We start from the raw sequence: 71,724 nt of genomic DNA on the forward strand, positions 1-71,724 counted from the left end.
GATATCGCACCACTGTACTTCAGCCTGGGCAATGGAGTGAGACTCCGTCTTAAAAACAAACAAACCCCACTCCTACTCTCATTCCTGCTGTCTTACAATCTAGTCTTTAGAAGATATATATAGGACAAAAACTGCCACTAGGAAAATAACGAAAACATAGTTACATTTGAAAACAAATCGTGTAACTTTAAATCATGGTTTCATAAGCTTTTGGCCTTTTATGACTCAAAGTACAGCCATTCCACCAGTCCATGTCACTTCATGGACCCAAATCTTTAGGAATAGGTTTTCATCAGACAATACCACCACTGTAAGGATATGGTGGTACTTTATCAGGTAGATACTACACTTGTCCAGAACAGGAAAATCATCTTTCAGTGTGATGTTGCAAAAACACCAACAAGTTGGAGTCACAATGCTTAAATCCTGTCTACTTTGAGTGGAGTAACAGAGATGATGTTTTGCATTGTATGACAGCATTTTATAAAATCCATTTGAATTACAATTTTGATGCAGCTTCTTTCTTCAAAAAGCAAATGCTTGGTGACTGCTTTACCAAAGAAAATTGAATAGAGGTTACCTTTTGAAATTAGTGTTTTCACAAATATACCAGAAAGAAATATTTGAAGTCATGTTAAAGAAAATTTGATTAATTACTTTTATTTCCAAGGTTAGGCTTGCAACTTTAAATTTGGTTCTGTGATGTGACCGCTATCTGAGCCAGTTACTGGTTATGTGAGAAAGTTACTCTTAATTTCTTTAGTTGTGCATCTTCTTCCAACCCAGCCTGGCCACTCACCTCTATTCAGAAGGTTTGGATAAAAAACCATTTTACTGACTATTGCAAGACACTGAAAGAAAAGTATCTCCCACCACTGAGGCTATTCAAAAGAACATTTATTATAAGCTCTAAAGGCAGTTCCAGACACATTTGGAGCAACAATAGCCTTATTAAAGATGATGTTCATTTATATAGAAATATTATATATTTACTAAAGTATTTATGTTATAGGCACATCTCATGCATTAATTCCCTGCCTCAGTTTGCCGTTTTAATATTCTGTACATTGTGTATTTGAATACTTTAACAAAGGTGACTTTCACTTCTTGGTGTCTTTCTCTAAAATCTGAGCACCATGTTTGTTCTAATTAACCTGAACTACAATCTGGATCTAGAATCTCACTGCAAGTCAGCTTGTAACCTTAAATTCTCATGGTTTGGTCTTGGACTCTTGTTTTTCAAAAAAACCTCCACACCGAAAATCAAAAGGGAACATAATGGGATTCAAATGGTGGCTTTAAGAAACTAAAGAAACCTGAATTTTCAAAAATCGTTGAATGAAATTATGGAAAGACAAAAACTGCTCTTGATGGTCTGAAGAAAATGCACTTTCCAATTCAAAATTATACTTCATGGAAGCACATTCTTGCCATTTTCTACAGCAGAAATGACGCTACACTGATTTAAAAGATATTTGATAAGTCTACATCAAAATGCCTATAGTTAAAATCCTACTGATGTATTAACAAAACAAAACAAAACAAAACACTAACAGTGGATTGGAGCCAGTTAGTATGTGTAGGTAGGATTAACCACAAGCTTTACCTCATGTAAAAAGGAGGCTCTGATGAGATCTTAGCTAATTCTGATTAAAAAGTCACCAAATTTGAATTCTTCTTATCCTCACCTGTCATCTTATGCATGCTTTTCTACATAATGAAGCAACAAAGCCTATCTCAAGTCTTAGTATATAAAATATATGTAGGTCAAATGTAACAAAGTTTTTTATATTAAAATAACTGCAAGCATCTAACACTATAAAGAGGGTGACATGGTTTGGCTGTGCCCCACCCAAATCTCATCTTGAATTCCCACGTGTTGCGGGAGGGACCCAGTGGGAGGCAATTGAATAATGGGGGGCAGGTCTTTCCCATGTTGTTCTCATACAGTGAATAAGTCTCATGAGAGCTGATTATCTTAGAAAAGGGGAGTTTCTCTGCACAAGATCTCTTCTCTGGTATGCTGGCGTGTGAGATGTGCCTTTCACCTTCCACCATGATTATGAGGCCTCCACAGCCACATGGAACGTTGATTAAACCTTTTTTTTTTTTTGGTAAATTGCACAGTGTCGGGTAGGTCTTTATCAGCAGCATGAAAATGGACTAATACAGTAAATTGGTACCAGGAGGGTGGGGCGCTGCTGAAAAGGTACCCGAAAATGTGGAAGTGACTTTGAAATGGGGTAACAGGCAGAGGTTGGAACAGTTTGGAGGGCTCAGAAGACAGAAAAATGTGGTAAAGTTTGGAACTTCCTAGAGACTTGTTGAATGGCTTTGCCCAAAATGCTGATAGCAATATGGACAATAAAATCCAGGCTGAGGTGGTCTCAGATGGAGAGGGGGAACTTGTTGGGGACTAGAGTAAAGGAGACTCTTGACATGTTTTAGCAAAGAGACTGGTGGCATTTTGCCCCTGCACTAGAGATTTTTGGAACTTTAAACCTGAGAGAGATGATTTAGGGTATTTAGTGGAAAAAATTTCTAAGCAGCAAAGCATTCAAGAGGTGACTTGGGTGCTGTTAAAGGCATTCAGTTTTTTGTTTTTTGTTTTTGTTTTTAGGCATTCAGTTTGATAAGGGAAGCAGAGCATAAAAGTTCAGAAAATTTGCAGCCTGAAAATGCAATAGAAAAGAAAATTCCATTTTCTGAGGAGAAATCTAAGCCTGTGGCAGAAATTTGCATAAGTAACAAGGAGCGGATGTTGATCCCCAAGACAATGGGAAAAATGTCTTCAGGGCATGTCAGAGGTCTTTGTGGCGGCCCCTCTCATCACACGCCTGGAGACCTAGGAGGAAAAAGTGGTTTCAGGGTGGGCACAGGGGCTCATGCCCGTAATCTCAGCACTTTGAGAGGCTGAGGTGGGCGGATCACTTGAGGTCAGGAGTTTGAAACCAGCCTGGCCAAAATAGCAAAACCCTGTCTCTACTAAAAATACAAAAATTAGCCAGGCGTGTCAGCACGGCATGTGGCCATCATCCCAGCTACTCAGGAGGCTGAGGCAGGAGAAGCACTTGAACCTGCAAGGCAGAGGTTGCAGTGAGCTGAGATTGTGCCACTGCACTCTAGCCTGGGCAAGAGTGACTCTGAAAAAACAGCGGTTTCTGGGACTGGGCTCAGGGTCCCCGTGCTGTGTGAAGCCTGGGCACTTAGTGCCATGCGTCCTAGTCACTCCAGCCATAGCTGAAAGGGGCCAACATAGAGTTTGGGCCGTGGCTTCAGAGAGTGCAAGCCTCAAACCTTGGCAGCTTTCACATGGTGTTGAGCCTCCAAGTGCACAGATGTCAAGAATTGAGGTCTGGGAACCTCTGTCTAGATTTTAGAAGATACATGGAAATGCATGGAAGTCCAGGCAGAAGTTTGCTGCAGGGGCAGGGGTCTCATGGGGAACCTCTGATAGGACAATGTGGAAGAAAAATGTGAAATCAGAGTTGGGTGTGGTGGCTCACTCCTGTAATCCCAGCACTTTGGGAGGCCGAGAAGGGTGGATCACCTGAGGTTAGGAGTTCGAGACCGGCCTGGCCAACGTGGTGAAACCCCATCTCTACTAAAAATACAAAAACATTAGCCGGGCATGGTGGCAACATGCCTGTAATCCCAGCTACTTAGGAGGCTGAGGCAGGAAAACTGCTTGAACCCGGGAGATGGAGGTTGCAGTGAGCTGAGATTGCACCACTGCACTCCAGACTGGAGAGTGAAACTCTGTCTCAAAAAAAAAAAAAAAAAAAAAAGAATAAAGAATGTGGAGTCAGAGGCCCCCACACAGAGTCCCTACTGGGGCACTCCTAGAGTAGCTGTGAGAAGGCCATCCTCCAGACCCCAGAATGGTGGATCCACTGACAGCTTGCCCTGTGTGCCTGGAAAAGCTGGAGACACTCAATACCAGCCCATGAAAGCAGTCAGAAGGGAGGCTGTACCCTGCAAAGCCACAGGGGTGGAGCTACCCACGTGAACTCACCTCTTGCATCAACATGATGTGGATGTGAGACATGGAGTCAAAGGAGATAATTTTGGAGCTTTGACTACCCCACTGGATTTCGGACTTGCATAGGGCCTGTAGCCCCTTTGTTTTGGTCAATTTCTCCCATTTGGAATGGCTGTATTTACCCAATGCCTATTCCCCCATTGTATCTAGAAAGTAACTAACTTGCTCTTGATTTTACAGGCTCATAGGTGGAAGAGACTTGCCTTGTCTCAGATGAGACTTTGGACTGTGGACTTCTGAATGAATGCTGAAATGAGTTATAGTGGGACTGTTGCGAAGGCATGATTCTTTTTTTTTTTTTGAGACAGCATTTTGCTCTGTCGTCCAGGCTGGAGTGCAGTGGTACAATCTCAGTTCACTGCAACCTCTGCCTCCTGGGTTCAAGCAATTCTCCTGTCTTAGTTTCCCTACTGGCTGGGATCACAGGCGTCTGCCACTATGTCTGGTTAATTTTGGTATTTTTAGTAAAAACGGGGTTTTGCCATGTTGGTCAGGGTGGTCTCAAACCCCTGACCTCAAGTGATCCTCCTGCCTTGGCCTCCCAAAGCGCTGGGATTACAGGTGTGAGCCACCACGTCTGGCCCATGATTGGTTTTGAAATGTGAGGACATGAGATTTGGGAGGGGCCAGGAGTGGAATGATATATATGGTTTGGCTGTTTCCCCACCCAAATCTCATCTTGAACTCTCACATGTTGTGGGAGGGACCCAGTAGGAGGTAACTGAATCATGGGGGCTGGTCTTTCCTATACTGTCCTTGTGATAATGAGTAAGTCTCAGATCTGATGGCTTTAAAAATCTAATTCTGATGTACCTGTGTCTGTCCTATATGAGAATACAAAATTTATAGAATAATTTGATGATTAAGAACATGAGATCTCAAAGCAACTTTAAAATTTCCCCAGCTGGGTGCAGTGGTGTGTGCCTTTAGTCCCAGCTATGGGAGGCTGAGGCAGGGTGATCGCTTGAGGCCATTAGTGGAAGGCTGCAGTGTGCTATGATTGTGCGCCTATGAATAGCCACTGCACTTCAGCCTGGGCAACACAGTGGAGACCATGTCTGTTAAAAAAAAAAAAACAAAAAAAAAACCAATTAAAAAAACTTGAGGGTGAAGGAATCAAACTACAGAATGAGGATGTAAACTGAATACTCCACAGGGCATTAAAAGTTCATCTTCTGTTTTCAGCTAGAGATCCACAAAGGAGATAAATCATGTATGTGCCTAATTCAGGATAACTTACCACATTAGTACATGAATGCAAAGTAAGTTGGAGGTTCACCTGGCATTAAATATATTGGCATGAAATCATAGCACATAAATTTTCCTTTATATCAGCAGTGACTGACAACCAGAGCTAAAACAGGATTTTCTCTATATAGCGGGCAATAAAAACAACTACAAGAATTCTAAATTCATCTAGCTGATATATTTAGTAATGACTGTAATACTTCATGCTTAATCCCGAGGCAGCAAAAAGTTCCATTTTCTCTCTAGTTCATAATTCTAATCTGACCATCTGTAATGTTACACAATCTTAGGCTTAAGCAACATCCACAAACACAATCTTGTTCATTAATTTTTTAAAAGTTGGTAAACATTACCTTATAGATGGATGTGTAACCTCCTAATTCTATAGATGTAAAATGGAGGCCCAGGGCCTTGTTCAAGGTTGCATGGCTAATCAACACAAGATCCCAGACTTTCTCACTCTCAGGTTGGTATGCTAATATACCACAATATTTCTAAGCTAATAAATATTTGTTTAAATACACCATGGCTGGGCGTGGTGGCTCATGCCTGTAATCTCAGCACTTTGGGAGGCCAAGGCAGGCGGATCACAAGGTCAGGAGATCGAGACCATTCTGGCCAACATGGTGAAACTCTGTCCTGTTAAAAATACAAAAATATTAGCTGGGTGTGGTGGTATGCACCTGTAGTCCCAGATATTCGGGAGGCTGAGGCAGGAGAATCACTTGAACCCGGGAGGTGGAGGTTGCAGCGAGCCGAGACTGCGCCACTACACTCTAGCCTGGTGACAGAGCGAGACTCCATCTCAAAAATAAACATACAAACAAATAAATACACCATTAGGTTTAATACTTAAAAGAGTTAAGCCTAATAGCAATATAAAACCTTATGACAAATATAACTGGCCTGGAAATAAACCAGATTTATATACTGCAAAAAAAAAAACAATACACAAAAGATTAATGGCATCTCTGACTACCGGACATTAAGTGTTCTATCAATATAATCTATGTACACACTCTTTACTTTTAAACAGCAATTTAAAAAAGCATTTTTTGTTTTTGAGATGAGTCTCGCTTTGTCTCCCAGGCTGGAGTGCAATGGCGTGATCTTGGCTCGCTGCAACCTCCACCTCCCAGGTTTAAGTGATTCTCCTGCCTCAGCTTCCCGAGTAGCGGGGATTACAGGCATGTGCCACCATGCCTGGCTAATTTTTTATATTTTTAGAAACAGGATTTCACTATGTTGGCCAGGCTGAACTCCTGGCCGCAAGTGATCTGCTCACCTCAGCCTCTCAAAGAGCTGGATTACAGGTGTGAGCCACTGTGCCCAGCCAAGAATTTCTTTTTTTCAGAGACAGGATCTTGCTGTGTCACCCAGCTGGAGTGCTGCAGTGTGATCTCAGGTCACTGCGACCTCCACCTCTGTGGTTCAAGTGATCCTCCTGCCTCAGCCTCCTAACTGGCACTACAGGCACATGCCACTGCACCCAGTTAATTTTTGTATTTTTAGTAGAGATGGGGTTTCACTATGTTCCCCAAGCTGGTCTTGAACTCCTGGCCTTAAGTGATCCTCCAACCTCAGCTTCCCAAAGTGCTGGGAAAACAGGCATGAGCCACTGTGCCTGGCCATTAAACAATAATTTCATATTATTTCTCAGAATATGTGCACTATTTTCAAATAGCATTGATAAGCTTAGCAAAATTACACTAAGATGACAGCTCCATGCATAGTAAGATGTCTCTAAATGTATTTCTTTGTTAGCATGAGCTGAATTTGCCACCTAAGATAAATCCTTTTTCACAGTATCAACAAATATCTCCCTACTTTTAAGCAGAGATTGGCTGGGTATGGTGGCTCACACCTGTAACACCACCACTTCGGGAGGCTGAGACGGGAGGACTGCTTGAACCCAGGAGTTTGAGATGAAGCTGGGCAACAAAGTGAGACTCTGTATCTACAAAAGATTAAAAAGAAAAAAAAAATCAGCCAGGCGTGGTAGTGCATGCCTGTAGTTCTAGCTACTAGGTAGCCCAGGAGGCCAAGGTTGCAGTGAGTGGTGATCACACCACTGCACTCCAGTGTGGGCAACAGAGCAAGACTCTCTAAAAAACAAAACGAAAAAATAAAATAAAATAGGAAGACTATCTTGATAATAACTGCATGAAAGATAAGCAATTTAAAAAGTATAACCTAGTGTAAAAATGAAATAACTGAATAATAGAAAGAATTTTGTGGTAATTTTTATGCAGAAAAAAAAATACAGAATCTGCACATAATTTGAAAAGTAAACTAATCACCAAGTGTCAGAGAACTGTTAAGATTTCAGTGTTATATCTTAAATTTAACCAAGTAAAAATTTCCCATATTCAATCATATGGCAGAAATGTCCTGAGGCAGTTTAACAAATCCTCAGAAAATTAAGGCTAAAAGAAAAATAAATAAGGCTAAAATAAATAAAAATAGAAAAAACAGAAAATTAAGGCTAAAAAAAAAAAATCAAACACCAAGTGTTCATCATACCTTTCAGTCAACTCAGCCTTTATTAACGTGCAAGCACCATGTGCTTCAAGATATACAGGCTTACCTAGTCTTTGATTCAGTTTTAATGTCTTAAGGTTATTCTGATTCCAACACATAAAATAACCTATAAAAACTGGTCAAAGTTAAACTTTATTTCTAGCTATGACCTAGAAATAGCTAGTGAGTTAATAGTGAATTAATAAATAGTGAGTTAATAAAGTAATAAAGTTAATAGTGACCTAGAAATAGGTCATAGCTATTTTTTCTTTTTTGAGACGGAGTTTTGTTCTCATCGCCCAGGCTGGAGTGCAATGGCACCATCTTGGCTCACTGCAACCTCTGCCTCCCAGGTTCAAGCAATTCTCCTGCATCAGCCTCCCAAGTAGCTGGGATCACAGGTGAGTGCCACCACATCCAGCTAATTTTTCTATTTTTAGTACAGATGGAGTTTCACCATGTTGGCCAGGCTGCTCTTGAACTCCTAACCTCAAGTGATCCACCCGCCTCAGCCTCCCCAAGTGCTGGGATTACAGGCATGAGCCACTGCGCCTGGCCTGACCTTGACTTTTGAAATCATCATTCAGGTTTATACTTGGCATTATTTGTCACCAAGTGGCAGAATATAATTCTTGTACTTGATAAATAATCTTCTATACTAATATATGTAACAGTATAGCTTAAGAAGTTGCTAAGGCGGCTCTGGGCGCACTGCCTAGAAGTTAGCCCTGCTCTGCAAGGAGTAGCTTAAAAAAAAGTTACTAAAAATATGTAATTTATATTTAACTCCTTTCAATAAGCTGGAATGTATAATGTTTAAGTACAAGAGGAAAAATTTCTTTTGTGTATGGTTTTTGCAGTTTCCAGAAAAGCTGGTCCATATCAGGCCAGTCTTTTCTTTTTTTCTTTTGAGACAGTCTTGCTCTCTCACCCAGGTTGGAGTGCAGTGGTGCGATCTCGGCTCAGTGTCACCTCCACCTCCCAGGTTCAAGCGACTCCCATGTCTCAGCCTCACAAATAGCTGGGATTACAGGCGTGTGCCACCATGGCCTGGCTAATTTTTGCATTTTTAGTAGACGGCGTTTTGCCATGTTGGCCAGGCTGGCCTCAAGTGATCTACCCGCCTCGTCCTCCGAAAGTGCTGGGATTACAGGTATAAGCCACCGAGCTCAGCCATATTAAGTCAGTCTCAAATAAGCTGAAGACTTAAGTTTACAGACCCTATAATGACAACTTTGTTCCACCTCTGAGATAAAGACAATACTAAACCCATCAGGAGTGCTTCTTTTCCCATGCATAAGGAATGATGCTGTCATATTTTTTCAAAAAAGTTTTTGGCTGCTTAATAGAAAAGCTGAATGAGCTTGATTTCAGTAGAAGACCCACTGATTATGGGTATATTTATTGGGACATATTTTAATAGAAGATAATTCATGTAGGATATCTTCAATGCATTATAAGATTTTCACTGTATCTCTTCACATGTTATTCTATAACATTCTAACTGGATGGAGAAAGACTGGAATAGTTCAGAAACGTGTAGCTTTTAAGATCTGAATAAAGTTAATAGTGAGTCTTTTAAAACACATTTAAACAACTGGAAGTGTAATCACAACAAGGGACTATGAAGGAAGAATAAAAATTGCAAAAGACACTTTATAGTCAATGCAAATACAGTACTTTGAATTATCCGAAATGTATAATGCACAAGAACTCTAAGTCATGTAGTTTACTTGTTGACCATCTGGCTACAGTTCAGTTACTTCTGCAAAAGCTATACCTAGTAACCTTCCAAAATTGTTTTTAAATAAAGTTCTTAAATTATAGCAATAAACAAAAGGACAAAACACACTTAAAGAATACTGCAGTTTATCAAAAGACATAAGAAATTTCAACTCATACTTGGAGAGTTATAAAAATGTTTTGGCTAAGTTATAAACATGTTTATAATGCAATTATTCGCATAACTCTAGTAATGCTAACGGCAGCTATAAGATCAGAATAGGTTTCTAAAAAACCACTAAAAACATAAAAATACTTAGCCCCATTATTTCCCTGTAGAACGTGTTCATTTATGCCTAAATTTCAGTATTTACTATATCATCATTGCTGATTTTAAGTCACATTCAAAGGATAAGGCAAAACCACCTACGAATTGGCATATTTGTTTATTTCTCAGTTTGTGAAAATGTCCTTAATTTGTTGATGTAGCAAACAAATTTCAACTTTGATTGCTATGCAAAAAAACAGAAGATAATCTGCTTTGCAATGAACTTTATATAGTTCAACTGCATACAGGCAACATGCTATATATGAAAAAGTTACTAACTGAACTACAGGTATTAAATACTGAAAAGAGTTAACAGTTTATTATAATTTATTTTATTTAACAATCTAGGAAGTTCGCAGCCATCAGCAGTTCTAGTGCAATTTCAGGTGCAATTGGGAATTCGGGAATCTCGGTGGAGCTGTTAGTGTAGCGAACCTTGTACGTAAAATACATGCATACTTTTGATAGCACATGTGAAGGTATCTCTCTAAAATTGACCTCATTGGTTTCGTTCTCAGCAAACTGACCTGTAAAACAAAAGAATTATGTATGTTATTGGCTGAATTGTGTCCTCCAAATTTGTATGTTGAAGTCTTAACCCCTAGTACCACAGAATGTGACTGTATTTAGAGATAAGTTCTTTAAAGAGGTAATTAAAAGAGGTCATTGGGGTGGCAATCTAATATGATTGGTGGTTTGTTTTTTTTTTTTCCCCCCCCGAGACGGAGTCATGCTCTTGTCACCCAGGCTGAAGTGCAATGGCGTGATCTCGGCTCAGTGCAACCTCCACCTCACAGGTTCAAGTGATTCTCCTGCCTCAGTCTCCTGAGCAGCTGGGATTACAGGTGCATGCCATCATGCCCGGCTAATTTTTGTATTTTTAGTAGAGACAGGGTTTCACCATGTTGGTCAGGCTGGTCTCAAACTCCTGACCTCGTGATCCGCCCACCTCTGCCTCCCAAAGTGCTGGGATTACAGGAATGTGCCACTGCACCCAGCCATGATTGGTGTTCTCATAAGAAGAGATCCGGACAGAGATGGGCACAGAGGGAAAACTGTGTGAAGACACGGAGAAGATGGCCACGTACAAGACAAGAAGAGAGCCTCAGAAGAGACCAACTCTACCAATACCTTAATTTTTAACCTCTATACTCCAGAATTGTTAGAAAATAAAGTTCTGTTGTTCAAGCCATCCAGTTGTGGTACTTTGTTATGGCAGCCCTAGCAAACTAATCATCATTAAAACAACCTCAATTAGCACCAAATAAATTACGGAATTCTGATTTTTTTAGTATTAATGACATAATAATTTTTTTTTTTTTTTGACACAGGGTCTTGATCTGTTGCCCAGGCTGGAGTGCAATGGCATGGTTATGGCTCACTACAACCCCTGCCTTCCGGGCTCAAGTGATCCTCCCACCTCAGCCTCCTCGAGTAGCTGGGACCACAGGTGAGTGCCACCATGCCTGGCTAATTTTTGTATTTTCTGTAGAGACAGGGTTTTGCCATGTTGCCCAGGCTGGTCTTGAACTACTGGACTCAAGTGATTCCCCTGCCTCAGAATCCCAAAGTGCTAAGATTACAGGCTTGGCCACTTGCACCCGGCCAACAACATTAAAAAACCTTCACTAAAATAGTACTTGGGGGCCGGGCGGGGTGGCTCACACCTGTAATCCCAGCACTTTGGGAGGCCGAGGTCGGTGATCACTTGAGGTCAGGAGTTCGAGACCAGCCTGGCCAACATGGTGAAACCCCATGTCTACTAAAAATACAAAATTAGCTGGGCGTGGTGGCGAGTGCCAGTAATCCCAGGTACTCGGGAGGCTGAGGCAGGAGAATTTCTGGAACCCAGGAGGCAGAGGTTGCAGTGAGCCATGATTGCGCCATTGCACTCCAGCCTGGGCAACAAGAACGAAACTCCATCTCAAAAAAAGATAGTACTTGAGATTCATCAAAACTGAATTTTAAAATTCTCTCCCTGTGGGTTGGAAACTTAAGTAGCTTTTCCTAAGAATCTTGGTGATATGATTACTGAAGGGTGAGCAGGATGAAAAAGTAAATCGTTTTTAAAAAAGATCAATCCAGGCAATCAAGTCTTTATGGATCATCAGGATCCCTGTGTTGTACTGAATTGCCATTTAAAAATAAAGCCAGGGCACATAACGGGTTTTTTGATTTGGATTTTCTGAGAATTAGTGAATATATAAAATCACTTGAATCCAGGAGGCGGAAGTTGCAGTGAGCTGAGATCATACCATTGCACTCTAGCCTGGGTGACAGAGCAAGACTCCGTCTTAAAAGATAAAACAAACAAACAAAAAAACTATTTAAACTATTTAACTATTTACCTAAAATAAGAAAAATTCTACTTAAAAGAAATGGGCTGAGCATGGTGGCTCACGCCTGTAATCACAGCACTTTGGGAGACCCACTTGTAGTCTCAGCTACTAAGGAGGCTCAGGTAGGAGGACCGCTAGAGCCTGGGAGTTCGAGGCTGCAGAGTGCCATGATGGCGCCACTGTACTCCAGCGTGGGCAACAGACAGAGACCCTGCCACAAACAAACAAGCAAGCAAGCAAGCAAGCAAGCAAAAGAAACATTTCAGGAAAGGAATTCCATTGTTTCCTCCTTCAGTTTTTTAAAAATATGATCATGTTAATGAGATCTCTTCACAAGACATTTTCCTTTAACAACATATCATAAACAGTTTTTCAGTCATTCCTCAAAATTTCTGTAGCTACACAAAGGTTGTATCATTTAGCCTTTACATATAGGGATAAAATATTTTCTTAGCAGTCTAGTACTAGCACTGTGTACTGAATATAAAAGGCATTTCACATCTACAAATATACTTTGAGAATACAGTATTTGAGAATATAATATTTTAAAATACTAAAATATATATAAAATGCCTTTTATATATCTGTTGGTTGGGAGTATACTGTAGTAGGAAGAAAGCAGTACAGCAGGACTCAGCAAATAATTCACAACAATAAGGTAAATTTTGGTTTGCCAATAACTAGAACTTCCTTTCTTGAATACATATCTGAAATATTACCAATAGGCACTTATTAAGCTGTTGATACTAAACAAACATTAGTGATTTTTCTAAAAGATGAGATTTATATAACATAAAATTAACCATTTTAAAGTGTACAATTCAGTGGTATTTAGTATATTTACAACGTTGTACAACTATCCCTTCTATTTAGTTCCAAAACATTTTCATCACCCCAAATTAAAACCCAGTAATCCATTAAGCAGTTATTCCTCATCTTCCTCACTCCACCCCCCGCCTCTGGCAAACACCAATCTGCTTTCTGTCTCTATGGATTTACCTATTCTGGATATTTCATATAAACGGAATCATACAAATGTGTGACGTTTTGTGTCTGAGTTCTTTTACTTAGCATGCTGTGGAGGTGCATACGTACTGTAGCATGTTATCAGTACTTCGTTCCTTTTCATGCAAACAGTAATTTGAGGCTGAATGTTTTCCTGATCTTTCCAAGATAAAAATCTCCTGTTTAAATTAAAGATCAAATTTATAAAAAGCAAAAGTTCTTTGCTTCTAGCCTGCTGTTATAAAATTAATTTTTAATTAAAATTCTGTTGGCATTTGTGATTTTTTTTTCCCCCTAAAGTACCTCCTTGCATTGTCCTGTGGAAAAGCCCAAAATCAATTCATCATATTCATCAGAGCCATGTTGTATGTGTGTGTATGAGGAGTGAAGGGTGCAATTCAACCAAGGAGCAATGAGTGTCTTTAGCACCCAGATTGGGGCCCCTAAATACCATTTTCTACTAAAACAAAACAGCGATTTTTGAAGAAACAGCTGTTTTCAGGATTGGGGAACAATGTACATGACACGCCTAAGAAATCTTATTACAGAAAGCAGTATAACTACTCAAGACTAACAGAGCCATGTCAAAAGGACATAGGAGTTAACACAATGTGGCTCTTTCTGACATAAAAATGAAGCAAATGGAACAATCTGAGCATCAGTAAGAATGACTGCAACAGACTGAAAAACATGAAATATAAAGTCATGAATTCATGATGACATGCACTCAAGAACAAAACACTCTTTACTACTGGATGATGCTGAAGAACCAATTCATTACTCTGAAAAATTATATTTAAAAGGAAAAAAATCAAGTCTTTATCATCTTTCCCATATAGACCGTATTTCAATGTAACCAAATAGTATCTTATAGGACAATTTTAGCTAATAAATGCAAAAAAATTTTACAGAATTGGAAAGTCACTGTTTTGTAATCTCAAAGTAAATCTTAACAATAATCACATGAATGCTAATTCAGAGTGGGAAATTTTTAATGGATGAATCAGCCTGACAACCTGGAACCCACTGATCAAGCATGACACTGCTAAAAGACATGATATAACAGGAATACAAGAGTGCTACCTACAAAGTATCCTTTGCCTACAAAAATGTACCAGAGTCTAGTCAAGTCTCCGGAATTTTAACTATGAGTTTACAGAATAAAACTCAAATATAATTCAATATGAAATATGGACAGCATACAAATGACCTTGCTTCTCTGTAAAATTAACCGATGGCCTGGAAAAAAAAGAAAAGGTGCAGGGGAACTATTGCAGATTTTGCAAGTGAAATGGCACAACATCAGGCATGTGCTTGAAATACTCCAAAAAAGTAGGGATAATGAAACAACTTAAGATTGGCAAAATGGGCTAGGCACAGGGGCTCATGCTTGTAATCCCAACACTTTGGGAGGCCAAGGCAGATGGATTGCTTGAGGTCAGGAGTTCAAGAACACCCTGACCAACATCTCTACTAAAGGTCAGGAGTTCAAGAACAGCCTGACCCCATCTCTACTAAAAATACTAAAATTAGCTGGGTGTGGTGGTGGCATGCCTGTAATACCAGCTACTGGGGAGGCTGAGGGAGGAGAATCGCTTGAACCCAGGAGGCAGAGGTTGCAGTGAGCTGAGACTGCGCCACTGCACTCCAGTCTGGGAGACAGAGTGAAAGGCTGACAAAATGTTAATAACTATTGAAGCTGGATGATGGGTACATGGAGCTTTTATTATACAGTTCTCTTTACTTCTGTGTAGGTTTTAAAATCTCCATAGTAAAAACAGAAAAAGAATTGTGGCCACACACGGTGGCTCACACCTGTAACCCCAGCACTTTAGGAGGCCAAGTCGGGAGGACTGCTTGAGCCCAGGAGTTCAAGATCAACCTGGGCAACATCGCTACAGTAAATAAAATTTTAAAAAAGGTGCACGCCTGTGGTTCCAGCTACTCAGGAGGTTGAGGTGGGAGGACTGCTTGAGCCTAGGAGGGCTTGTGCCACTATACTCCAGCCTGGGCAACACAGCAAGACCCTATCTCAAAAACAAACAAAAAACCCCACAACAACAACAACAACAAAAACCAGACAACACCAGAAAGAATTGCAAGGGATCCCAAATAGCCCAAACAATCTGGAAATAGAAATACAAAGTTGGAAGCCTCATACTTTCTGATTTTGAAACTTACTACGAAGCTACGGTAATCAAAATAGCATGGTACTGGCATAAGAACAGACATACGGATCAATGGAATATAAGTGAGAGCCCAGAAATACAAACATCTACAGTCAACTGAATTTTAACAAGGATGCCATGGGGAAACGGTCTCTTCAATAAATGGTAGTGGAAGAGCCACATGCAAAAGAATGAAGCTGATCTCTTACCTCACAGGATAAACAAAAATTAACTTAAGACCAAAGACCTAAATTAAAGAGCCAAACCCATAAAAGCCTATAAGAAAACACAGGGGAAAACACAGGGTTAGATTTGACAACAGATTCTTATATATGACACAAAAACCAAAGGAAAAATAAGTTACACTTCAAAATTAAAACTTTGGAAGGCCAAGGTGAGTGGATCACTTGAGGCTGGGATTTCAAGACCAGCCTGGCCAACACGGTGAAACTCCATCTCCACTAAAAATACAAAAATTAGCCAGGTGTGGTGGTGGGCACATGTAATCCCAGCTACTCAGGAGGCTGAGACAGGAGAATTGGTTGAACCGGGAGGTAGAGGGTGCAGTGAGTCGAGACTGTGCCACTGCACTCCAGCTTGGGCAACAGAGCGAGACTCTGTCTCAAAATAAATAAATATATTAATTAATTTAAAAAGATAAATAAAAATAAAAATGTGCTTCAAATGACACCATAAAAGGCGCGGTGGCTCACGCCTGTAATCTCAGCACTTTGGGAGGCCGAGATGGGCGGATCACGAGGTCAGGAGATTGAGACCATCCTGGCTAAGACAGTGAAACCCCGTCTCTACTAAAAATACAAAAAAATTAGTTAGGCATGGTGGCGGGTGCCTGTGGTCCCAGCTACTCAGGAGGCTGAGGCAGGAGAATGGCGTGAACCCGGGAGGTGGAGCTTGTAGTGAGCCAAAGTTGAGCCACTGCACTCCAGCCTGGGTGACAGAGCAATACTCGATCTCAAAAAAAACAAAAAACAAAAAACAAAAACTATGGAATGAGAGAAAGTATTAGCAAATCATGTATCTGATAAGGGTCTACTACTGAGAATTAATAAAGAACTCTCACAATTCAACAACAAAAATACAAACCACCCAATTCAAAAATAGGCAAAATACTTGAATAGACGTTTCTCCAAAGGAGATACAAAAATGTCTAGGAAGCGTATTAAATAATGTTCAACATCATTAGTCATTAAGGAAATGCAAATCAAAATCACCAGAGAGGCTGGGTGTGGTGGCAGTAATCCCAGCACTTTGAGAGGCCAAGGAGGGCTGATCACTTGAAGCCAGGAGTTTTCAAGACCAGCCTGGCCAACACAGCGAGATCCCGTCTCTACCAAATATACAAAAAGTTAGCTGGGCGTGGTGGCGTGCACCTATAACCCCAGGTACTCAGGAGGCTGAGGCATGAGAATTGTTTGAACCTGGGAGGTGGAAGCTGCAGTGAGTGGAGATTGTGCCACTGCACTCCAGCCTGGGTAAGAGTGAGACTATCTCAAAAAACCACCACCACCACCACCACCACCAAACAAACAAAAACCCACCAGATAACCACTTCACACCCATTAAGATAGCAGCTTCACGCCTGTAATCCCAGCATTTTGGGAGGTCAAGGTGGGCGGATCACCTGAGAGGCGGATGGATCACCTGAGGTTGGGAATTCGAGACCAGCCTGACCAACATGGAGAAACCCCATCTCTACTAAAAATACAAAATTAGCCGGGCATGGTGGTGCATGCCTGTAATCCCAGCTACTCAGGAGGTTGAAGCAGGAGAACTGCTTGAACCTGGGAGGTGGAGGCTGCAGTGAGCCAAGATCTGACCATTACACTCCAGCCTGGACGAGAGCAAAACTCCGTCTCAAAAAAAAAAAAAAAAAAAGACAGTAACGAATATTGGCCAAGATGTGTACAAAGTGGAACCCTTGCACATTGTTGGTAGAAATGTAAAACAGTTCAGCCACTATGGAAAGAGTTTTGTGGCTCCTCCAAAAGTTAAACAGAATTGTCATATTTGTCATATAATCAAGCAACTACACTCCTAAGAAGACATCCAAAAGAACTGAAAGTAGGTATTCAAACAATTATTTGTACACAAATGTTCACAGAACTATACATGGTAGCCAAAATGTGTCAACAACCCAAATATTTATCAACTGATGAATAAACAAATTGTGGTATATTCACATCTGGCTGAATGGATTATTATTGAGTCATAAAAAAGAAAGAAGTACTGTGAACGCACCACATAAATGAACCTTGGAAACATGAAAAATAACAAAAGCCAGATACAAAAGGCCATATACTGTATGATTCAATTTATACAAAATGTCCAGAATAGGTAAATTAGAAAGCAGACTGGTGGTGGTCAGACACTGAGGGTAGAGAATGGGAAGGGATAGTGACAGCTAATGAGTATGGGGCTTGCTTTTGGAGTAATAAAATGTTTTGGAACTAGATAGAGATGATGGCTGCAAAATATTGTGAATGTAGTAAATGCCACTAAATTGTACACTTTAAAACAGCTGCTTTTACATTATGTGAATTTTACTTCAAGAAAAAAACATTAAGAATAGAGACTTGGACTGGGTGAGGTGGCTCACGCCTGTAATCCCAGCACTTTGGGAGGCCAAGTCAGGCGGATCACAAGGTCAGATGAGAACATACTGGCTAACACAGTGAAGCCCCGTCTCTACTAAAAATACAAAAAATTAGCCAGGCATGGTGGTGGGCACCTGTAGTCCCAAATACTTGGGAGGCTTGAGGCATGATAATTGCTTGAACCCGGGAGGCGGAGGTTGCAGCGAGCTGAGATGCCACCACTGCACTCCAGCCTGGGCGGCAGAGCAAGACACCATCTCGAAATGAAAAAAAAAAGAATAGAGATTTGGAAGGTGGCAACTTGTATAAACTTTTTATCTAGCTAGGAACACAAATCACCAGTCTGTGGTTAAAAGGCTGACAATGGGCCGGGTGCAGTGGCTCATGTCTATAATCCCTGCACTTTGGGAGGCTGAGGCGGGTGCATCGCCTGAGGTCAGGAGATCAAGACCAGCCTGACCAATATAGTGAAACCCTGCCTATACTAAAAATACAAAAAATTAGCCAGGCTTGGTGGCAGGTGCCTGTAATCCCAGTTACTCGGGAGGCTGAGGCAGAATGACTTGAACCTGGGAGGTGGAGGTTGCAGGTTGCAGTGAGCCGAGATGTCACCACTGCACTCCAGCCTGGGCGACAGAGTGAGACTCCATCTCACAAAAAAAAAAAAAAAAAAAAAAAAGGCCGACTATGGAAAACTAATGTAGGGAAATCCATTCAGTCTTGTTGAAACGTATAGGATAAATAACTGAAAACAGAAAATGGCAGAAATCAATTTTTTCCCATTGCAACATAATCAAGCAAAAGGCCAGGCACGGTGGCTCATGCCTGTAATCCCTGCACTTTGGGAGGCTGAGATGGGCGGATCACCTGAGGTAAGGAGTTCAAGACCAGCCTGGCCAACATGGTGAAACCCCATCTCTACTAAAAACACAACAGTTAGCCAGGGATGGTGGCACACACCTGTAATTCCAGCTACTCGGGAGTCTGAGGCAGGAGAATCACCTGAACCCAGGAGGGGAGGTTGCAGTGAGCTGAGATCACACCATCGCACTCCAGCCTGGGCAACAGAACGAAACTCTGTCTCTCTCAAACAAACAAACAAAGAAAAAAACAAAAATGTAATCATACAACAATGTTAGAAGACTTACTCTCTTTAAATGCTGAATCATTTAATTCAACTTACAAACATCCATCAAACATTAAAAGCGAACATATGAAGAAGACAGAACTGTGCTTACCTGGGCCACTCAACATGGCTTTTATCGTGCCTGATGTTAATGCATGTTCTCTTTTTACAATAAATTCATGGCCATCAGATGATATCAATTTGACATACATGGCATCAGGGCCTTCACAGCCACCATAGGTTTTCTCCTCTCCATCTAAAGTAAAGTAAGTAGTAAAACAATTTTTGAATCACACAATGTATTAAAAATAAACAGGTTTGGCCAGGCGCAGTGGTTCACACCTGTAATCCCAGCACTTTGGCAGGCGGATCACCTGAGGTCAGGAGTTCAAGACCAGCCTGGTCAACATGGTAAAACCCCGTCTCTACTAAAAATACAAAAATCCAGCCTGGGTGACAGAGCAAAACTCTGCCTCAAATAAATACATAAAAGGTTTATTAACAAGGTTAATATTTGAAGAACTCAGACCAGAAACATTTCTGAAAGGTATTATAATAGTCACCAAGACTTTAACAGTTTTTAACTCCTTGTTTTATACTTCTCTATAAACATCTTCCAATATCAGAATAAACTGTAGATTTAAGAATGCTACTTCAGTGAAAATTTACTAGTATTTTTCAAGGAGGTATTAACAGTTGTTTTGTAACCAAAGCAGCCCATTCAAATTTGGAGACTAAGACAAAATATTTAACTAGTATGACTTTAATTCTATCACCTGAAATATTCATTTTTAAAAATAAGATGTATAGCAGATTTACAAATCAGTGTTTATATGCCATGTGAGCTCGACTTCCTTTGACAAGCCCCAAATTCTAAAAGACTTCTTTTACTCAGCATTTCACACTTGATGGTTAAAAATAATGATAAAAGTACACATTTAAACAATACTCAGTTTAAATTCATGCAAGATTAAAAGTAATTAATACGGACAAAATATTGGTCTTTAAAAAACACCCAAAGCTGACATGAGGAGACAGAGTGCACAGATGTTACTCTGCTACCGCCACTGCTGCTGTACTGGCTTCAGTCACAGTAGCCACATACATAGAGCGTAAAAGTTACATACGCGAGTAAAAATCTCCTTAATTTTTACAATTTTGTACTGTAACAGAATTTTAACTTTTATAATTATTAACATGTGAAATAAAATAGCTTACGGTTTATTCTAAAAACTTAGGAAGCCCTAGAAAGAAGCAGAAGGATGAAGCTGAAGTACTGTTCGACCACAGATATCCATTTGTTAATTAATTCAGAAATCTCTAAAATTAAAATTAATATAAATCTCAAAATCACTCATGTGCTATCACTGCCAAAAATGTTTAATTTGATTTAAATCACAACAACCAGACAAATTTAAATTGAGGAACAGTCTTTGAAGTAGAAAACTATTTAGAGACTAAAGAGACAAGTTAATGCAGTATGATAATTTAAAAATGTTTTTATCTATCCATCTATTTATTCATCCATCCATCCATCCATCCACCCACCCACCCACCCGCCTATTTGTTTATTTATTTTTTATTTTTTGAGACGGAGTCTCACTCTTGTTGTGGAGTACAGTGGCACAATCTTGGCTTACTGCAACTTCCTTCCACCTCCCAGGTTCAAGAGGTTCTCCTGCCTCAGCCTCCCCAGCAGCTGGGATTACAGGCACCCATCACCATGCCCAGCTAAATTTTGTATTTAGTAGTAGACCACGTTGGCCAGGATGTCTCGAACTCCTGACCTCAAGTGATCCACCTGCCTTGGCCTCCCAAAGTGCTGGGATTACAGGGATGAGCTGCTGCACCCGGACTAGTTATTTATTTATGTTTTATTTTTTTTAAGAGACAGGGCCTTGCTCTGTTACCCACGCTGGAGTGCCGTGGTGCAATCATAGCTCACAGTAACCTGGAACTCCTGGGTTCAAGAGATCCTTTTGCCTCAGCCTCCAAAGTAGCTGGGAAACAGGCATGCACCACCATGCCTGGCATTGGTCTTTGTTTTTTTAAAAAGGGCTTCTGTTCCATGTAAAACTTGTAATAAATATTCCATCTGTGTTATGTCATCTTATGTTATGTAACAAATGTTCATCTATGTTATGTCGATTTAATTCTCAGACCCAGCCAGGACCCTAAGAGGACTGAGATGGAGTTTTGCCAACTCTACAGTATGAATACACACACACACACACACACACGAAAGCAAACGTGGCAAAACATTAACAATCTGGTGAAAGCTATCTTTTTTTGTCTAATTTTTCATAAAAAGCTGGAGGACCCATAAAGATGTAAGTAGCTTCTAAATTATAGACTATTCAGGTATATAGATTTTTAGCAATTTTTGCCAACCTCTAAAAAGAAAGTAATAATGGTTATTATTTCAATTTATGCTTCTAATATTTTTTGCAACAGAAACCATTTCATGTTTGTCGTGAAAGTTTCAAATTTCTTAAGGTAAAATTACTCACTAAAAATCACAAATTGGAGTTACCAAGATATTATTACTGATCTGCCTATCAGGAATATACAGTCATGCATTGCTTAATGATGGAGATACCTTCCAAGACAAGAAATGCATCATTAGGCAATTCTGTCATGACGCAAACATCCTAAGAGTATACTTACTAAATCTAGAGTGTACTTACACCTAGGCTATATGGTGTAGCCTACTACTCCTAGGCTACAAACCTGTACAGTATGTTACTGTATGAATACTGTAAGCAACTCTAACATGATAGTATTTGTGTATCAAAACATAGAAAAGGTACAGTAGAAATATAGCATAAAAGAGTTTAAAAGGTATACCTGTATAGGTCACTCACGAAGAATGGAGTTTGCAGGACTGGAAATTGCTCTGGGTGAGTGGTGAGTGAATGTGAAGGTCTAACACAGTACTATACTACTACAGACTTCATAAATACTGCACACTTAGGCTACAGTAAATTTACCTGTTGCTCAGGTTGGAGTGCAGTCACACAATCATGGCTTACTTCTGCCTTGAACTCCTGGGCTCACTCAAGCAACTCTCTTGTCTCAGCCTCCCAGGCAGTTGGGACTATAAGCATGAGCCACTGTACCCAGCACAATTTTTCTTTATATCCTTATTCTATATGCTTTTTTCTATTTTAAAAAATTGTAATTTTTGTTCTACTTTTTAAATATTTTTGTTAAAAACTAAGATACAATCACACATTAGCCTAGGCCTACACAAGGGCAGGATCATCAAGATGTCACCGTAGGCAACAGGAATTTTTCAGCTCTATTATAATCTTTATGAGACCATGTCACACATGTGGTTCAACACTGACCGAAACATCATTATGCAGGGCATGACTGTGTAGTAAAAATAAGCTGTTGATATAGACAACTAATTTCAGTCTACTGAAATTTCACTTCCGTTCACTGATTTTGAAGATCTTTGAAACAAAAAACCAGTTTCTACTAGTTAAAACACAAAATTAATTATCTTTAGCTTACCCATTTTGTTCTTATGAAATTCTACTTTGCTTCCCCAGGAACTTTAGTAGTTTCCTGAAAATATAACAATATCATATTAAGATTAATGTTGCAAGAGACAAGTTTTCACTCATTGTTATTTAATATGTCCTTGGTGTTAAAAGTTTAAGAACTCTCCCTCCTGGTTACATTACGAGCTCACCATTCCTACGCAGCAAAAACACTGCACTTTAACAAAATCAATTGAATAGCAAAATGCTTTGAGAGCTTGATCAGCTGCCACTTTTGAATTGGAAAAAGACTACTTAAAATAGAAACAATCATTATAAATTGATTGGGGGTGGGGTTGTTGAAGAGGTTATAAGTGTGACATGTTAAAAGTAACAGACATGTAAAAATGTTCATTCCATTAAAATACATACACAGAACATAATTATCAAGAAAAAACTGCCATACTGAGGTGTTCTAAGGCAGAGGTCCTTTATTCTTTTTCTGGGTAAAGGACTCTGCTGAAAATCCGAACAAAACTATCAGTCCTGTTGCATAACAAAGAAGTTGGCTGGTTTTTGATCCTCGTTTTGAGATATGGCCTCTAAATCCTTGGAATTTCCCTAGTGATGCAAGTCTCTGCTATTCATCATGGGTCCTGGTAGTTTACGTTAAACAGGTAACTCACAGTGGGCCTTTGGATAGTTTAACAAGAGGACTCAGGACAAATGGTTCCGAGGTGGCTTTTTGATATCTCCATCACCTCCAGTTGGAGGGGTGCTGAAGACTGAGCTCAGTCTTGTTGCTTATGACTCACCAATCATGTCTACAGAATGAAACCCCAAGAAAATCCCTGGACACCAAAGCTCAAGTGAGCTTTTGAGGTTAGCAATGCTCTGTACACCTCGTTATGGTACACATCAACGTGCTGGAAGGATGATGCATATTGACTTAACACAGGGAGGACAGAGCAAGTTCTGGATCTTGTACTTAGTACACAGTAGTAGACAATAAGCAAATATTTGCTTGAATGAATGGCATGATATAATAACCAAGGACATTCCAGTAACTTCCATGAGAATAAAAAAGCACAGGGCTGGGTACAGTGGCTCACACCTGTAATCCCAGCACTTTGGGAGGCTGAGGCAGGAGGACTGCTTGAGCCCAGGAGATTGATACCAGCCTGGACAACATATTGAGACCCTATCTCTAAAGTAAATATAGAAATAAATAAATAAAAGAGAAGTCTTGCTCTTTAATTAGATAAGCATACACATACATATTTTTATGCTTCCATCTGTTCCATATACAGGCTACCTAACTTTTGAAATTTAACAATAAAGTGGTCAAAAATTTACAATTTTTTGAGAAATTATAAATTTGACAAAATAACAAGATGATTGCTAAAGAAAATGTTTCACTTTCTCAGTAATTTGTATTTTAGTAACATACTACAGCATCTATTCAGTGGAGGATCTTATTCATACTGATATTCTTTTTTATGTCATTTATAGGAAAAAAGCATTTCCTAACTATCCAGCTCTAAGAAATTCCTGACAAATTTTCTTTCTGGCATTAAGAGAAGGATCAAGAAAATGAACCATAACACTTCAGAGCAGAAAAGGAACTTGCAGGTAACCTCTCTAATGCCTCAGGTTTGAATGTCATCCATGTAGAGAGGCTAAACAATTTGTTTCAGGTAGTGACAGAGCAGGAGCAGAAATCAAATCTTAGTCTAGAACACTTGCTAAGCATGGAGACAGATATTCAAAAATACTTTTTTTTTTTTTTTTGAGAGGGAGTCTTGCTCTGTTGCCCAGGCTAGAGTGTGTAGCGTGATCTCAGCTCACTGCAACCTCTGCCTCCCAGGTTCAAACGATTCGCCTGCCTCAGCCTCCTGAGTAGCTGGGATTACAGGTGTCTGCCACCATGTCTGGCTAATTTATGTATTTTAGTAAAGACCAGGTTTCGCCATGTTGGCCAGGCTGGTCTCCAACTCCTGACCTCAGGTGATCCACTTGCCTCAGCCTCCCAAAGTACCATTTCCAATGTGAGATAAAGCAGAGAAAACAGGCAGCAGTAACAATGAAATACGATGAACATTTTGCAGGCCTAATAAGTGGTAAACATTGTACTAAATGCCTTATATACATTAAGTAATTAATTAATTTGTTTGTTTGTTTGTTTTGTTTTGAGACAGAGTCTTACTCTTTGGCCCAGGCCAGAGTGCAGTGGCGTGATCTTGGCCAACTTCTGCCTTCTGGGTTCAAAAGATTCTTGTGCCTCAGCCTCCCGAGTAGCTGAGACTACAGTTGCATGGGATCATGCCTGGCTAATTTTTGTATTTTCAGTAGAGACAGGATTTCACCATGTTAGCCAGGCTGGTCTCGAGCTCCCAACCTCAAGTGATCCACGCAATTCAGCCTCCCAAAGTGCTGGGAGTACAGGTGTGAGCCACTGTGCCTGGCCTATCTTATTTAAAAACAACTCTTCCACAAGGGAATTATTCTGATTTTAGAGATGAGGAACACTGGAAGAGTCTGCTACTTGCTCAAGGCTTCTACAGCTTAAGTGGCATCATTAGGATTTAAACCTAGGTAGGTTTGCCTTCACAGTCCACATTCCACTCCTTCCATTATTGCCTACTGCCACAGTAAAAAATTCTGGCTCCAGTTAAACTTAATTGCCACAATTCTCAACAGCTACTGATGTAAATCCTCAAAGAGTTCTCTAAAATTTAAAAATAGTACTGTCATTTTATGATATTACACAATTTAAAAATTCACAACAGCCATTATTATTTTCTTTTCATTATATTTTGTAATTACTCTTTTAAAAAACAAGAAAAGGCCGGGCGTGGTGGCTCAAGCCTGTAATCCCAGCACTTTGGGAGGCCGAGACGGGCGGATCACGAGGTCAGGAGATCGAGACCATCCTGGCTAACACGGTAAAACCCCGTCTCTACCAAAAATACAAAAAACTAGCCGGGCGCGGTGGCGGGCGCCTGTAGTCCCAGCTACTCCGGAGGCTGAGGCAGGAGAATGGCGTAAACCCGGGAGGCAGAGCTTGCAGTGAGCTGAGATCAGGCCACTGCACTCCAGCCCGGGTGACAGAGCAAGACTCCGTCTCAAAAAAAAATAAAAAATAAAAAAAATAAAAAACAAGAAAAGAAAAAATGCTAGAAAGATTGAAGTGCAAGAATTTCAAGGGCCAACTCTTCTATCTGGAAAATCTCTAGAATAAAACATTGAGGATGTTTATTTAACTAGCAGTAGCTAAGCAACAACGCAAAGTCACATCTTAGGAGCCCTTTGGGCAGCAACAGTTTCTCTAGAGAGTTAAGGTAGTAAATCAATTCCATTTATACAACAGAGATTAAGCAGAGGAAGAGGAGACCCACCCTTTCTCCCAACACTGAGAGGGAAAATCAACATTAAGAGTTAAAATTCCTAATTCTTAGGTAGAAGTTAGAAATATTTAAAATATGATTACATTTGGACCTAACCCATAAGTTATCTAAAGAAAATACGTTTGAGGAGACAAAAATCTCAGCTTGAACATCTATTGCATGACAGAGCTGAATTCTGGAAGTATGAATTGGGCAGGTAAACGCCAGTCATAAGGGAACCGTTGGATTGAGAATAGTTCTAGGCAGAAGAAAGAACATGAACAATGGCCTGAGACGTCATTATGCTTTTAGGGTGTTACATATAAACATTAATCTCTTCAAGTTTTTCTGTGTATGTGTATGTTTAATAACAAATACTTTACAGATCACTCACAAAAATACACTACAGATTAAAGACTCAAATGTAAAAAATCCACGAACTCTGGAAAAACACCAGAAAAAAGAATACAACTAGCTTACACAGGTATAAAAATGCTTGATGGGGCTGGGTACAGTGGCTCACGCCTGTAATTCCAGCACTGTGGGAGGCCAAGGTGGGTGGATCACGAGGTCAAGAGATGGAGACCATCCTGGCCAACATGGTGAAAACCCATCTCTACTAAAAATACAAAAATTAGTTGGGTGTGGTGGCGGCAGCCTGTAGTTCCAGCTATTCTGGAGGCTGAGGCTGAGGCAGGAGAATTGCTTGAACCCGGGAGGCAGAGGTTGCAGTACGCCAAGATTGCGCCACTGCACTCCACCCTGGCAACAGAGCAAGACTCTATCTCCAAAAAAAAAAAAAGCTTGATGGGCTGGGCATGGTGGTTCATGTTTGTAACCCCAGCACTTTGGAAGGACAAGTCCGGCGGATGACCTGAGGTCGGGAGTTTGAGACCAGCCTGACCAACATGGAGAAATCCCGTCTTCACTAAAAATACAACATTAGCTGGGTGTGGTGGCACATGCCTGTAATCCCAGCTACCCAGGAGGCTGAGGCAGGAGAATCGCTTGAACCTGGGAGGCCGAGGTTGCGGTGAGCCAAGATCGCGCCATGGCACTCCAGCCTGGGTAACAAGAGTGAAACTCCATCTCAAAAACAAAAACAAAAACAAAAATTAGCTGGGCGTGGGGTGGTGTGCGCCTGTAATCCCAGTTACTCTGGAGGCTGAGGCAGGAGAACTGCTTAAGCAACCTCTCAGGGGCAGAGGTTGCAGTGAGCCGAGATCGCGCCACTGTTGTCCAGCCTGGGTGACAGAGCAAGACTCTGTCTCGAGGAAAAAAAAAAAAAATTATAGGACACAGGCATATCTTATAAAATTAGGATACCTAAAATAGCAGTCTCCCAATTATGTACCCACTACCATAACTGTTAATAATATATGCGAGTGTATGAAACATGTATTCCTGTACAAGATTTCTGGAATTTCGTGTTTCTTAGAACAGATACAGTTGTTTGAAGATGTTAATTATTTGATATGTCCTCAAATTTCCTAGCACTAAAGCTACCTGCTCTCTTAGCATTAAGACTCTGAGTTTCTGTTCTGAGCTTGTTGTTCCAGTTTTGTCTTCAGTGGCAGTGGGTCAAAGACGGAAGTTCTCTGTTTTTACTAAGAATTCTATCAGGTCATTAAAGTAAACACACTTCTATCTTGAGGGGAGCTCTCAAAAAAAATTAAAATTAAAACACAAAGTAAAAGCATTGATCTCAATTTCCAATCTGTTTCTGATAGCTAATACTTAGTAACAGCTGAACTGTGCTTCCAAATGGTCAAACTTTTAGTAATAAAATGACGACTCATCTAATAATACCCAGTAATCAATGTTTTAATATCTCATTAGCAGGGTCTCAATTTCTAGTAACACACCCTCACAAATGCCAGTCCTATGATCTGTCATGTATTGTGGGGCTTAAGGAATTTTGATCAGAAGAAATCTCTGATACTTAAGAACTGTATTTTAGACCAACCACAAATCACCAATCAGAAATATGACACATGGGCCAGGCGTAGCAGCTCTTGCCTGTAATCCCAGCACTTTGGGAGGTCAAGATGGGTGGACCACCTGAGGTCAGGAGCTCGAGACCAGCCTGACCAACATGGTGAAACCCCACCTCCACGAAAAATACAATAATTAGCTGGGTGTAGTAGTGGGTGCCTGTAATCTCAGCTACTTGGGAGGCTGAGGCAGGAGAATGGCTTGAACCCAGGAGGCGGAAGTTGCAGTGAGCCGAGATCGTGCCACTGCACTCCAGCCTGGGCGACAAGAGTGAAACTCCGTCTCAAAAAAAAAAAAAAAAAAAAAGAGGTATTACATATGGTAGTGTGGACTGCAACAGGCAATCACAGTAATGTTAAGCGGTCCCTGGATAGTGAATGATGGTTATTTATATTTTGGTGGGCTGCAGTCGTTTCATATCAAATTATAAATGGCAAAAAAACCCCAAAAACAAAACAAAAAAACAGACTTCCTGAATCCTTATACTGGAAAAGTGAGTCAAAGTGTATGGCGAGAAAGGACAGTCTCTTCAACAAAGGAAGCTGGAACAATAGCCATATGGATTAGAAGCTCACTGTTAAACCATACACAAAAATCAATTTCAGATGGTTCACAGAATTCAACTTAAAACGCAAAAGGAGGCTACTAAAAGAAAACAAATTATTTTCATACCCTCACTGTAGGCAAAGATTTCTCAGCGGCTAGATGCAGTGGCCACACCTGCAATCGCAGCACTCTGGGAGGGAGATCACTTGAACTCAGGAATTTGAGACCAGCCAGGCACTCCAGCCTGGGTGACAGAGCGAGACTTTCTCAAAAAACAAAACAAAAATCTCAGAAAAGATGCAAAAAGCACAAATTGTAAATGAAAAACTTGATAAACTGGATTTCTCCAAAACAAAATTTCTGTTCATCAACTACCACAGCTGGGCATCATGGCTCACACGTATAATCTCAGCACTTTGGGAGGCCGAGGCAAGCCGAATGTTTGAGCCCAGGAGTTTGAGACCAGCCTGGGCAACATAGTGGTGAAACCCTGTTTCTATAAAAAATAGAAAAATTAGCTGGGCATGGTGGTGCATGCCCGTAGTCCCATGTATTTGGGAGGCTGAGATGGGAGAATCACCCCAGCCCAGGGAAGTTGAGGTTGCAGCAGGCCATGATGGTTCTACTGCATTCCAGCCTGAGCAACAGTAAGACTCTGTCTCACATACAAACCAAAAAACCCCCTCAAAAACCAAAAAGAAAAATGAAAAAAATGAGAACTCAAGCCACATATTGGAAAAAAATATTCACAACGCATATCTGACAATGGCTTTGCATCCAGAGTAAATTAAAAAATGCCTGTATGTCAATAAAAAAAATCCAATTAAAGTTGGACAGAAGAATTGAATGACCACATTAAAAAGTGCTCAACATTATTACTTATCAGTGAAATGAAACTCAAAACTGCAACAAAATACTACTATACAGCCACCAGTATAGCTAAAATTAAAAAGACCGTCAACATTAAATGCTGGAGAGGATGTAGAGCAAATGAACTCTCATACACTGCTGATGGGGAGTCCATCATAATAGGAGAATGGATAAATAAGCTGTGGTACATTCATACAGAGCAATACTATTCACAAAAAGGGATGATCTACTGATATAACATGGAAGAATATAAAAATATTACACTAAGTGGAAAAGCCAAACAAAAAAGTATACACTGTATTATCCGATTTATATAAAATTATACAACAGGCAAAACAAACCAATGATGATAGCTCAGCAAGTGACTAGAAAGGAACATTCTGGAGTGATAAAAATGTCAAAACTAAATGGTACAATTAGCATTTCACCATATGTAGGTTATATTAAAGCTAGAATTTTAAAAAATGATAGCATTTCTGAAGTTTACTTTACCTTAACTCCAAAGATATCATCATTCTAGGATGGTTTTCTGCCTAATTAAGCTTTCAAAAGTGACACCAGTAATAAAATTAACCCAAATTCTCTAGATATGCAAATACTAACAGAGGAGGAATAAGCGTTGGTCATCCCAAAGAAAGGAAATATGAGACTACAAATCTGCAACAGAAAATTTGTTAAGTGAACAGCTATAAAAGGAAAGTAGCTTTTGATCTGGGTCTCGATGGATGGAGGTTTTTTTTTTTTTTTTTTTGAGACAGAGTCTCACTCTGTTGCCCAGGCTGGAGTGCAGTGGCGCAATCTCAGCTCACTGCAAGCTGGTAGAGGTATTTTTACCAGGCAAAACTGGAAAGAGAGGGAGATCCAGGCAAAGTGAACAGTATGACCTGAGTCAGACAGCTTGGGGCACATAATGCAACTCAGTGTTGTTGGAAATCAGTTTACAAATTCATTCATTCAATAAATATTTACCAAGGGTTAGTATGCTAGATGCTCGCCTAGGCACTGGGGACAGAGATGAACATAACAAAGATTCCAACCTCATGGGAAGAATGGTGGGGACAGAAAACCAAAACAAAATAATACATACAGCATGGTGAAGAACTAACATTAACAGAGACCTGAAGAAAGCAAGGGAATGAGTCACGGATATCTGAAGGAAGAGCCTTTTATGGAGGGAGAATGGCAAGGAGACCAGTCTGGCCAGAGGAGTGAGTCAAGAAGACAGTGTAGGAAAACAGGAAAAGAGGTGAGAGTTTGGGAAGTTGGACTTCATCAAAGAGGCAAACAGCGATACACATAAGGAGCACACATTGAGATACTGACCAAGCCATGGGTTTTTTTTTTTTTTGAGACAGGTTCTTGCTCTGTCACCCAGGTTGAAGTATAGTGGTGCAATCCCGGCTCACTGCAGCTTCAATCTCCCGAGCTCAAAGGATTCTCCCACCTTAGCCTCCTGAGTAGCCTGCTACCAAGCCTGGCTAAATTTCTTTTTTTTTTAAATAGAGGTCTCCTATTTAAAAAAATAGGAGACCTCTATTTGTTGCCCAGGCTGGTCTCGAACTTCTGAGTTCATGTAAACCTCCTGCCTTGATCTCCCAAGGTGCTGCGATTACAGGTGTGAGCCACCACACCCAGTCCAAGACATGGGTCTTGAATGTCTTAAGAGTAAACAATGCTACAGAAGAATGTATTCCTTCTTTGCTACATTACCCTGTTTCATCACTCCTATTTATCCTTTTGCTGCTTTCTATCATTTCTGAAGACTTGATTTCAGCCTTCCATATAATGCAGTGCTTAAAATCAGTCAAACTCCTAGCTATATCACTGTGGGAAAACTAACCTAATCTTTCTGTGCCTAGTTTCCTCAATGGTAAAATGAGGATAATACAGCATCTATCTCACAGAGCTGTTCTGAAGAATAAATGGCTTTACATATACAAGCACTCAGAATACTGCCTAGCACACATTACAACACTGGCCATTATTCTATTTTTGAACCAGAGGTTCATTCCCATATGTATCGAGGGCCTACCATGTGCCAGGCACTGCTCTACATGCTTGGGAGGAATCTGTGGACAAAATAAATCCAATAACCTCTCCTCCACCCGTATCCTGGAATTCACATTTTTAGTGTGGTGGATGACACACTAAAGGACCAGAAAGTAAATACTGTTTGCTTAGCAGGCTGTAAGGTCTCTGTTACAACTATTCCAACTCTGCCACTGGAGTGCAAAAGCAGCCACAGACAAGATGTAAACGATTGAGTGTGGCTATGATCCAACAAAACTTTATTTATGGGCAAAAAAAGGGTAAATTTTATATAATTTGCTCTCTTTTTTTTTTTTTCTTAAGAGACAGAGTTTCACTATTGTTACCCAGGCTGGAGTGCGGTGGCGCAACCTTGGCTCTCACTGCAACCTCCACCTCCCGGGTTCAAGTGATTCTCCTGCCTCAGCCTCCCGAGTAGCTGGGATTACAGGCAAGCACCACCATGCCTAGCTAATTTTTTGTATTTTTAGTGGAGATGGGATTTCACTATTTGGTCAGGCTGGTCTCAAACTTCTGACCTCAGGTAATCTGCCCACCTTGGCCTCGAGAAGTGCTGGGATTACAGGCGTGAGCCACTGCATTCAGCCAATAATTTTCATGTTATAAAATACATATTTACTTCGAATTTTTGTCCAACTATTAAAAAATTTAAAAACCATTCTTAGCATTCTTAGCTTGCGGGTAGTATAAAAGCAGGTAGTGGGTCAGATGTGGCCTGTGGTTCTAACTTGCTGACCCTGTTCTAGCAGGTTCTTAATCTGCAGTCCCTTACTCCTCCAGGTTCATAGATAAGCAGCAGAATCCCAAATCCTTGAACCTGTAAGCACAATTTTGTGCCTATGTGCAGTTCAGGGTAAGCGGAATGAGGAGGTCCACAGCTTTTCTCTCTTATCATAAATTAAGAACTAGCCCTGTTGAATGAAAGTCAATGGCTACCTTATATAGACGCGAACCCATCTCCACATCTGAATTTCTACTGTTAGGTATTTCTATCTTGAAACTCAGATAAATTAAGTGATAGGACTTCAGTTTCTTCATCTTCCAAATGAGAGAATTGGACTCATTTATGTACAAAAGTCCATTCTGGCTCCACTATATCATGACTAAATCCATCTGAAATTCATCCTTTCCTAACAACCACCTCTAACTCAGCTTCCCATGTTTATTACCCAGAGTTGCTCTCCCACAACACAGAACTTAAGGGCTCCAGAGTACTGCATATTCTCACTGAGTCTGTCTGCCTCACCCCTGCAAACGACCTAATTATTCTCTCAAATAGTATCTACAAACCCCCTTGTTTCAGTTTTAAAATTATGAGCAGATATTCCCAACTTACAATGTGTATGAATCATAGATTTTACATATTATAATTAACAGAACCTTTAGAAAGATTGGCTAAAAATAAACTGAAACCAATCACTTCAGTTGCCTTGTCTCTCCACCTTCAGCGTTCCTGTTTTTGTATAACATACATTTTGTCCACCCTGCTGTTTCAAAATACTGAATAAAAACTGTCCTTCCTACCAAAGGTCAATCTTTCCACTTAAGCAATGATTGCTATCCCCTCACCTAACTAAAGACTCTGCTATGGCCATTATTCCCACCCACACACCAATCTACCATCTACTTCTTAACCTACTCTGATCAGCCTTTTGGCCCACCAGTCCATGTTAGGGGTTCTTATCAAATTTCAATTACTTCACTCAGTCACAGGGTCAATCTTTAATGCTCATTTAGCAGTGTTTTAAACAGTTGCCTACTCCCTCCATCATGAAACACTTTTTCCTTAGTACTCCAGATGTCACACACTCCTTCCATTACTTTTCTGCTTCCATTACTGTATGCTCCTCTTCTGACTGGAGTGCTCCCAGTCATCTGCCTTCTCCATTTAACATTCTCTATTTGATGTCCTCCAGACCACAGGTTATCATCTATAAAATAATGACTCCCAGTCATCTCCCTAGTTTTTCTCCTGAGTGCCAGTCGTGAATATACAACTTTTCTACTGCACATATTCTCAGGTGCCTACTAGTTATCGAACTCAGTTAATTCCCATACAGAACTTCTGATTTATCAATCTCAGAAACTGATACACCCTTCCCAGTCTTCCACATTTCAGTACATGCACTGCTGTTTACCCAGATGCTTGGAAAAATGATTGGTTATTCAAAAAACATTTTTTTTGTTTTTGGTTATTTTATTCCTGGGAAGAAAGCTAAACCCATTTGGTTCCAGCTTCAAATTACATTCCAAATCAGACTACTACTCACTTTCAACTCTACACTTCTAGTTCAAATTACCATATCTCAACTGGACATTTGATTTACTTTCCTGCTTACCACTCTGATCTTGTCTCCCACCACTCTTCCTTCACTATGCTCCAGCTACACTGGCCTTTTTGGTATTCCTCGAAATCAGTCAAGTTCACTCTTACCTCAAGGTCTTTGTATTTGTAATTGCTGTTGTCTCAAAAGCTTTTAAATCCTCATCATTTAGATCTCTAAGTAAAATATCAACTCATCAGAGAGCTCTTCCTTCCCTGATGATCTTACCAAAATTAGACACTCCCATCCCAGTCACTCTAACCCTTAACGTTGCTATATATTTTTTTCACATTTATCACTTCTTGAAACTATACTCGCTTACTTACACATATCCTTTCTTTCCTCAAGTTCCTTGACAGCAGGCCTAGAATAGTGCCTGGCACTTTGTAGATGCTCAATAAATATTTCTTGAGTGAATGTACTATTATTTTCCTAATCGCTGAGGCTTGAAATTCAGGCATTACTGGATGAGCTTTTTCTGCTCTTACTTAATAACAGAACAATAAAGAATTTAGGATAGTTTAGCTGAAATGCATTAACACATAAATATGACCATAGCCGGCCAGATTTGGTGGCTCACGCCTGTAATTCTGGCACTTTTGGAGGCCAAGGTAGGAAGACCACTTGAGCCACCCAAACAAAAAATAAGCTGGGTGTGGTGGTGGGCACCTATAGTCCCAACTACTAGGGAGGCTGAGGCAGGTGGATAGTTTGAGCCCAGGAGGTTGAGGCTGCAGTGAGCTGTGATCATACTACTGTACTCCAGCCTGGGAATGCAGAACAGAGTGAGACTCTGACTCAAAAATACGTATGAGCATAATAGCAAAGACTCCCCTGATTATTTTCCAGTACTAAAAAATCTACCAAAAAAACCCAGATAAACATTTTAGAAGATTTAAACAATTAAGTATCACTTTAGAACTTGATGTACAGGACTGACTATAACTTCTGGCTGTGAACTAGTGCCTATTATATTAGGGAATTACTATCTGGTAATGCATACATGCATATTTTTTGAATGGTAGTTATTAAATTTCATATTTAAGTAAAAGAGGAATGGTCATTTAAAATTAAACAGGGACCCCAAATCATCATTGGCAAGAAACAATAAATACCCATTATAGGACGTACCACAGCTGTTTCCTTGCCATTGTATGTCCAGAATGAATAAATCCACATGTAAACTGCTACGTTTCAACAACATGATTATAATGTAAATGAGATCAGAGATATGTCATTTTAGGTCAATGAACAGAAAAGGAAACAACTTTCGGGGATCAAAAAGCAAATATGGAGCCGAGTGCGGTGGCTCACGCCTGTAATCCTAGCTCTTTGGGAGGCGGAGGCGGGCGGATCACCTGAGGTCAGGAGTTCGAGTCCAGCCTGACCAACATGGTGAAACCTCGTCTCTACTAAAAAACAAACAAAACAAAAAAAAAAAAAAACAAACAAAAAAACACAAAATTAGCTGGGAGTGGTGGTGCGCGCCTGTAGTCCCAGCTGCTCCATAGGCTGAGGCAGGACAATAACCTGAACCCCGGAGACGGAGGCTACCGTGAGCCGAGATCACCCCACTGCACTCCAGCCTCAGGACAGAGCAAGACTCCGTCTCAAGAAAAAAAAAAAAAAAAAAAAAAGCAAAGAAAAAGAAAAAAGAAAAAAAAAAAGCCAAGACGGCAGTTAAAAAGTGAGGTTTTAAGACACTAAAGAATTTCAAGGCCAGGCGCAGTGGCTTACGCCTGTAATCCCAACACTTCGGGAGGCCGACAGGGGGCGGATTACTTGAGGTCAGGAGTTCGAGACTGGCCTGGCCAACCCAACATGTCGAAACCCCGTCTCTACTAATAATAGAAATATTAGTCAGGCGTAGTGGCATGCGTCTTGGTCCCAGCTACTTGGGAGGCTGAGGCAGGAGAATCACTTGAACCTGGGAGGCAGAGGTGGCAGCAAGCCGAAATCGCACCACTGCACTCTAGCCTGGGCAACAAGAGCAAAAGTCTGTCTCCCCCGGCCCTCTAAAAAAGAATTTCGGTTTTCTACACTAAAAGCAATGTGGAGTACAAATGCTCACTCTAAAATGGCACAAACTCTACAGTTATATGTTACTAAACAGATCTCAGTTCCTTAAGAGAAACTCACTGGGCACAGTATTTCACACTAGATACCTCCTTTCAGACAAGACTGGACGGGCAATAGATGCACGAAACCCCCAACTCATGAAGTCGAGCATAGATCATCCAACGAGTTACCCAGAAGGTAAACTTCTCGGGTACTGCTGCTAGAAGAAGCGAGAGACCTCTCCTTGGGCTAGGGACTGGCTTCAAGAAAATAACGAATCTGAGCGGACACGAGGAAAGCAGAAAAAAAAAGCGACAGGGCTACCATGCTCCTAACTCCACCCTCCCGCGCTCAGCCCGGAGAAGGCCCAGTCTCGCTGGCTGCTGCCCCTCCTTCCACCTCTTTCCAAACCCACCGAGCGGCGCCAGGAAAGGTCCCGCCGCCATCCCCTCCCCCAAACCAGGGGCTGGGAAGGCCCAGGGAGGTTAACAGCTTCCGTTCCTTCCCCGCCCAGAAGGGAAGGGGTGGGAAGTGGGATTGCGAGCTCGTCCCCTCTCGGCCTCCCTCGCCCTCCACCCTTACCCGGAGCTCCGTTTCCGCCCCAGCCCGAGACTCAATCGTCAGCCCCGCAGCCACCGCAGCCGGGTCCCCGCGTACTGCCACAGCCCCTATCCCAGGGCCGCCCCCCCCGCCCCCAGCTGCCTGCTTCTGTGGGTTCCGGGGCAGTCGAAAGAATTACTTCCGCTGGGTCACAGCAGCTTTCTGCGACGCTCGGGAGATCCGTACCTGGTGAGGCGAGGACGCAGAGTGCGTCGCTCACTTCCGTCTGGAGGTAGTGCGTAGCGCCCTACTCTCTTCCCCTATAGTAGGCTAGCCTATGAACGACACCGGCAAATTTCGACCAATCCGAGTCTAGCTCTTCTGGATTCCCAGCATGCAGCGCAGACCCTGATCCAATTACTGTAAAGACGCATCCTTAGAGAGGCTCTCGGGAGTCCGAGACAGCACTGCATTCTGGGATTTGTAGTTTCTCTGGTGGATACCGTCGGCCTTGGGACCGAGGCAGCCCTGCATCCTGGGACTTGTAGTTTCTCGCACTGCGTGTGAAGATTTTGGTGGTTTTAGAGACTGTCCCTGCCTCTCATTTAGGGGTACGCCTGGAGGTGGGAGACTGCTGAGGAAAGATTGAAACGTGGGAGGGCGGTTTCTTTGCTAACGAGATCGTGCTCTTTATGAAGCAGCATCTGTCCCTCGTGAAAAGTTGCTGTGCGTGCAGAAGAGCCAGCACAGCAACGACTAGCGCAATCGGCTAGCCTCATTTCCTCTCTTCCCGGTAGAATTCAATGCTAACTGAAAACTAACCAACCCCCCTCCCCCCGCACTACACCCCCGAGGGTCCTGCCTCTGACTCTGGGTTAGCTCAGCTATTCTGGATCCTGAGCTCACGCACAGAAAATCCAGGCGCCTGCCAATACCGTTACTCAGTTTTGGGGACCTTCTTTCTCATTCCACGCCCCCCTTCCCACCCCCAGCGTTTCCTGTGGTAAGATATACAGGCACCTTTCCAGGAAGGCTGAAACAGCTAAGTAAAGTTCACCTTCTACTGTTTTCCAGGAGTGTGGCATGAAGAGAATGTATGTAGGGCCAAGACAACATTGCAAGTTGCTCAACGAAGCACTCTGTGTGCTCAAAAAATAGATAACAGGCTATCCGGAGTTTATTGAACTGAGGACTTGACAGAAAGGCCTTTTTTCTTTTTTTAATTTGGTTGATTTGGTAGATAAAAGCATTGGCTTTTTATAATTAATTGCAATAATCAAGATTGTCTTGGATAAATTTTTCAAAGCCTTTGCAGAAATCAGAACAAAGATTTTTTGATAGTAACGGTAGCTCGAAGTAGAGTTTGGTGGGGAGGACAGGCATGGAGATGCAGATGAGGAGGCTAGGATGTAGGCCCCTTTTCTTTTTTCTTTCCTTCTTTTTTATTGAGAGGGTGTCTCGCTCTGTCTCCCAGGCTGGAGTGCAGTGGCGCAATCTCGGCTCGCTGCGGCCTCCACCTCCCAGGCCCAAGCAACTCTTGTGCCTCTCAGCCCCCTGAGTAGCTGGGATTACGGGTGTGCTCCACCACGCCGGGCGACTTTTTTGTGTGTTTTTAGTGGAGACGGGGTTTCACCATGTTGGCCAGGCGGGTCTCAAACTCCTGACCAAAGTGATCAGCCCACCTTGGCCTCCCAAAGTGCTGGGATTACAGGCGTGAGCCACCACGCCCGGCCTAAAAACATCCTTAAAATCGTTCTAAAATCGCATTAGTTTATATTTAACAAATGTCTCTAAATTACTGGAACTGGAAAATCCATCTAACATAAATAACAATTCTATGTAAATCTATAGTACAGAGTTTTCAGAATATAATCTCATTTTATCTATTTAGAAATTTTGAGAACTAGATCAAACAAATGTTTTTATTTTTATCTACTTACAGTATTTGTAGGGGGAACAGCTTTACAGAAGATAAAAAATTTGAGTTCTCTCAATATAGTTAAGAAAAACATTTTTACATTAAAAATTTAAATATATCAGCAAAATAATATAGTGAATATTGATTGTGAATGAATTACCCTAAACAGAAGAGTTTTTAAAATGTAAATAAGCCAAGTGTGGTAGCTTAGGTTCATCCGACACTTTGGGAGGCCCAGGTGGGAGGATCCCTTGATTCCAGGAGCTCAAGACCAGCCTGGGCAACTAAAGGAGACCCTGTCTCCACTAAAAATACAAAAATTAGCTGGGTATGGTGGCATGGCCAGTAGTCCCAGGTACTTGGGAGGCTGAAGTGGGAGGGACACTTGAGCCTGGAAGGTCAAGGCTGCAGTGAGCTATGATGGTGCCACTGCACTCCAGCCTGGGTGACAGAGCAAGACCCTGTCTCAAAAACAAAATAAAAGGTGGGCACAGTGGCTTGCCCTTGTAATTCCAGCACTTTGAGAGGCTGAGGTGAGCGGATAGCTTGAGCCTCAGGAGTTTGAGAACAACCTGGGCTATATGGTGAAACTCCATCTCTACTATTAAAACAAATATTAAAATAAAAAGAAACAAAATGTAAGTAGAAGCTAACTTTTTATAAAATAAAGTTATCCGTATAGAGGTATTATCATTATCTCCTTCTGAATACTCCCTCCAATAGACAGTATTTGGAGTTGCCAACATGATCATGTTGTTCTATTGATTTATTTTTATTTTTACTTTTATTTTTGAGACAGGATCTAGCCCTGGCACCCAGTGTAGTAGTGCAATCAGGGCTCACTGCAGCCTCAACCTCTTGGGCTCAAGTGATCCTTCCGCCTCAGCTTCCCAAGTAGCTGGGACTACAGGTAGGCACCACAACACCCAGTTAAATTTAAAATTTTTTGTAGAGACAGGGTCTCACTTTGTTGCCCAGGCTGTTCTCAAACTCCTGGAATCAAGGGATCCTCTCACCTGGCCCTCCATGTAGTGTTGGAATTACAGGCATGAGTTCCCGCCCTTGGCCACACATTATTTTAAACTATGAATTTGTTCCTCTCCAGTGCAAATAACATACCAAATCAAAAAACAGTTATAGTTCTGCAGAGGTAAACAAAAGTGTGTCTCTATTACTAAGATGCTCATCCTTCAAGACTGAGCTAAATGTGAAGCCAGTCTGAAGACATTCTGAGGCAAAATTAATCATGTTCTTCTTTGCACTTCTGTGGCATTTGTTTGTTCCTTTTTTGAGACACGGTGTCACTTTGTGGTCCAGGCTAGAGTGCAGTGGTGTGGTCTTGGCTCACTGAAGCCTCGAGTTTGGACTCAAGCAATCCTACCATGTCAGCCTCCTGGGTAGCTGGGACCACAAGCACACACTACCATGTGTGGTTTATTTTTTGTTTTAGGTTTTTAAATTTTTTATTTTGTAGTGACGGGGTCTCCCTGTATTGCTTAGGCTGGTCTCAAACTCCTGGCCTCAAGAGATCTTCCTGCCTAAACCTCCCAAAGCGCTGGGATTACAGGTGCAAGCCACGACGGCCGGCCACATTTTGTATATTGCGGTATCTCAATTATATCACATTATATTCTAGCCAATTTTCAGGTGTTTTCCTCCACTATTTAAGCACTGTGGAGTCCCAATTTTATCTAGTATCTTTGTATCCTCTGCTCCTAGCTCAGTCCTGACAAGTCACTCAGTACCTCTTTAACAAGTAATGAATCAATGTGTATATAGTTGTGAATGATTTCCGAAGACAAATCTGATAACACCTATCAATATTACATGAACAAATTCCATTTATTTTCCTCCAACCCGATGATTGAATTAAGTTATCATTCATTTTTGTTCAAATCGTATATTCTTCCTTCTGTGCCAAGAGGCTGGAATCATTTTCCGCAAAGGAAACAGTTTTTAGGGATGTCGTCCACGAGAAAAAAAAGATTTAACCCTGGCTTCTGGGCTTTGTCATTCTCGCACAGCCCTCTGCTCTTCCACACTGTTATAAAGAAGGTAAAACTCTAGGAAGGAGGAGCCGCTCAGCCAAGGACAGAGCGGCGGGCTCCCAGCTCAGCTGGCAGGTAACGCGCGCTGCGGGGAAGGCGGAAGGCGGGCGGCAGATTCTGCGCACGCGCGGGCAGCCCAGCTGCCCGCCAGGCGTCCGGGGCGGTGCTTGCGCCGCTTCTGCAACAGTAGGGTGGGAAGCCGTGTCTTGACGGCGTGGGCCTCTGCAGCTGGGGCGTCCGCAGCCGGTAGTCACTCGCGGGATGCTGTTTGTGGCCTTAGGCCGCCCGTGGGCGGTCGAACTGCATCTCGGCGGAAGTAGGATTGCATTGTGTGCGGCCGCCGCGCTCCGAGGTCCCCGGGCCTTTGTCTCCCGGGCGTCCTCCTGCAGCAGGCCTTCGGGGCTGGTAGCCGGCGGGAGTACGGGGCCCTGGGGAGCCGCGCGCCTTCTCCGGCGTCCGGGCCGAGCGCAGGTGGGGCGTCCGAGGTCTGGTGTCCCAAGTGAGGCGGGGAGGGCGGGCGTCGCGTCGGGCCTGGGGAGCCCCGGCGGCTCTTCGCGACCTCTCCCGGGTGTCCGTGACTGGAGCGCGGGAGGAGCCCCCTCTGCGGGGCTTGGAGAAGTAGCAGGCCGAGGGCCCCGGGGTCCTCAGCCTCCGCGAGTCCAGGAGAAAGGCTGGAAAGTGCTTACTTTTGTGGTGGTTCCAAATCCACAGGGTTTGTGTTGACGACTATATGTAGTTTTCTACCCTTGAGCAGAAGCTTAGAAGTGTAATAATTTGCAAGAAATTGGATGCAGCACCTGGAAATAGAACCGAAAGAGCCAGGTTAACCTGACTTTGAGCTTGTTTTACTTTTATTAGGTGGCTGTACTTTTAAGAATTACTTTGGTCCCTTGGAAAGGGGGAGGATGCAGATGTTAATTCTTTTATTTTGGTCTGAATAAATTGTCTCCTAATTCTACTCTGTAAAATATCAGGATTGGCAAACCTGGTTAAAACTTGGAAGAAATGCTTAAAATGGAAATTGGAATCTAATTACATTTCAGGATTGAGGAATTAGGCATGCCTTTTACATTTTGAAGTGTGCACTGTGAAACTCCTTTTCAGATGTTTGGGGAACTCTTCTTTTCCCTTGAAATTTGATGTAGGATTTCAAGTAAATTTTATTTCTTTTTTTTGGAGGTGAAGTCTCACTCTGTCACCCAGGCTGGAGTGCAGCGACGTGATCTTGGCTCACTGCAACCTCCGCCTTCCGGGTTCAAGCGATTCTCCTGCCTCAGCCTCCCCAGTAGTTGGGATTACAGGCGCGCTCCACCACACCCCGGCTGATTTTTTTTGTATTTTTAGTACTGACGGGATTTTACCGTGTTGGCCAGGCTAGTCTTAAACTCCTTACCTCAAATGATCCTCCTGCCTCGGCCTGTGAAAGTGCTGGAATTACAGGCGTGAGCCGCTGTGCCCAGCCAAATTTTGTTTCTTGGCAAGAAATAAGAAGACCAGGGGATACACAGTATTTACAAGGTCTTTAGAGAAAGAATTGATATCTTTTAATACTATTGTACAAATATTTTAGAAGTATTTATAAAAGGCCTGGACTTGAAATATAATCTGAACTTGCAGAGTGTTTTACTTAAATTATTTTAGTAAAATTAAATTTTATTTTTTAGAGATGGGGTCTTGCCATGTTGCCCCGGCTGACCTTGAACTGCTAGGCTCAAGTGATCCACCTCAGCCTCCCCAGTAGCTGGGGCTACAGACATGTTCCATTACACCTGCTAAATGTATTTATTTTTTGAAAAGGTGTTGCATTTAAATAGAATGGAAATGATGTCCTCATTAACAGTGGAGTAGAAGAAACTGTTCCACTATTTTTACTTGTTCAAGGTCATACTAGAAACCTGAGAGCTGGGATGCAAAGCTAACAAACTCCAACTCTGCAGTTTTCTACTTGTGACTAGAATTAAGGCAGGCCATTCTATCAGCCAACTGATTTCTTTAGCTCTGTAGATTATTTGGGAGAATTCCTTATGTCACCTCGTGTGACAAGTTCTCTTCATTACAATTTTATTTTATTTGAGACGGAGTCGCACTTTGTTGCCCAGGTTGGCGTACAATGGTGTGATCTCAGACCAGTGCAACCTCCGCCTCCTGGATTCAAGCGATTCTCCTGCCTCAGCCTCCCGAGTAGCTGGCAGGTGCCCGACACCATGCCCGGCTAGTTGTTTGTATTTTTAGTAGAGATGGGGTTTCACTATGTTGGCCAGGCTGGTGTTGAACTCCTGACCTTAAGTGATCCGCCCACCACAGCCTCCCAAAGTGCTAGAATTACAGGCATGAGCCACTGCTCCTGCCCTCTTCATTACTGTTTTAAAAATAAACTTAAACCAGGCATGGTGGCTCATGCCTGTAATCCCAGCACTTAGGGAGTCCAAGGTGGCAAATCACTTGAGGTCAGGAGTTCAAGACCAGCCTGGCCAACATGGTGAAACCCCATCTCTACTAAAAATATGGAAATTAGCCAAGTGTTGTGGCAGGCACCTGTAATCCCAGCTACTCAGGAGACTGAGGCAGGAGAAATACTTAAACCCGGGAAGCGGAGGTTGCAGTGGTGAGCCGTGATCATACCACAGCCCTGCAGTCTGGGAGACAGAGCGAGACTCTGTCTCAAAAAAAAAAAAAAAAAACTTTAAAAATTTAAGAAGGTTGGTCGACCATAATGATCCCTGTTTCAATAGATCCCTGTTTGTTGGGAAGGATATGTTCGATGCTTACATACGCCGTCTGACAAATCAGAAGATGGAAGGCTAATTTATACTGGCAATATGGCCCGAGCAGTGTTTGGTAAGTAATTGGAGGTGAGGTTACTTACTTTTTTTTTTCTCTTTTAATTGTAAAAATATCCTTACCATATCTTACTTGTTGTTATGGCATCCCTTAATTACAATGCGTAAGGAAAATTAGATTGTCATTTTTTTCTTGAGGTGTGTTGATAAGATGTAGAGAACTTTGCATTTTTAGATTTTTATTTGAGACAGAATCTCACTCTGTTGTCCAGGCTGGAGTGCATTGGCATGATCTTGGTTCACTGTACTCTCTGCCTCCCATGTTCATGCGATTCTCCTGGTTCAGCCTCCTGAGTAGCTGGGATTACAGGCATGTGCCACTACACTTGGCCAATTTTTGTGTTTTTAGTAGAGACAGGGTTTCACCATGTTGGTCAGGCTGGTCTTGAACTCTTCACCTCAAGTAACCCACCTACCTCGGCCTCCTGAAGTATTGGGATTACAGGCGTGAGCCACCACACCCGGCCTCTATTATGTTTTAATATTTGGAAGGGGTAACTTCCCCTCATTGCTTTATTTATTTTTTTATTTTTGCTGCTTTTGTTTTTCCAAGTGAACTTTAAAATCAACTTGTTTAGGATCTCAACTTTTTTATTTTCCAAACAGATGGTATTTTTTATTAGGATCATATTAAAATTATAAATTAAAGGTAAGATAAATTTACATTTTAAGTCATTTTTTATTGTGGTTAGATAAACATAAAATTTTTCACTTTAATCATTTTGAAGTATACAGTTTAGAAGCCATTTTTTAAAAATAATTGTTATTTTTTAGAGACAGGGTCTCTGTCATCTAGACTAGAGTGCAGTGGTGTGATCATAGTTCACTGCAGTCTCAAACTTGTGGGCTTGAGTGATCCTTCCACTTCAGCCTCCCAAATAGCTAGGCCTGCAGACATGTGCCACCACCCCTGGCTGATTTTTTTTTTTAAGCTAGTCAAATTTAGCAGTGGGGGCGTTGTACACCAACTTCAGTGACACCAATGTTAAGTTCTGATAACTCATTACCATCAGACCAGCCTTGGCTAATTAAAAAAATTTTTTTTTGTAGAGACAGGTCTTCCTAGGGTGCCTAGGCTGGCCTCAAACTGGTCTCAAGCAGTCCCCCTGTCTACACCTTACAGTGTGCTGAGATTACAGGCATGAGCTACTGCACTGCGCTAGAAGTCATTTATTTTTAATCTTTCTAAGGTAATAGGTAAAAATGGTATCTCAGTGTTTTATTTGTATTTTTTATTATTTATTTATTGAGACAGAGTTTTGCTCTTGTTGCCCAGGCTGGAGTGCACAATCTCGGCCCACTGCAACCTCCACCTCCCGGGTTCAAGCAATTCTCCTGCCTCAGCACCCCCAGTAGCTGGGATTATAGGCGCATGCCACCAAGCCTGGCTAATTTTCGTATTTTTAGTAGAGACAGGGTTTCGCCATGTTGGCCAGGCTGCTTATCTCAGTGTTTTAACTTGAAAGTCTTTCCGTACTAAAGAAGTTGAATATCTTTCCCATGTGTTTCTCTCTCTTTTTTTCTTTTTTTTTTTTGAGATGGAGTCTTGCTTTGTCTCCCAGGCTGGAGTGCAGTATGCAGTCTTGGCTCACTGCAGCCTCTACCTCCTGGGTTCAAGGATTCTCCTGCCTCAACCTCCTGAATAGCTGGGATTATAGGCACATGCCACCATCCCCAGCTAATTTTTGTATTTTTAGTAGAGATGGAGTTTCACCATGTTGGCCAGGCTGGTCTTGAACTCCTAACCTCAAATGAACCAACCAGGTCAGCCTCCCAAAGTGCTGGGATTACAGGCATGAGCCAGTCCCATGTGTTTTTTAACCACTGGTGTTATTTCTTTGGTGATTTGCTGTTTTAATCCTGGGCATTTAGCCTGATAGAATTTACCACGTTTGAATATTTTATGTTAGATATACTGGAGTGCTTGTTAATAAAGAGTTTTGTTGATAATCTGCTCTCTGAATCAACTTTTGTAGTACAGTATTAGTAAGGATCTTTAAGTAATATTAACTACTTTATTGTGGAACTGAGGTAGGGCCACTTAAACCCTAAAGCAGATTTCCTGCCTGGAGAGGCAGTGCATTCTAATGGTCAGTGGCATGGACATTGAAGTCAAAATATTTGTAAAGTCCTTAAAACAGAGGTTGGAATATAATAAGCATGGTATTTATGGTTTGATTTTGTTGTCTTGAGCTGATACAGTAAGAAGAAAAATGGAAGAATTAGTGGGATAGATTGATTCTTTTATAAAATTTACAAGTATTGATCCTCTCTCTTTTTTTCCCATTTAGGTGTGAAATGTTTCTCTTATTCTACGAGTCTGATTGGCCTTACATTTCTGCCATACTTTGTTACACAAAATAATGCTTTTTTTGAAAGTGTGTCTCTGCCTGTTCAAATCGTATTTTATGGCATCATAGGAAGCTTTACGTTGATCACCCCAGTGCTGCTTCACTTTATTACAAAAGGCTATGTCATTCGATTGTACCATGAGGCCACAACAGACACTTATAAAGCCATTACCTACAATGCTTTGCTTGCAGAAACGAGTACATTGTTTCACCAGGATGATGTGAAAATTCCAGATGCTACACATGTGTTTACCACATTTTATGCTAAAACAAAATCACTGTTAGTTAATCCAGTGCTCTTTCCAAACCGCGAAGACTTTATCCATCTAATGGGTTACGACAAAGAAGAATTCATTTTGGATATGGAAAAACCCAGTGAAGAGAAACAGCATAAAGATGAGAAATGAGCCTATTTTTAAATGTTCGTGCTTAAATGTGATTTACGTTTTAATGTATAATAATAAAATAGCCTTTTGCATTCTGTTAGTGACTGATTGTTAAATAATTTGAATTAGCAAAGCTTTTAATTTCCAGAGAATGATGTTTATTTATAATAAAACAAGATATGTTTGAAAACCAAAACGTAGTATCTGCCATTCGTGTTTTAGAAAAAGGTATGTGAATAAATATGTTCATGCTGGTGTAAGAGTTCTGTATTACTGTGATTGACTCTAAACTGGGGATCTGATGTCAGTAGCAAATGGGAGAGTTACTTTATTCTTTGTATATGGATTTTTCTAAGTGTATAAATATTTTCTGACATTAAAAGACATTTTCTCTTTGAGGAAGACACAGTCATAGGTGGTGCGGAGCTGTGGTCCACCTGCTCTTGCTCCTGACTCACTGCTCTTTGCTTTTGCCTGAGGACCAAATCTGTCAGGAAGCTGGCTAGGAAGCCTTGCAGCAGCCATGGCTTTTAAAGATACCAGAAAAACACCCGTGGAGTCAGAGGTGGCAATTCACTGAATTCAAATCACTAACGAGTTGCAATGTAAAATCCCTGGATAAGTTGTGTGCTGACTTGATCAGAGGAGCAAAGAAAAAGAATCAGTGAAAGGACCAGTTTGAATGCCTACCAAGACTTTGAGAATCACTACAAGAAAAACTTGTGAAGGTTCTAAGACATGGGATCGTTTCCAGTTGAGAATCCACAAGCGACTCTGACTTGCACAGTCCTCAGATTGTTAAGCAGGTTATTTCCATCAGTATTGAGCCAGGAGTTGAGATGGAAGTAGCCATTGCAATGCTGAAGTCGATTATTTTCATAAATAGATTATCAGTTGTTAAAAAATTTTTTTTAAAACCCCAAAATTTCAAGAAATTCACAAATTATGGGAACAGTTTTAAGTCTCCTTTGGTTCAGAACACAGGTTTTTGCCTAACCCCTGGAATGATTGCCCATAAGAACATTCATGCGCAGTTGAACTGGTGGTTAGCTATAAGGGAAATGATAAGTAGTGTTGTCTTCAGTAGTCTTAATTTGTTTCTCCAACTGTGCACTCCTCCTCTGGTGGCACCCTATGGGTTTAGGAAACCACTGTTACTAAGTAGGTGAAAAATACCTTGTGTAAAATTGCTGTCTCTATGCTAGCTTTGTCAAGAATATCCATTGTAAGATTTTTTACCTCCACTGTAAAGTGGAGATTGACTCTTGCCAAGGATTTTTAGCTAGGAACAAGAGGCCTCAAACCACACTAGATCAGTAGATATTTACTAAGTGCCCAGTACTGTGCTGGTTACTAAGATCATAGTTAAGAACAAAACACCCAGTCTGTCTTTATGGAGCTACCTAACATTGTCTACGGCCACCATGATAGTAAATTTAAACTTTATGGTGTACATGTGTATGAGGGAGGTTGATGGGGAAGCAGTAGGAACATCTGATCAAAGAGATCATTCAATTCCCAGGCTTCTAGAAATTTATTCGTAGGAGATAAGACAGCAAAGCTGTCTTTCTGAGACTTAGAGCCTGCCCTCTGCTTGGATTGTCCAGCTCACCAGACAGAATTCTCACCGCCATTCCTGTGTCATCTTCTGCTCAGGGTGGGTTTCTGCCTGCTTGCTCCTCTGTCCTTTGTCCCCTAGATGTATCCTAGCAATGAATGAGAGATGTCTTTCTTTTTTTTTTCATAGCAACCTACTAGATAAGGCAGGCTTGTCCAACCCGCAGCCCAGGATGGCTTTGAATGTGGCCGAACACAAATTCATAAACTTACATTTTATTTTTGAGATATATTTTTTAAACTCATCAGCTATCAGTATATTTTATGTGTGGCCCAAGACAATTCTTCCAACGTGGCCCAGGGAAGCCAAAAGATTGGACACCCCTGAGATAAGAGATATCTTTCTATAAAAAGTTATTCCATGATCAAATGTTTATTATGGATACATTAGAAAGTAGAAGGAAGAAAGAGGCTGGGTCTGGTGGCTCTTGTCTGTAATCGCAGCTACTTGGGCTGAGGTGAGAGACCCGTTTGAACCTGGGGAATCAAGACTGCAGTGAGCTGGGATTGCACCACTGCACTCTATCCAGGGTGACAGAGCAAAACCCCATCTCAAAAACAAAAAAGGAAAAATCAGTCCTAGTTCCCCCTAGAAAAATTGCATTGTTTACGTTTTAAAGATCTCTTCCAATATTACCTCTCTTCACAACTTAAGTACAATATATTTCTTTATGTTATAAATAAAGTTTTGGTGCCGCAAAAGAAATAGCACTCAAATATAAAATTTTCTTCTTTTCTTCTCAGCAAGGCAGTTTACTTCTATAGAAGACTGCGCCCTCACAGATGGAGCAATGGTGAGTGCACACCTGGACAAGGGAGGAAAAGGGGGTCTTATTCCTGACACACGTGGTCCCTGCTGCTCTGTCGTTCCCCTATTGGCTCCGGTTAGACAGCACAGGCTAAACTAATTCCGAATGGCTAATTTAAAAAGAGCGACAGGGTGAGTGGTTTGGCGGGAAAAATGGTTGTGGAGAATGAGCAGGTAATTGGAATGAGTCAGGGTGGAACAGGTAATCGGAAAAGGTTGGTTTATGAGGAAGTTATGTTTAAAAGTAGAAGGTAATTGAACATACTGACATATTGATTCTTTGAAGAGAAATTTAGAACTCATATCTAACATTTACATGTTCTATATCCATGTGATCATTTTGTCACTGTGCTCTCGGTCCTGCAGCTGTGAGGAGGACGCTCTGCAGATTCACTGCTCACTGGCTTCCTCCCCCGTGTCCCTGTGACCGTCCGAGGGGAAGATGGCCTCAGGAGTGCAAGTAGCTGATGAAGTATGTTGCATTTTTTATGACACGAAAGTTCGTAAATGCTCCACACCAGAAGAAATCAAGAAAAGAAAGAAGGTTGTCATTTTTTTGTCTCAGTGCAGACAAAAAGTGCATCATTGTAGAAGGCAAAGAGATGGTGGAGATGTTGGCATAACCATAACTGATCCTTTCAAGCATTTTGTGGGAATGCTTCCTGAAAAAGATTGTTGTTATGCTCTGTATGATGCAAGCTTTGAAACAAAAGAATCCAGAAAAGAAGAGTTGATTTTTTTTTTGTGGGCACCAGAACTAGCACCTCTGAAAAGTAAAATGATCTATGCAAGCTCCAAGGATGCAATTAAAAAGAAATTTCAAGGCATTTTATCACTGTGGAGTGGAGTGAAAAACTTGTTTTTATTGGTTGATATCAGAATAATTCTTCAGAAAACAACCTGGTAGTCTAGGGGAAAAATATGCTTACACTAAGTGGGAAAGGTGACATCTTAAGGGCATGATCTGGAGTGAGAAACTAGGATAGAGAAAGGATTAGCATGCATAGGATAACAGGATGATTCATCACTGAAATAATCAGCAGAACCAACTCAGGCCAAGGTTAGGAGAAACTTAGGCACCTCCCTCATGCCACTTTGCTACTCTATCCCAGGCAGAGTAATCTCAGGAAGACTGGGAAGGTAATGAATCTCTCACTGTTTAGGGAAAGTGAGTCATTTATTTGCATCACAAAAGCTACCTATTTGCATGTGAAAAGGCAGGGTGATCCTAGCTGACATCTGGGTTACATCAGGTAATAACCCCGTTAACAATAAAATATTGCAATCCTTTTCCCTAATGCAGATTTCACCGCACTGAAAGGCTTTTGGAAGCAAAAGTAACAAGATGACCATTAGATATAAATGACAGTCTTAGCTTGAATGTATTTGTAAAAATTTTATTCTGATTCTTTTAGAACACCTTGTACTTGTTTTTATTTTTATTGAGAATTTCAAACACAGAAGTAGAAGAGTACAGTGAACCTGCATGACTCTGTCATCCAGATTCAACAATGACCAATTTATAGTCAATATTGTTTCATCTAGACCCTAATCATTTCTCCTCTACTTTTTGGGGAAAGCAAATTCCAGTCATAATAATATTTCTTTCTTAAGTATTTACTTTTGTAACTCTACAAGATGAGACTTCTTTAATAATGTAGCCACAATACCATTATCAGATCTACAAAAACGAAACAACCCCACAGCTCTAATGTCATCAATCTATCAGTCTGTTTAAATTTCCAATTGCTTCATAATTTTTTCCCACATTTGGTTGGATTTACGATTCAAATAATCAGACCAGAATGAAGAGTTGGTTAAAAAAATTATATATATGTGTGTGTGTATATATATATATCTCCAAATAAGTTTCATATCTTACACATATCAATTGTTTAAATGGCTTTTAAGACTGTTCTAAAAGACATTTAGAAAGCATTTAGACATTGAGTCTACCCCCTAGACTCAAGCAATCCTCCCACCTCAAGCCTCCAGGGTAGCGGGACTACAGGCGTGTGCCACCATGCCCGGCTAGTTTTTGTATTTTTTGTAGAGACAGGGTTTTACCTGTTGCCCAGGCTGATCTTGAACTCCACCCGTCTTGGCCTCCTAAAGTACTGGGATTACAGGTGTGAGCCACTGTACCGGCCAGGCCTTTCCATTTTTTTTCCCTTGCAAATTATCTGTTGAAGAAATAATTGTTTGTCACTTAGATCTTCTCATGGTCTAGATTTTCTACTTGTATCCCTGAGCTGTATTTTAACATGTTTCTCTGTCTTCTATATTTCCTATAAATTGATAAGTAGATCTTAAAACTTCACCAGAGTGAGGTTTGATTATTTTGGACAAAACTACTTTTATAGATGATCATATTTGTTATCTTGTTGCATAACGAATTACCCCTAAAACTTACATGCTTAAAGCCACAATAAACATTTCTAACACTGCACAGTGTCTGTAGGTGTGGAAATGAGGAGTGGCCTAGCTGAGTGGTTTTAGCTCAAGCTCTCTCAGGAGGTAGCTGGTGCTGCTGTCATCTGAAGGCTGGGCTGGGGCATGAGGAACCCCCCGTTTCCAAGATGGCTCACTTACAAGACTGAGAGTGTGGTACTAGCTCTTTGGCAGGAGGCCTCCGTTTCTCACCGCATGGATCTCTCTTTAGTGCTTCTTGCTTCTCCCAGAGTAAGTGATCCAAGAGAGTAAGGTTATACAATGTGTTGTGTGACCTACATGAAATTTGCACACTGTCATTTTACAATACTTTATTGGTTACACAGTCAGCCTTATTCGATGTTGGAGGGGATTCACAAGGACCTGTACACCAGGAGGTAAGGCTCATTGGGAGCTATTTGGAGGCCAGTCCCCGTAGTATTCTCCCATTAAGAGGTACATAATGTTGTTTTGTCTTTGTGATGGTAGCAACCATTGATGCTCAATGCGTAAGTCCACCAATTCATTAGATGTTGAAAAATGGTTATATTCTATTATTCCCTTTTCACTTATTAGCTGAAATACTTCTAAAAATAGAGCTAAAAGCACAAGAAGGCAAGAAAAATTTGCCCCTCTCTGCTATTTGGTAACTGAGTAGTTCAGTTTGTGTGGAAAAGTCAGGATAAATGCTTGATTCTGTCCTTTTATTTGCTAGTTTTAAAAATAGATTTGGTTTCCTAGCATCATCTGTTGGTAAGTAGACTTAAAAAATTCGTTATGAGGCTGGGCACGGTGGTTCACGCCTGTAATGCCACCACTTTGGGCACCACTTTAGGAGGCTGAGGGGAGGATTGCTTAAGGCCAGAAGTTCGCGACCAGCCCTGGCAACATAGTGAAACCCTGTCTCTAAGAAAAAACTAAAAAAATTAGCTGGGCATAGGGGTGTATGCCTGTAGTCCCAGCTACTTGGAGGCTCAGGAGGGAGGATTGCTTGAGCCCAGGAGTTTAAGGTTGCAGTGAGCTGTGATCATGCCACTGCCCTCCAGCCTGGGTGAAAGAGGTAGATCCTGTCTCACAAAAATGATAAATAAAATATTATGAGCTTATGGATTTAAATATATTAAAGTATTTCAACTTATTGCAATTACTATCTTATTAATGTTCATATAGTCATATGAATAGGCTAAATAATGGCGCAAAATGTTCACCTCCTAATCACTGGAAGCTGTGAATATTACCTTACATGGCAAAAGGAATTTTGCAGATGTGATTAAATTGAGGATTTTAATTTGGATTGTGCTGAATTACCCAGCTGGGTCCATTGTAATCACTGAGGTCCCTATAAGAAAGAGGCATGAAATCAAAGCAGAAGGTGATGAAGTGGGCCAGGCGCAGTGGCTCAGGACTGTAATCCCAGCACTTTGGGAGGCGGAGGCAGGCGCATCACAAGATCAGGAGTTCAAGACCAGCCTGAACAATATGGCGAAACCCCATCTCTACTAAAAATACAAAAATTAGCTGGGTGTGGTGGCGCATGCCTGTAGTCTCAGCTACTCAGGAGGCTGAGGCAGGAGAATCACTTAAACCTGGGAGGGAGAGGTTGCAGTGAGCCGAGATTGTATCACTGCACTCCAGGCTTGGCGACAGAGGGAGGCTCAAAAAAAAAAAAAAAAAAAAAAGGATTGAAGTGATGCATTTTGAAGATGGAGAAATATAAGGGTTGTAGCTCTAAAAGCTGAAAAAGGCAAGGAAACATATTCTTCCCCTAGAGTCTCCAGAAGGAAACAGCTCTGTTGACACCGTGACTTTAGTACAGTGAAACTGATTTCAGACTTCAGACCTCCAGAACCGTAAGAGAATACATTTACAGTTTTTGTTTGTTTTTTGAGATGGAGTCTTGCTGTGTCTTCCAGGCTGGAGTACAGTGGCACAATCTCAGTTTACTACAACCTCCGCCTCCTGGGTTCAAGCAATTCTTGGGCCTCAGCCTCCCGAGTAGCTGGGATTACAGGCGCCTGCCACCACTCCTGGCTCATTTCTTGTATTTTTAGTAGAGATGGGGTTTCACCACGTTGGCCAGGTTGGTCTCAAACTCCTGACCTCAGGTGATCCGCCCGTGTTGGCCTCCCAAAGTGCTGGGATTACAGGCATGAGCCACTGTGCCCAGGCTATGTTGTTTAAAGCCATGAAATCTTTTGGCAATTTGTTACAGCCATTATAGGAAACTAGAAACACCTGTCTTTGGTCAGTGGCACCATCTTCAAATTGGTTATCTAATATAACAAAGTGTTTTAGGCTCATTTTGTACATTTTCTACCCCAGACTCCAAGGAGTGCTGGTTGCTAATAGTGGGAAATTGTATTTTGAGACTGCTAAGGGTGTTCATGGGATTTTGCCTTTTTTTCCCATCTTTTAAATTTATTTTAAAATTGTGTTTTTTAAAGAATTTACCATCTTAACCAGTTTTAAGCATAGAGTTCAGTGGTGTTAACTATATTCACATTGTTGTGCAACAGATCTCTAGAACTCTTTCATCTTGTCAACCTGAGACTCTATGCCCATTGAACAACTCCCTATTTCCCCCTCCTCCCTTGGACTTTTGCATTTTTGAAAATGGCAGGGCCAACAGCCATGGCTCAAACCTGTGGTCCCAGCTGAGCCCAGGAATTTGAGGCTGCAGTGTGTTAGGATCACACCTGAGAATAACCACTGCACCCCAGCCTGGGCAACACAGTGAGACTTTGTCTCTAAAAAAATGGAAAGAAACACACTTCTGTTGTAAAATATTTTTACCAACATATTATTTTCTTCTTAAGTGTGCAGATTTTTAGCCAAAATTCCATGCCATTTTTGGCTACTAACCCTAAACTATATCCTATAAAGGATTTCAAGTAGCAAAATATCTAAAGGAATAGCTGGCTTTCTAAAATGGAGTCAGAGTTTTGAAATGAAATACATGTCACAACAAAATGATGACATTTCATTATCAGGACTCAAAATGTTCTCTTGAGGTCTAGCTTGTTGTAGGTGAATGCATTATTAAGACTGGTGGAGTCCCTGCCCACAGCACAGAATTACAGCTAGTGTCCCCTGTTTGGGGTCTTATCTGGCCCTGTTGTGTCCTGTAACTAAACCTGCTGCTGAAAAGAAATAGTTCCCATGAGACTGTTCACTTCAGATCCATAAGTGCAGCTCTCTGGGCCATGATAATTTGATTTGTTGTTGTTATTGTTGTTTTTTGAGATGGAGTCTCGCTCTGTCACCCAGGCTGGAGTGCAGTGACATGATTTTGGCTCACTACAACCTTCACTTCCTGGGTTCAAGCAATTCTCTTGCCTCAGCCTCCTGATTAACTGGGACTACAGGCACTTGCCACCACACCTGGCTAATTTTTGTATTTTTAGTAGAGACAGGGTTTCACTGTGTTGGCCAAGCTGGTTTCAAACTCCTGACCTCAGGTGATCTGCCCACCTTGGCCTCCCAAAGTGCTGGTATTTACAGAGGTGAGCCATTGCGCCTGGCCTGTTTGTTTGTTTTTGAGACGAAGTCTCACTCTGTCACCCAGGTTGGAGTGCAGTGGCCCAATCTTGGCTCACTGCAACCTCTTCCTCCTGGGTTCAAGCGATTCTCCTGCCTCAGCCTCCCGAGTAGCTGGGACTACAGGTGTGCACCACCATGCCTTGCTAATTTTTGTATTTTTAGTAGAGACAGAATTTCACCATGTTAGCCAGGCTGGTCTTGAACTCCTGACCTCAAGTGATCCACCCGCCTTAGTATCCCAAAATGCTGGGATGACAGGCATGAGCCACCACGCCTGGCTGAGAATTTGTTTTATAAAGTAGGAATCCCCATCCACTGGGAGCCGTGGACCAGTACCAGTCCATGGCCTGTTAGGAATCTGGCTGTGGCTTGTTAGGAACTGGGCTGCACAGCTGGAGGTGAGCAGTAGGTGAGCGAGCATTACCACCTGAGCTCCAGCTTCTGTCAGACCAGCAGCAGCATTACATTCCCAGGGAGGAGCAGGAACCTTGTTATGAAGTATACATGCAAGGGATCTAGGTTGCATGCTCCTTATGATAATCTAATGCCTGATGATCTGGGGTGGAACAGTTTCACCCCAAAACCATCCCTCCCAATCCCCTCAGTCCGTGGAAAAATTGTCTTCCAAGAAACTGGTCCCTGAGGCCAAAAATGTTGGGAACTGCTGGTATACAGAGCTGTGGGAGAGAAGAGCAATGCAGAGGGAAAAGGAGTTCCTGTCTCTTGAGACTTTCAGGGGGACCTAGGGACTGGTTTTGTTACAGTTGACTGGGAAGCGTCTTGTTTATTTTATTTTATTTTTCATTTAAAATATTTTTTTGAAATGGAGTTTTGTTGCCCAGGCTGGAGTGCAGTGGTGCCATCTCGGCTCACTGCAACCTCTGCCTCCCAGGTTCAAGTGACTCTCCTTCCTTAGCCTTCTGAATAGCTGGGATTACAGGCGTGCGCCAACCGCACCTGGCTAATTTTTGTATTTTTAGTAGAGATGGGTTTCACCACGTCAGCCAGGCTGGTCTTGAACTCCTGACCTCAAGTGATCCACCTGCTTTGGCCTCCCAAAATGCTGGGATTACAGGCATGAGCCACCACATCTGGCCAAAGTGTCTTGTTTTATTTTTAAGGCTTTGATCACTCTCATTTACAGTAAGTATTTGAAGAGTACATTCTAAATCATTTTTCTCTCTTCCTTTGCAGGAAGTGCTCAAATGTTAAGCACACACACACACACACAAAGAGGAAACAGTTGGATAGGAACTCAGAAATCATGTGACCGATGACTAAGTTAAATATTTTCTGCTTACTGAAAAGGAAGAGTCTGATGATTAGCTATTGATCCTCTTTGCATTTGTAAAGTTTTGGAGATATTGAATCATGTTACCATTTCTGTTTTTTTCCACCCTATTTTCTTTCATATTTACTGAAGCTCAGAAGCACTATTGGGTCTGCAACTCATCCGACGCAAGTATTTCATACACCTACTGTGGTAAGTAAAACTGCAAAACAAATAATTGTAGCATCAACTATTTTGAGGGTAAGTTTTCACAAGAACCTTACACTGTTGTGGCTGGAACACAGGAAATGTCAGTGTGTTCCAGCTGCTGTGGCGGACGCCGCCAGCAGGAAAAGCAATAGCTGGCAGCTACCCCGTGAGAATCTTTTCGACCCTTCACAGAGCTCGCGAGTCTCTAAACTGTGCTGTGCTTGACCTCCAAGTGCTTCTGTTCCCTGTGTCATCTTTCTCTACCCTGAGCCCAGTTTCGGGTTCTGCCCAGTTTCAGTAAAACCGTCTGCTTCTGAGCTTTCGCCTCAGCCTTGACACTTACTAGTTCTTCTTCTTGAGATGGTAGAGCAATCCCAGCTGCTTCCTGTAGTTGATTTCTGCTCCAAGCTGTGACTTTTGAGGGCTCTTGGAATCATCTCCCTAACTGGATGTAAGCCTGTTTCTGTCACTAGCTGTGTGACCTTAAGCAAAGTACTCCAGCCTTTTTAGCACTAACGTAAAAGTTTATAGCCTACTTGATAAGGGTGTTGTGAGGTGAAGTTTTTTAGCACAGGGTCACGTAAAGACAATACTCTTAATTTTTTTTTTTGGAGTCAGCCATACCCTAGTGCTATTCACTGGCTGTATCACTGTCCGCTGCCCCAGCTGCTCATTAGCAAGCGTCCTCGGGTCTGAAGGCACAGTGTCAGGCCTGACAGCTGTTTTGGTTCGGTACTTTCCACCGTGCGGCTCACCATGGATTGGCTGCCCTTTTCCACCCGCTGGCACTATCTGGAAGGTTTAAAGTGGTGCTTCCCAAAATACCAGTTCTTTGAGATTCTTTTGGGAAAATAGGATCTATGGCCTAATCATCTGGGAGAGATTTACAGATGTACTTTGAGTTCTGAGAAGTTCTGCAGTAAAGGCACCTGTTTAACCACAACATTTTCAATTTCATTTGTTGTTTGTTTGGTTTTTAGTCTGGAGTGTATGTTAACTCTCTTGAGAAACATGCTCTGCCAAATGCTAATATAAAGTGACTTTCGGGAAATTGGGATAATTGCCGCATGTGAGAAGGATACTTAGGAATGTGGCCAGTCACACACCATGGCCCTTCTTCTCCTGGTGGGTTGCACTGAATTCCCTCTCAACGTATCTCTAAAATCTCCCCATGCTACAAGATCCTTTTGCATTCCGCTCTTCCAGCAAGGCTCCTACTCTACTTGGCCCCCACTTCCCTTTCCTCCTTTGGCCCTTTTGTACCATGTGCGAATTACGCCACTCTGTGTGTGTGTGCATGTGTGTGTGTGTGCGAACGCATGGAGTTTTGCTCTGTTGCCAGGCTGGAGTGCGGTGGCATGATTTTGGCTCATTGCAACCTCTGCCTCCCAAGTTCAAATCATTCCCCTGCCTCAGCCTCCTGAGTAGCTGGGACTATAGGTGCATGCCACAACACCTGGCTAATTTTTGTTTTTTGTATTTTAGTAGACACAGGGTTTCACCATGTTGATCAGGATGGTCTCAATCTCCTGATCTTGTGATCTGCCCCCACCGGCCTCCCAAAGTGCTGGGATTACAAGCATGAACCACCTCACCTGGCTTATGCCACTCTTTATATGATCTTTATGGATATAACATTTTGTATTATTATTTAGCTTTTAGTCTTTTCTTAACAATAACTCAATTTGTCTTTTAAAAACATTTCACATTTTGTAATATTTTATCATTTATTTTTGAGACAGGGTTTTGCTCTGTTGTGCAGGCTGGAGTGAGTGGCATGATCTCCACTAACTGCAACCTACACCTCCCTGGCTCAGGCCATCCCCCTAGCTCAGCCTTCCTAGTAGCTGGGACTATAGACATGTGCCACCACGTGTCTTGGTTAATTAATTAACTTGGCTAATTATTAATTAATTATTATTTCTTTTGAGTTTCACTCTTGTTGCCCAGGCTGGAGTGCAATGGCGTGATCTTGGCTCACTGCAACAACTGCCTCCCGGGTTCAAGCGATTTTCCTGCATCAGCCTCCTGAGTAACTGGGATTATAGGTGCCCACCACCTATAATTTTTGTATTTTTAGTAGAGACAGGGTTTTGCCATGTTGACCAGGCTGGCCTCGAACTCCTGACCTCAGGTGATCCACCCACCTCGGCCTCCCAAAGTGTTGGGATTACAGACGTGAGCCACCACAGCTGGCCTAATCATTAATTTTTTTGTAGAGATGGAGTCTTGCTATATTGCCCAGGCTGGTCTAGAACTCCTGGGCTCAAGAGATTCTCCCACCTTGGCCTCCCAAAGTCCTGGGATTACAGATATGAGCCACTGCACCTGGCTTAAAATTTCACATTTTAATCACTTTTGAGTGTTTGGCTCAATTGTATTAAGTATATGCACATTGCTGTGAAACCATCACCATTGGTTTATCTTTTTATTTGACTTTCTAATTTTTTTTTTCTTTGAGACAGTCTCACTCTGTCTAGACTGGAGTGCAGTGGTACGATCTCAGCTCACTGCAACCTCTGCCTCCTGGGTTCAAGCAATGGTCGCGCCTCAGCCTCCTAAATAGCTGGGATTACAGGTGTGCACCACCATGCCCGGCTAATTTGATTTGACTTTATGAAGGAGGATCTTCCTTCTTTCTCTCTGAGAAATCCTGTGGTCCTTTCCTGCTGCCCCACTGACAAAGGGACTGTGGGCAAGCCACTGGAATACACATCTACAGCAAGATGCTGCTTGCTGCCGTCCCCACTGCCATATGACTGCCTTCCCGGCCTGAGAGAATCCATCCCACCAGGCCAAAAATGCATTATCTGTGGGAAGCACTGATTCCTCTAGGTACTATTGTGATTCCTCTAGGTACTATTGTGAGGGTGTTGGTGACAACAACCTCTGATTCACTGTGACGATGATCTCCATGAAAAAGCAGAGCTAGATTTCCATTTGGTCAAGCTGCTGGGCATCTAAGTGTATGGTTTTTTAAGCACAGGGTCTTGCTCTGTCACCCAGGCTGGAGTGGAATGGTACAATCATGGCTCACTGCAGCCTCAAACTCTGAGGCTCAAGTGATTTTCCCACTTCAGCCTCCCAAGTAGCTGGGACGACAGGCCTGCACCATCGTGTCTGGCTAATTTTTAAATTTTTTGTAGTGACGGAGTTTTGCCATGTTGTCCATGCTGGTTTTGAGCTCCTGGACTTAAGCAATCTCCCTGCCTCAGCTTCCCAAAGTGCTGGGATTACAGGCCTGAGCCACTGATTCAGGGCTACAATGTCTTCATTAGTTCAGGTGCCATAACAAAATACCACAGACTGGATGGCTTAAACAACAAACATTTATTTTTTCACAGTTCTGGAGGGTAGAAGTCCAAGATCAAGGTATCTGCATAATTGGGTTCTCCTGAGACCTCTCTCCTTGGCTTGCTGCTGTGTTTTGAATTTTGTGCCCTTGCAGACTCATGTTGAAATTTAATTGCCATTGTGATGATATTAAGAGGTGGGACCTTTAAGAGGTGATTAAGCCATGGAGGCTTTTCCTCTCATGAATAAATTAATGTCATAATTGAGGGAGTAAGTTTCTTATAAAAGGACAAGTTTAGCCCCCGTATGTCTCTTGCTTTTGCCCCCTCTTGCCCTTTTGCTCCTCCACCACCAGATGAGACAGCAAGAAGTCCCTTGTCAGATGCCAGTACCTTGACATGGAACTTACCAGCCTCCAGAACTGTGAGAAATAAATTTCTGTTCTTTTTTTTTTTTTTTTTTTTTTGAGATGGAGTCTCACTCAGTCGCCCAGGCTGGAGTGCAGTGGCGCGATTTCGGTTCACTGCAAGCTCCACCTCCGGGGTTCACGCCATTCTCCTGCCTCAGTCTCCCGAGTAGCTGGGACTGCAGGCACCCGCCACTACGCCCGGCTAATGTTTTTGCATTTTTAGTAGAGATGGGGTTTCACTGTGTTAGCCAGGATGGTAAATTTCTGTTTTTTATGAAGTACCCAGACACCAATATTTATAGCAGCACAAAGTGGACTAAGACACTCGCAGCTGGCTGCTTTCTCACTGTGTCCTCACACGGCCTTTCCTCTGTGTGTGCACATCCCTGGTGTCTCTTTGTGTGTCCAAATTTCCTCTTCTTGTAAGGACACCAACAAGATTGGATTAGGGCCCATCCTAACAGCCTCATTTTAACTTAATTACCTCTTTAAAGGCACTGTCTCCAAATGCAGTCACATTCGGAGGGACTGGAGCCTCACCATATGAATGGGGATGGGGGAATGAGGACACATTTCTGTCAGTCCATAATATACAGAAATGACAAAAATTGGCTGATTTATTCTCCCAATTTTGGGAAAGGCAAAAAATGTGGGTGTGTGGGTTGGTTTCCAGGGCCTTAGGCACAGCTCTCCTATGATCCCGAGTCATTGATCTCAGTTCTAATCTTTTTTTTTGCTACAGATAGTTAGAAAATCCAAGGAATTAATAGATTATTTAATGAAACCAATATTCTCTGAGCATTTAGCATGCACCTACTCTAGGAACTGAGGAGATAATTGAATTAACAACAAAGACAAAAGTCCCTGCCCTTATGGATTCAGTAAAATATTCAGCATGTCAGATGGTGGTAATTGCTGTGAAAGAAAAATAAGGCTGGGGGGTGCGGGGTAGAGGGTGCAAAGATGCAAAGGTGGAGAAGCTGGGGGGCTGCATTTTAAATCAGGATGGCCAGCCAGATGTGATGGCACTCACCTGTAGTATAGCCCAGCTACTCAGGAGGCTGAGGCAGGAGGATGGCTTGAGCTCAGGAGGTCAAGGCTGCAGTGAGCCATGTTTGTGCCGCTGCACTCCAGTCTGGGCAACAGAGCAAGATCAAACCTCACTAATTTTTAAATTTTTTGTAGAGACAGGGTCTTGCTGTGCTGCCCAGGTCAGTCCCAACCCCTGGGCTCAAGCAATTCTCCTGCCTCGGCCTTCCAAAGTGCTGAAATTACACGCATAAGCCACTATGCTAGGCCTAAAACCTGTTTCTTTTCTTTCTTTCTTTTCTTTTCTTTTTTTTTTTTTTTTTTGAGACAGAGTCTTGATCTGTCACCCAGGCTGGAGTGCAGTGGCGCAATCTCGGCTCATTGCAACCTCCACCTTCCAGGTTCAAGTGATTTTCGTGCCTCAGCCACACAAGTAGCGGGGGCTACAGGCATGCATCACCATGCCTGGCTATTGTTTTGTGTTTTTAGTAGAGATGAGGTTTCACCATGTTGGCCAGGCTGGTCTTGAACTCCTGACCTCAAATGATCCACCCACCTTGGCATCCTAAAGTTCTGGGATTACAGGCGTGAGCCACTACGCCTGGTCCTAGCTAATTTCTGTATTTTTTGGGATGGGATTTACTTTTTTGAGATGGAGTCTTTCTCTGTCGCCCAGGCTGGAGTGCAGTGGCGCGATCTTGGCCCACAGCAGTCTCTGCCTCCCTTTCTGAGTAGCAGGGATTACAGGAGTGCGCCACCACGCCCAGCTAATTTTTCTATTTTTAGTAGAGATGGGGTTTCACCGTGTTGGTCAGGCTGGTCTCAAACTTCTGACCTCAGGTGATCTGCCCACCTGGGCCTCCCAAAGTGCTGGGATTGCAGGCGTGAGCCACGACGCCCGACCTGTATTTTTTAAATAGACACCAGGCTAACCTTGACCTCCTGATTTTAGAGGTTCAGCCTGCTTTGGCCTTCCAATGTGTTGGGATTACAGGCATGAGCCACCGTGTCTGGCCTTAAACCTGTTTCTGTCTAAGTCTTCTCCATCTCATCATCCACCTAATTCCTTAGGTCCCAAACCAGAAGTATCCTCAAGTATCTCTTTCCCTCACCTAACATTATTGTGTTAGTCATTCCTGTTTTCATGATCTTCAGATTCTATTCTATATCCAAGTGCTTCTCACTGCTCTCTAACACTCATGCCACATTTGTCTCTCCTTGGCCTCTACAAAAACCTCTTAAATTGCCCTCCCTCTGCTTCAGTTCTTGCCACCATACAATCTATTCTTGGCACAGAGGCCAGAGAGATCTTTGCAAAATGAAAATAAGTCAGATAATGTGACTTCTCCTGGTGAAAATCCTCCAGTAGCTTTTCCCTACAATTAGAGTGAAATCTCAGGTTTATACCAAGACCTCCAAGACTCCTCAGGATCTTGAAGCAATACTAACACTACCTAGAGTTACAGTCAGATACCACCCATTAGGGGGTCCTTCCCACAAGTTTGCCTCCCAGCTCAGATGCCATGTGCAAGCCCTAGGTTGACACCTGTGGTTCTCACTGGCTATAAATTGGAGGTTCCCCTTTCTTGGGTTTGATCATTCATTAGACTAGCTCTCAGAACACAAGGAAACACTCATTTATGTTTACTGGTTTATTATAAAGGATATTAATACAAAGGATACAGACAAATAGCCAGATAAAAGAGATACATAAGGTAAGGTGCAGGATAAGGGAACCAGAGTGTCCATGTCCTCTCTGGGCTCACCATCCTCCTAGCATCTCCACGTGTTCATCAACCCAGAAGCTCTCCTAACCCTGTCGCTCAGAAATTTTTATGGGGGGGTTCATCATGTAGGCACAATCGAATGTTAACTCTGTCTGTAGCCCCTCTCTCCTTCCCGCAGGATGGGAAGTGGGGCTAAAAGTTCCAAGCTTCTCATCATGGCTTGGTCTTTCTGGTAACTGGCCCTTATCCATGAACCCACCAAGAGTCACCATTAGAAAAAAGATGCTGCTATTGCCCAGGACAGTCCAAGGAACTAGAAGCTCTGGGCAAGAAATTGGCATCAAAAACCAAATGTTAGGACAAAAAAATTCTCTTACCACTCCCATTGTTCTGTAAACTACAAGGATTTTAGGATCTCTGTGCCAGAAACTGGGGCAAAGACAAAATATGTATTTCTTAATATTTTACAATATCACAAATTCTGTATACATTTTATAGTTATTTTTTTCTAGTTCTGTAAAAAAATGTCATTGGTGCCAGGCATGGTGTCTCATGCCTATAATCCTAGTGCTTTGAGAGGCCGAAGTGAGAGGATCACTTGAAGCCAGGAGTTCAAGACCAGCCTAAGCAACATAGTAAGGCCCCATCTCTACACAAAAATGAAAAAAAAATTCACTGGGTATGGTGGCATGCACCTGTAGTACTAGCTACTCAGGAGACTGAGGTGGGAGAATCACTTGAGCCCAGGAGTTTGAGGTTGCCGTGAGCTATGATTGTGCCACTACACTTTATCCTGGGTGACAGAGTAAAATCCTGTCTCTCTCTCTCTCTCTCTCTCTCAACAACAACAACAACAACAACAACAACAACAACAACAACACCATTAGGATTTTGACAGAGATTGCTTCAAATCTGGATCTGTAGAACACTTTGGATGGTATGAACATTTTAGCAACATTGTCTTCCAATCTATGAGCAAGGGATATCTTTCTGGTTGTTTTTGTCCTGTTAATTTCTTTGATCAATTTATTTTGTTGCTTTTACTATACAAGTCTTTAACTTCCTTAGTGAAGTTTATTGTATTCCTCTTGGTACTATTGTAAATTGGATTGTTTTTCTAATTTCTTTTCCAGATAGCTTGTTATAATTTTTTTTTTTTTTTTTTTTTCTGAGGCAGAGTGTTGCTCTGTTGCCCAGGCTGGAATGCAGTGGCGTGATCTCAGCTGACTGTAGCCTCCACTTCCTGGGCTCAAGCAATTCTCATGCCTCAGCCTCCTGAGTAGCTGGGACAACAGGCACCTGCCACCACGCCTGGCTAATTTTTGTATTTTTAGTAGAGATGGGGTTTCACCATGTTGGCCAGGCTGGTCTCAAACTCCTGACCTCAGGTGATCCACCCTCCTCGACCTCCCAAAGTCCTGGGATTACAGGCGTGAGCCACCACACCTGGCAATTTTAATTTTTTTGAAACAGGGTCTCAATCTGTTGCCCAGGCTGGAGAGCAGTGGCAAAATCTTGGCTCACTGCTGTCTTGACTCTCTGGGCCCAAGTATCCTCCCACCTCAGCCTCCTGAGTAGCTACAGGCATGCACCATCACATCTGGCTAATTTTTGTATTTTTTGTACAGACGGGGTTTTGCCATGTTGTCCAAGCTGGTCTTGAATTCCTGGACTCAAGTGATTCTCCTGTCTCAGCCTCCCAAAGTGATGGGGTTACAGGTATGAGCCACTGCACCAGGCCTAATAGCTTGTTGATAGTATATAGTAACATTACTGATTTTTGTAGGTTCATTTTATATCCTGCAATTTTGCAGAATTCATTTATTAGTTCTAACAATTTTTTACATTTTTATTTTCTTTAAAATTTTTTGAAGTTTGTAATAGAGACAGGGTCTTGCTCTGTTCCCCAGGCTAGTCTTGAACTCCTGGCCTTATGTGATCCTTCCACCTCTGCCTCCCAAGGTGCTGAGATTACAGGCACGAGCTACCATGTCCAGCCAGCTGTAACAATTTTTAATGAAGTCTTTAGGGATTTCTATATATAAGACCATGTCGTCTGCAAAAAGAAAATTTTACTTCTTCCCTTCCAATTTGGATGCCTTTTTTGTTTTTTCTTGACTAATTGCTTTGGCTAGGACTTCTAGTACTATGTTGACCAAGGGTGGTGAGAATGGACATCATTGCCTTGTTCCTGATCTTAGAGGAAAAGCTTTCAGTTTTTCACCATTGAGTATGATGTTGACTGTGGGCTTTTTATATATGACCTTGCCCTCAAAGTCCTAGCCTATCTTAATGATCTTTGAAATGCCTTTCAGGTCATTCTCCCATTGTCTTGATGTAGAAGAACACTTGGCTCCCTTCTATCCATACTAATTTCGTTATCGAATTTTACTATAAGTGGCCAAAAGAAGCCATGCAGCACCTTGAGCACTTTCCTGCTTATCTATTTCTTCTACCAGACAGTATAGATCCTTGCTCCTAAGTTCTACTTTTCACATAGTTTTAGGGAACAGACAAAAGTCCATCAAGTTCTTTGCAACTGTGTAGCAAGGATGGCCTTTACTGCAGTTTCCAATACCTTGTTTTTCATTTGTGTCTGAGGCCTCATCAGAATTGCCTTTACCTTCCACATTTCTACCAACATTCTGATTATGACCACTTAAGTAATCCCTAAGAATTTCCAGACTTTCCCTACATTTCTTCCCTTCTTCTGAGCCTGCATCAGAATTGCCCTTAATGCTCTGTTCATGGCAATATGGAATTTTTTCTAGCCTATTCCTCCAAACTCTTCCAACCTCTGCCTATTATCCATTTTCAAAGCTGCTACCATATTTTTAGGTACCTGTTATAGCAACACCTCACTTCTCTGGCACCAATTTTCTATCTTCATTTGTTTTTTTGCTGCTATAACAGAATACATAAGACTGGATAATTTATAATAAACAGAAATTTATTTGGCTCATGGTTCTGGTTGTTGAGAAATCCAACATTGAGCAACATCTAGCAAGGGTTTTCTTGCTGCATCATCCCATGGCAGAAGGGCAGAAGGCCAAAAGAGCACGTGTGAGGGGTGGGGAAGGAGGCTGTACTCATCCTTTTATAAGGAATCCATACCCACAATAACTAATCCACTCCCGCAACAACAGCATTAATTCATTCATAAAGGCAGAGCCCTCATGAACTGATCATCTCTTGGAGGTTCCACCCCTCAACACTCTTGCACTGGGGATTAAATTTCCAATGCATGAACTTCAGGGAATGCATTCCAAACATAGCAACACCTTATAGTTTTGACAGTCTGTTTTAAGCTAATGACAACTTAAATTGAATCACACAAACAACTCTACACTTTAGGAGTTGGAGACCAGCCTGGTCAACAAAGGAAGACTCCATCTCTACAATTTTTTTTTTTTTTTTTTTTTTTTTTTTGAGACAGTCTCGCTCTGTCATACAGGCTGGAGTGCAGAGGTGTGATTTTAGCTCACTGCAACCTCCACCTCCTGGATTCAAGTGATTCTTGTGCCTCAGCCTCCCAAATAGCTGGGATGACAGGCACATGCTGTGCTGACATGCCTAGATAATTTTTGTATTTTTTGCAGAGATAGAGTGTTGCTATGTGGGCCAGGTTGGTCTTGAACTCCTGACCTCAAACCATCCATCTGCCTTGGCCTCCCAAAGTGCTGGGATTACAGGCATGAGCCAGCACACTTGGCCTCTACAATTTTTTTTTTAATTAAAAACAAACCAAACCACACAAAAAACAGACCACATGTGGTGACTTATGCCTGTAATTCCAGCACTTTGGGATGCTGAGGCAGGAAGATCGCTTGAGTCCAGGAGTTCAAGACCAGCCTGGGCTACATAGTGAGACCTCATCTCTACAAAAAATAAAAATAAAAAAAAAAATAAAAATAAGTAAAAATAAAAATAAAAAACTTAGCTGAGTGTGGTGGTATGCACCTGTAGTCCCAGCTATTGGTAAGAGGATCACTTGAGCCCAGGAGTTAGAAGCTGCAATGAGCTATGATTACATCACTGCACTCCAGCTTGGGTGACAGAGCAGACCCCCATATTTAAAAACAAACCAACAAACAAAACTATTTCATTGGGCTTCTTGGATTTGTATTTCCATTATTTCCATTTTCTTTCCTAGATTTGGGAAGTTTTCAATCTTTCCTTCCTTCCTTCCTTCCTTCCTTCCTTCCTTCCTTCCTTCCTTCCTTCCTTCCTTCCTTCCTTCCTTCCTTCCTTCCTTCTTCTTCTTTCTTTCTTTCTTTCTTTCTTTCTTTCTTTCTTTCTTTCTTTCTTTCTTTCTTTCTTTCTTTCTTTCTTTCTTTCTTTCTTTCTTTCTTTCTTTCTTTCTTTCTTTCTTTCTTTCTTTTTTGAGACAGAGTCTTGCTCTTTCATCCAGGCTGGAGTACAGTGGCATGATCTCGGCTCACTGCAAGCTCTGCCTCCTGGGCTCAAGTGATTCTTGTGCCTCAGCCTCCCGAGTGGCTGGGATTATAGCCATTATTTCTTTGAATAAACTTTCTGTAGTCTGTTCTTTTTTCTTCCAATTCTGGAACTCTCATAATGCATATATGGTTCTGGTTGGTAGTATCTCACCATTACCTTAAGTTTTCTTCACTCTTTTAAATTATTTTTTCCTTTTGCTCCTCTGATTGAATCCTTTTGCAGTGATCTATCTCTGAGTTCACTGATCCTTTCATCTACTTGGTCTAGTCTGCTGCTGAATCCCTCTAGTGAACTTTTTTAGTTCAGTTATTGTGTTCCTCAGCTCCATGATTTCTTTTTCTTTCTTTCTTTCTTTTTTTTTGAGACAGCATCTTGTTCTGTCATCTAGGCTGGAGTGCAGTGGTGCAATCTTGGCTCACTGCAACCTCCACCTCCTGGGTTCAAGTGATTCTCCAGCCTCAGCCTCCCAAATAGCTAGGATTACAGACACATGCCACCACGCCCAGCTAATTTTTGTATTTTTTTTCATAGAGATGGGGTTTCGCCATGTTGGCCAGGCTGGTCTAGAACTCCTGACCTCAGGTGATCCACCCGCCTTGGCCTCCCAGAGTGCTGGGATTACAGGCATGAGCCACCGTGCCCAGCCTTCAGCTCCATGATTTCTGTGTGGTCTTTTAAAATGTTTTTTTTCTTCTTATTGAAGTTCCCACTGCATTCATGTATTGTTCTCTCGACCTCAGTGAGCATCTTTATAAGAGGTATTTCAAATTGTCTGTCAGGTAAATCGTATAACTTCATTTCCTTAGCATAAGTGAGGAAGATGTGTCTTGCTCCTTTGTTTGAAACATCTTTGCCTGATCTTTCATTTTACTTGTTTCTCTGTTTGGCATCTGCACATTACAAAGCAGACATCTCTTTCAGTCTTCACAAATTGGCCTCACACAGGAACATAACCCACACCTATTGTTGTGGGAATCAGGAGGATGAGAGAGACCTCAGGGTAAAGCAGGAGGATCTTTATTGAATGCACTCAGACCCAGCAGACTTAACATCTAAAAACTGGGCCCAGAACAAAGACAGCACTTGACTTTTATACACACTTCTAAAAGGTGGTAGGCTAGCTTGAAGCAGGCTTACAGTGGCATGAAAGCAAGGATATAGAGGCAGAACAATTAATCAAATTGCGATAGGTTTATAACTCAGGATTACACATGACCATTACTATGCAACCCAGATGTCTGTTATCTAGGTTTTGCTCAAAAGAGCCTTGCAGTGGTTTATCTCATAATCTTCACCATGGTGCCCAGATGGCTATAGTTCAGGCCTGCTCAGGCTTCTCATGACCTTCACTGTACTTCTTAAATAAAACAGAATACTTGAAATTACTAGTTACAGAGAGCAAGAATCTATAAACTCATACCATAAAAGAAAGGAAAATTTGTTTTTCCTCTCCCTATGTTGAGGGAGTGCTGAGCACATTCCTTTGTGTCCTAGCTTCTCAGATAGTGTTTATCAAGACTTTTCCTGGGGCTGGGCCTTGCCTGCTACCACCTTTGAGATGAGTTGACCTAATACAGGAAAGCTTATTTCTTTCTCTTTTTAATTTTATTTTTATTTTTCTTTCTTTCTTTAATTTCCCACTTCACTAGTAGCCTGGTTGGAGATTCTGGGGTCCTCTACCAACTCTTTCTCACTTCAGGGAGATGCAGGCAGCTGTGTTTTTTTGTCCACCTATTCCGTGCTGAGCCAGAGATGGGGTGGTGGAGGGAACTGTGGCATCTACCAGCCCAAGCTGTTGTCTCCATTCCCCTGCCAGGTAGCTAGACTATGCCAGACCTGTCAGAGCTCTAGGACTGATGAGAAAGATGTAAGTGTTTTGGGGATCCCCAGAGAAGTTGGGGTGCTGGATGCATGGATTAACTCTCCCTCCCCAGGAGAAAGCTGAGAACTAAGATTTTTCATCTGCTCAGTCTGTGCTGAGCAGAGGGGAGGATCAATGATGCCTATCTGCCCAAGACACTGCCTTTATTCTCCCCTGGGTGGTAGACTGTGCCAGACTCATCAGAACTCCAAGACTGGCAAGACAGAAGCCAATCCTCTGGGGAGCCCTCGTGAAAAAGTTGGGGTTCTGGACATGTGAAACAACTTCTTTCCTCCCATGGGTGGAGCTAGGAGCTTGGGGTGGGGGGGTGTCTTCCTGATTGTATAACACCACACCAGGGTAATAGTCTCTGGTTAAAGAATGTCCCAAGTCTCCCTACTGGCTTTGTTGAATCTGGTTTTGAGTTCTCCTTGGGTGCAGGAGTCTTTCAATTAGTTTGATTTCTCACAAAGGGAATTTTTCTGTAAATTGTTGTGCTAGTGGAGGCAAGAAGAGTTCAGGGCTTCTGATTCTGCCATGCTGCTGATGTCATTTCTCTGGGGAGACATTTTCAACTGTCATCAATTTTTCTTATTTTATGATTTTAATGCAAAATTCATCTTAAAAAGCTGATATCCAGAATACTAAACTTATTGGAGATGATTTGTAGTAATTTATTGACATTATCTTTATTGCTTTTAGATAAAATGCAATACCCAATTTCAATTAATGTTAATCCCTGCATAAAATTGAAGGGATCCAGAGGATTGTTGCACATTTTCTACATTCCAAGTAAGTCCAAATTTTTGCTTTTATAGACCAATCAAAGGAGTTAAGAAATATCAATGATAAATGATTGTGTTTCAAATATACTTGTGTTCATTATCTATTGCTATATAACAAATTACCATGATCTTTGTGGCTTAACACAGCACACATTTATTATCTCATCATCTTTGTTGATCAGTATTCTGGGCATGGCTTACCTGTGTCTGCTTCCAGGTCTACCATACGGCTACAATCAAGGTGCTTGCCAGGCTGGAGTCCCTTCTGAGGCTCAACTAGGAAATATATACTTCTAAGCTCACGTAGCTGTTGTCAGTATTCAGTTGTTAGTATTCAGTCCCTTGCTGGCTGTTGGCCACCATCAGTTCCTTACCACATGGACATTTTCAATATGGCTGCTTGCTTTTTCAAAGCCAGCAAGGGGGACAGTCAGCTAACTAGGCAAAATTCACAATCTTATGTAGCATAATCATGGAAGTAACACTCCATCACCTTTGCTGTGTTCTATTGGTTAGAAGCAAATCACTAGGCCAGTCCATACTATTGGGAGAGGATTACACAAGAACATGTGGGTAGAAATGGAAATAACTTCAGATGTCCAATAATTTTACAGGTATATCCTTTGTCAATCATTAGCTATAAGTAATATTGGGTTTCCATTAGTGGAAGATCTGTGTGTGAGCAAGCCAGGACTTTAAAATTTTTTAAAGATGGTCTTTCTAGAGAAAAATACAGTAATAATGTGATGACAGAAGGCAATGTGTTTTGTTTTGCTTTGCGTTGTGTCTTGGTTTTCCTCTCTCTGACTCTGCTTGTTATCAGCTTAGAAAAAGCTAACACAGGTGGGGTGATAGCATGGGGCTGTATCTCAGTCTCTGTGCAGACACAAAACTTTTTCTTCTCCTACCAGTTACCCAACATTGCTTATTGCCTGTAAGCTCTGGAATCCCAGAAAACTTTAGTTTTAATCTTTATCATCATCATCATCACCATAATTCACATCCTAGTTTAGATTTGGAGCTTGTTTTCTATTAATGCTTTACAGAGTAGTTTTACATAAATAAGCTTAAACATTTTCCCCCGATATTAGTTATCTGGCTTACCAGAAAAATGAAAAACAACAACAACAACAAAGTCCCCGAAACTGAGAACCCAGGAATGATAGACAATAAACTTGTGTTTTAATTTTCATGATTCTAGTTGTTCAACCTGTTTTTTTTGACACTCCGTATCTGCATTCATTTATTCACTAAAAAATGCTTAGTAAATTATAAGTATCGTGCTAGGCACTGTGAATTCATTGATAAGATATTCTCTCTCTCTCTCTTTTTTTCTTTTTTTTCTTTTTTGAAATGGAGTCTCTGTCTGTTGCCCCGGCTGGAGTACAGTGGCATGATCTCGGCTCACTGCAGTCTCTGCCTGCTGGGTTCAATCCATTCTCCTGCCTCAGCCTCCTGTGTAGCTGGGATTACAGGCGCCCACTACCACGTCCAGCTAATTTTTGTATTTTTAGTAGAGATGGGGTTTCATCATGTTGGCCAGGCTGGTCTTGAACTCCTGACCTCAAGTGATCCACCCGCCTAGGCCTCCCAAAGTGTTGGGATTACAGGCGTGAGCCACCGTGCCCACCCAATAAGACATTCTCTTGAAATTCAGGAATCCATCAGTGCAATAGGAGAGACAAATCTGCAGATAGTATGGTATAAGTGAAGTGATAGGAATAGAGCTTAGTGACAGCACAGAGCAAAGGATGATTAACTCTATTTCCTCCAATTTCCTGGCCAAGGATAAAATAAATAATCTAAAGTTTTGCTTGGCTAAGACTCTACAGTTTCTTCCTTTTTCCTAGGTTCTGTTTTCTGGTCTGTTGGCAGGTTTTACCCCTACACATTTGCCATAAAGGATGATTTACATAATGAGTAATCTCACTTTCAATTGAATCCCTTCCCCTTACACACAGGAAACAGGTTGTATCTTTCCAGGCCAAGATAATAAGACAGTACGAAATCATTTAGAGTTCTCTGAAAAGCAGACATTAAGAAGGAATTAGGCTAGAGATTTCTTGGAGGAAACACCTGTGAACAATAAAGGAAGCCAGAGTAGGCTAGGAGAAAATTCAGATTGGGGTGCAGCTCTGATAACTTTGAAAAGAGAGAAGGGAGGAAGGAGAATTAAGTAGGATAACCCTCAGACCAGAATGCATCCCTGAGACACTCTTGGCCTGAGCAACATAGGGAGCCCCAGAGCAGAATGCCTGTCATAAGAGTCCCATGACAGGCGGGAGTAGCCTGGCTCTAGGGTCCTTGCAGTGCTGGATCATTATAGGAGCAGCCTATGAGAGGGTGGCCTCTGGCTGAGTGCTGAGATAGATGT

General features: G+C 41.8%; 3 protein-coding genes across 15 annotated transcripts in view; 2 read left to right on the plus strand and 1 right to left on the minus strand.

Annotated features, from left to right (window-relative positions):
• Window positions 1-9,662: 9,662 nt before the first annotated feature.
• ELOC (elongin C) lies at window positions 9,663-36,657 on the minus strand. Of its 6 annotated transcripts, none has more exons than XM_045398390.3 (5): window positions 36,412-36,539; window positions 34,903-34,958; window positions 22,633-22,686; window positions 19,226-19,369; window positions 9,663-10,387 (listed from the first exon to the last, which is right to left on the minus strand). In XM_045398390.3, the coding sequence occupies exons 3-5, from the start codon at window positions 22,634-22,636 to the stop codon at window positions 10,197-10,199; spliced, it is 339 nt and encodes a 112-aa protein (XP_045254325.1). In that variant the 5' UTR covers window positions 22,637-22,686; window positions 34,903-34,958; window positions 36,412-36,539; the 3' UTR covers window positions 9,663-10,196. The 6 variants fall into 6 exon arrangements, with proteins under 6 accessions (XP_045254325.1, XP_045254328.1, XP_045254327.1 ...); XM_045398393.3 differs by lacking the exon at window positions 36,412-36,539 and adding an exon at window positions 35,937-35,979; XM_045398392.3 differs by lacking the exon at window positions 36,412-36,539 and adding an exon at window positions 35,911-35,979.
• A 3,840-nt stretch (window positions 36,658-40,497) lies between these two features.
• TMEM70 (transmembrane protein 70) lies at window positions 40,498-46,108 on the plus strand. The gene is made up of 3 exons (XM_005563554.4): window positions 40,498-40,806; window positions 43,068-43,173; window positions 45,467-46,108. Exons 1-3 carry the CDS (start codon window positions 40,597-40,599, stop codon window positions 45,931-45,933), a joined length of 783 nt encoding a protein of 260 aa, XP_005563611.2. The 5' UTR covers window positions 40,498-40,596; the 3' UTR covers window positions 45,934-46,108.
• A 9,479-nt stretch (window positions 46,109-55,587) lies between these two features.
• Window positions 55,588-71,724, plus strand: part of LY96 (lymphocyte antigen 96) — a 111,931-nt gene continuing 95,794 nt past the window's right edge. For 6 of the 8 annotated variants that reach the window (XR_010577349.2, XM_065519375.2, XM_065519376.1 and 3 more), the window contains exons 1-2: window positions 55,588-55,790; window positions 69,268-69,357. Coding sequence is in view for 7 of the 8 variants with exons in the window: in XM_065519375.2 (XP_065375447.1) it covers window positions 55,679-55,790; window positions 69,268-69,357 (202 nt within the window). In the remaining variant the exon portion in view is untranslated. Of the gene's footprint in view, window positions 55,791-63,874; window positions 63,966-69,267; window positions 69,358-71,724 lie in introns of all 8 variants that reach the window. The other 2 variants (XM_073999032.1, XM_005563557.5) reach the window with 2 other exon arrangements.

This window comes from Macaca fascicularis, chromosome 8, assembly GCF_037993035.2.
Source record: "Macaca fascicularis isolate 582-1 chromosome 8, T2T-MFA8v1.1".
Lineage (NCBI taxonomy): Eukaryota > Metazoa > Chordata > Mammalia > Primates > Cercopithecidae > Macaca > Macaca fascicularis.

Excerpts from the sequence above, each read along its gene's own strand:
- ELOC (XM_005563551.5), bottom strand. Across the intron at positions 10,388-19,225 it reads AGCCATGTTGAGTGGCCCAG|GTCAGTTTGCTGAGAACGAA; the intron begins GTAAGCACAGTT and ends TTTGTTTTACAG.
- TMEM70 (XM_005563554.4), top strand. The coding sequence starts at position 40,597 with ATGCTGTTTGTGGCCTTAGGCCGCCCGTGGGCGGTCGAACTGCATCTC. Across the intron at positions 40,807-43,067 it reads GGCGTCCGGGCCGAGCGCAG|ATCCCTGTTTGTTGGGAAGG; the intron begins GTGGGGCGTCCG and ends CTGTTTCAATAG. Across the intron at positions 43,174-45,466 it reads TATGGCCCGAGCAGTGTTTG|GTGTGAAATGTTTCTCTTAT; the intron begins GTAAGTAATTGG and ends TTTCCCATTTAG.